Below are 72089 nucleotides of genomic sequence, written 5' to 3' on the forward strand. Positions count from 1 at the left end.
GTAGCACTTCAAGAAGGTGCAGTAAGATAGACCTTTCAGGGGGTATTGGACGACGAGGCATGAGGTGTGGCCATTGTGGGTGGATAGGTACACAATGCAGGCAAAGAACCGATTTACCCCACCCCCTTCCCTATGGCAAGCCAGGTAATAGATCTATCAAGGGCAGCAGGGTGGGGAATAATTTTTTTTGTAAAACTAAATATGAGCCCTTCCAAGTCCTGTATTTTATTGCGTGATCTATCCCTAAGCACTTTGCAGAAATCTTTAATTTACTAGAAGATATAAAGCCAGACATATGCCTTATCTCAGAGACCTAGCTACAGAGTCATACTACTCCAGTGTTAACCCTTGCACTCCCGGGGGATTACACTATTTTACGATGAGACAGGGTGAACAAGAGGGGAGGTGGCCTGGCAGTAGCTTTTCGGTCCTCCCCATTGCATGAAACTACTCGATACGGTGATGACGGACGGTTTGGAGCCATTGGTCTTCCGGTTACACTCACAGGAAGGACTGCATGTGACATGGGCAGCAGTGTACCATCCCCCAGTAGAAAGTAACAAAGTCTTCTGTACCTCACTACTGGAGTCTCTCGCTCCATATATTCCACAATTGGATTTCTTCTTTCTCGTGGGCGATTTTAACCATTATTGAGATGACCCTGCAAACACAGATACAAAAGGCTTGGTATCGGCCATGGATGCATTGGGGCTCACACAAATGATCCATGAATCTACCCATGTAGCAGGGTACATACTGGACAACATTTTTGCCAACATGGGACTTTCAGTAGACCCCACATGGGCACTGCCCTGGACTGATCATTTTGCTCTCAAATTTACTACTACGGTGATTGGTAGCAGTAGAAAGCCCCAATGTAGACTGACCCCTCGGAGAGCATGGAGAAAAGTTACTCAGGGGTCTTTTAGCCAAGTTTTCAAATCTCCCTCTTTTGACATAGCAGAGGCAAGTGATAAGGCCGCAGAAATATGGGAGGCGTCCATTGAAGACACTTTAACTTATATTGGCCACTTAGAGTCACACACTGTGAAGTAGTGTGGCTCACTGGTTAGAGGCGGCAGACCCGAGAGCAGAGGACGGCCCGGGACCAGGGTTCGATTCCCGGCGCGGCAGGTTTCTGGACCAGGGTCAGCGGACTCGATAATTCTCTCGCCTCGGTGCCCACTCTGATCAGCGATCACACTCGGCAACTCTGGGCATTAGCTTGCCTCATCTTCACTAACGGCCCCACCAGACCGCCGGGGATGCCTGGTCCCACCCTGGAGATACCCATTAAGGGACCATCTCTCAGGGAAGCCAGGAAGGGTTTCGCAGCGGTCGAAGCGCCTTGGGACCCTACGGGTAAGTAGTGCGCTATATAAATGCCTATACATTTACATTTACATTTACACACATGCAGGAAAGAACTAGCTCAGCCCCCTGGTACTCGGAGACCCTAAAAAAAGGAAAATACTTAGTGTAGATGTCAAGAAAGGAAATGGAAGAAAACTAAGAGGTCAGAGGACAAAGAGGCATTTTTAGCACTACATAAAGTATACTTAAAGAACTGCAACAAAGCCAGAAGAGACCATTTAGGTCTGTGAATCCAGGAGGCAAAGAACTTCTCCAGGGTGCTTTTTAAAATTCTGAAGGAGTAAACACATTCTCTATCACTCCTACACAAACGCTATGCAATGATTTGGCAAACCATTTCAAAGACAAGATAGACAAAATGTACTGATCCCTAGTGGTAGGAAAAGACTTTGAGGAGATAACCCCGGTTGAGAGAGACCCCTCACTTCCCAGACTTGACTCTTTTACCACCATCATCACAGAGCAAGTGCAAAGCCTGTTGGAGCCCACAACATCTGGTACTCCCTCGGATCTGGTGCTACCGTTTATAATGGCTGAACTTGCCCAAATCCTTGCCCCATCATTAACTGGGGTGTGCAACATTCCCTTGGCTACAGCCACCTTTCTCAGAAGCTAGAAAAGGACACATATAAAAACTCTACTTAAAAAAGGTGCTGGCAGATCCCACGGAGTTGCAAAACTATAGACCAATCTCCCTCCTTTCTAGCAGCTTAAAGGTCATGGAGATGTTGGTTAATATGCAACTGATGAGATATTTAGAACTGTATAATTTACTTTACCCCTCGCAGTCAGGATTCCGGGCAGTCCACAGCACGGAAGCAGCACAGGTAGAAGTGGTCGACACCATTAGGATGCTACAGGATAGAGGGTCCCCTACTATGCTGGTGCTTCTAGATCTGTCTGCTGCATTCAACACCTTCTCCCACCACGTCTTATTGGACAGGTTGCGGGAGATTGGGGTCAGAGGACGAGCCTGGGCTTGGATGCAGAGTTTCCTTAACAACAGATCTCAATGTGTCCAATTAGACACATTTGTCTCCCAAACCATGGCAGTGGACAAGGGAGTGCCGAAGGGCTCAATACTTAGCCCCACCTTATATAACATCTATGTGGCCCCGCTTGCAGCCATCATAAGAAACTGAGGCTTTGAAACAATCTTGTATGCAGACGACATGCAGGTGATAGTCCCCATCGAGAAGGACCCAGAAAAGTCTAGACTTACATTTAGGTCCTTTATGCTACAATTCACCACCGAGATGAGCAAGAACTTTCTGCAATTAAATTCCAACAAAGCAGAGATCCTCCTGTTCAGATAGGCTACGGAGATTTGGTCTGGTGGCCACCGGAATTAGGGGAGGCTCCTAACCTTACCGTCTAGGCATGTAACCTGGGTATTCTGAAAGACAACAGCTCTCACTGGAGGAGCAGGTGAGAGTAGTATTGGGAACCTGCTAGGCATTATACGATTGTTGCAGAAAATCTTTCCATGGATCCCTATGCAGGACAGAAAAACCTTAGTACAAGCCCTACTAGTCAGCAGACTAGATTATGGCAATGCACTTTTAGTAGGAATCAGGAATGACCTCACAGCAAGACTATACGCAGGGCAAATATCAGCTGTGCAGCTAGTCCTGAATAAACCTAGAGGTACTCCCTCCCGCCCTCCGTTACAAATATTGCACTGGCTACCTGTGAGACAGAGAGCTATGTTTAAACTATTGGTAATGGTATTTAGAGTGCAACAAGGGATCTGTCCGCTCTATCTAAGGAGGAAAATAACAGCCTACAACCTAGGTGCACTTGGATCTAACAACCGGAATTTGCTTCTCCCCTGTAAAATCAAGAAAGCCAAATCGGGAAGACGCGCATTCTCACATCTTGCCCCTCTCCATTGGAATTGTTTGCCCGATGAGATACGGGCTTGCCATAGTTTGGAACAATTTAAGAAGCTCCTAAAGAATTGGCTCTTTTAACTGCCGTAAGCCCTGTCCTGGTCCTTTAGCACTGTGTTTACCAAATGCTCCGAGAGATCCCTGTCGCTATGATTCGTTGTGAAATACAAGTCTTATAATAAATAATAAAAATAAATAAATAAATGGCAAAGACATCATTATGCCAGCCTTCTCCAACCATGTTCCAGTAGGGAAACAAAACTTACAACGCAACTTTTACAACGCACTTCCTTTACAACAAAACTTTTACAACGCAACATCCATTACAATGCATGCCATTACAACCCAACCATTACAACGCATGTCACTACAACGCATACCACTACAACGCATGTCATTACAACGCAGTTATTACAACGCATACCATTACAACGCATACCTACACTATCCAACACTTACCCTACTGTTGCACCCCCTGGAGTTAGAATAGTAATTTTTACCCCTACACTATCCAATACTTACCATACATGCAATGTAATGGTATGTGTTGTAATGGTATGCGTTGTAAATGTAGTATGCGTTGTAGTGGAATGCGTTGTAAAGGTAGTTTCAAAGAATTCGTTGTAATGGCATGCGTTGTAATGGAATGCGATGTAATGGATGTTGCGGTGTAAAAAATGTGTTGTAAAAGTATGCGTTGAAACGACATACATCCATTCCAGTACATTTTAAATAATCCTATGCCAGGAAATGGGCAGTCGCCCAAGCTCCAGCATACAAAAATCATGTAGGATGGGATGTGGACTAACCTCACCATACAATCCAGTTAAAAAAATCAACCAACTGCACAAAGGCAGTATACAATTAAGCAAGAAGCTCAAAAACAGGCCAGAGAGATCTTAGATCAACTTGAATACCAAGGGGTGATTGAAACATGCACCTCGTCAATGAACAATCCTGACACTACATATCATCTAGTATTGGATTACAAACACCTAAACTCTTGTTGTAAAACATTTGCAGTACGAAATGCACACAGTACAGCATAAAAAATATAAAACCACGTTAGATTTTTTGTCAAAACATAGCACCCAAAAGTTGGTATTTGACTACTTTCTCAATATTGGGGACGCAGGGTCAATTCTGTCGTCTCCCTCAAGAACTCAAGAATAGTCTGGGGTTATTCTCAGCAAGGGTAACACAGTTACTACACACTTATGATGACAAGGCATTGTCATATGTCGATTATATCTGTCTGACAGACGATAACCTGAGCCGGCACTTGAACAGGGTGAATACCATTATACTAGGCTTCGCCTCTGAGGGTTATAAATTCAATTTAAAAAAATCAAGAATTGCCCATCTCAACGTCCTTTTTCTAGGATATGAACTATCAAGTGAAGGCAAAAGCCTGGCAGCCAACTTTTTAAAAAAGTGTGCGCTGCTCCAACCTCCAAAAATGCTTAAAAACTTACAGTCAATTCTAGGTTTCCTACATTTTGGAGAACTTACATTCTAAACTACGCATAAAGGGTTAAACCTCTCTACGAATTAATCAAACCTGATTTTAAAATCACACGTTGGACAAAAGAACACCTAGAAATCTTGCGTTCACTCCAAACAGACATGTTAGCAACAAATCATCTACAAACACACGTGAAAGTAATCAACTTAGTGATCAGAATCTTTCCGGGTCAATGCGGATTCACCTACTTAACTTTTAACAAAGGTGAAAAAGTACCAATTGCATACAAATCAAATTTGTACACATAAGCAGAAATGAAATCTACATCAACAAAAAAAATTCTGACAGCAGTTCAAACCCAGTAGCAAAAGAAAGAGCCCTAGTACAGAGAAAACGCATTATGGTCGTAACTCCTGTACCAGCCTTAGAGGCAGTTACAAAAGCTAGCATTCTGAATGCAAAAGCTTTACATCCAAGATGGATACAATGGGTTAATTCACTTGCTGCAACTGATGTTGAATATGTTTTTGATCCGTATTCGAAAAAACAAGCATTCCTGCAATACGAACACGAATGTCCTCTGCCTACTGAAATTCTACCCCTTGACCAGTACGAATTTATAATTTATACTGACGGATCTGCACAACCTGCTATGAGGTGTAAGCTGGCTTATAGTGTAGCGTGCGCGATCGTTAAAGGCCGTATGTGCAATGGCAAATTAAGACCTATGATCACAAAAACGCAATCTCTCGTAGATTGTGCAGATCAGCAAGCTGAACTACAAGCATTCATAATGGCACTTGAGAATACAGATCGCAAATACCCCACTCTCATAGTGTGCGATTCCTTTTACTGTATTCAATCTTACAATGAATATTTACAGAATTAGCCTAAAAATGGTTCCAAAGATGCGAAAGGTGGCACAATCAAGCACAAAATGCTTTGGGAACAAGTAGTTCAGTTGTGAAACAGACTACAAAACACTCATGTGATGCACACGCTGAGTCATCAACGTGATGGGGTTCTCATTGAAGGGAATTCATTGGCTGAGGAAGCCGCGAAGGGGGCTGTGCAAATGGCTTCCGTAGCTGCAATCACTCGTTCAAATACGAAAAGACAGTGAAATAATACTGGCTGTTAATGCTTCAAGCAAAGGCAGCGGTGCAGCATTACCTAAAAAGTTTAAACTCAAATACTCATATATAATTGATGCGAACAGCGTTCCATTTGCTCGAATCCCTGGAGTGGGGGATTGGGTATTACCAAACATGGGACGAAGAGCAGCTCTGATTTACGAAGCACATCTGGGCGGGGGGCTGACACATCAGGGGATCTCTAAAACAATATTAACATTAAAAGAGATGTACTGGTGGCCAGAAATGATTACCCTGATTCACATTTTATTCAATAATTGAAAAGACTACAGTAGAGATCACAGTACGGAACACCACTAGACTTCTGTCTACAACATAGCCAGCCCAGAACAGACACCATTGTTGGACAGCATTAGACGATCTACATGCAGGCATCCTTATGGACGAATGCAGTCCCACAAACACTAAATCAAGGTTCCTATGGATGTGGCCTCATCACTCGGCTGACGCTTGAACTGTTATAAAAGATTTGCAAATCTTTATCGGCACATGCGCAATTGGCACACTACACTCTGACCAGGGCCCTGCGTTTAGCTCTCGAGCTTACAAAGAAGCCATGGCCAGTTTGGGCGTAGCATTACGGTATTCTTCTCCATTCCATCCTGAGGGACATACTGTTGTGGAAAGAAAAGCAGTCTACAACAGTTAGGGTATTAGGTTTGGGTGACGGGTGGGTCAAATATCTTTATGGAGTCCAACGTGCATTAAACAGTTTGCCAAGATGTTCTCTAGGGGGTGTCACTCCATATGAGGTCATATTTGGGATGAGAATGTTGGTTCCAGATTTTGATTGTCATGGAACAGTGATGGAAAATAAGAAATTTGATATCAAAGATCGTTTGGCTGTTTTACAGGACTCAAATTATCTAAGATTGAAACAAAGGAAAGGCCTCCTGAAGCCAACGACCACTGGGGAAAAACTGACCGTCCCAGCAAGGCCTGTCTGGATCCCAAACTTGGAGATCTAGTCAGAGAAAAAATTGCTGACAAGAAGAAATTTGGGCCATCTTACAGACAACCAGTACCTGTCCTAGCCATCCACCGATCAAGAACAGTACTACTGCCGCCCGTTGCTGGTAAAAAGGAGAAAAGATTTGTGTCCATCGACCTGATCAAACAACACTATCTGGCTGATATTAAGGAGTAGGCCAAGTGGACTCCGACAATGTAGCAGACGCACTCCTCTAGCTACAAAAAAAGAGGTTCAAACTGAGAGACTCATCACCTTTGAATATTCTACAGTGAGAAAAGAAGGACTATGCAATAATGCTATGGAACTCGTTCCTCTTGAAACCCAAATAACTGTTCTTCCTGATACACCTGTCTACAACGAAGTACCAAGTGATCAAGTGGTTCCAGTGATTTCAACAAATCCGGATTCAATTCCAGCCATTAACATAACTGCCTCCGACTATTTCATTAACTTTGATTCGTTTTCTGAGGATCCCAGCGAACCTGAAACAACACAAGCACAAAGAAGTTTCAAAGAACAAGCAATAGAAATGTTTTCATCTTGTGAAAAAGACTTATCTGGTTTCAGCATGGATTGTTTTGGGTATATTCCTCTTTCTACTTTGGTTAGCTCTCGTAATACCTCTGGGTATGCTGATCAATGGAAGATATATTCAAATAGACACAGCTAGTAAAAAAGTGAACTTACTTCTCCAGCCACACAAGTTATCCCATCGTGAACAAAGAGGCTTGTCAGCAGAGAACATCACAGCAGTTCCTATACCAGAAGGTATAGTTGGGACAGAATTGATTATGACATTTTTGGCCCATTGGAGCTGTTAAAGATTCCACATTTATTCAAGATTTAATTAAGTAACTTTATTACCTCTTGTATCTTTTCTGATGATTGGGACTATGAGACAATTATTGACACAATGTCTGGTCTAGAAATGTCTGCAGTATTCACAAATCATGAATATTTCGAAGGTTCATCAGACTATGAACAAATATATTGGTATAACCATTATGGCCATCCTTTTTTGCACAAATCTGCAATGCCTAGAAATATATATATGTATAACTAATGGTAACACTGTTCTACACCTCCAAAGGGTAGCTCTAAAATATTTGCAATGAAATTTCCATATTTTTCTGGGTTCAATGTATCCAATGCTGAATCATTTTATTTAAAAAATGTGAACAAGACATGAATGAAAAATATGTTGACCAATATGAAACATATTTATTTATTTAATTTTTCCCCAGCCTTTATTGCCCAACTGTCTAGACATGGTTGCGACATTTGGAAAGACAATATTGAGACAAAATCTGTCTGGGGTACAAAGGATTGGCAAGTGCAGGGGGTAGAAGCTTTATTTAGAGCCTATAACATCCTTGAGCAAATTATGTTTTTGAATGACACTGTCCAACAAACGTCTTGCCTTGGGTAGGCCAAGATCAAAGACATGAACACACCGACCATACCTATACCTACAAGTAATAGCACTACACGGGGGAGGTCGACGTACATACTATTTTGCACCACAACAGATCAGATCCAGAATGGAAAAAATGGTTGCTCTAGCCCACAGACACAAACAACTGTCAAGATCGATTCGTGAACAAAACACAGGGTTTCACTATCAATAGGCCAGACCCAAAATAATTTCAAAGACAACATCCTGGGGTAGTAACAACATACAGTGTAGGGAAACTATGTCTTGATTGGCTACAGAAATCTACACTTGAGGATGTAAAACAACACTTATCTTTACTTAAAGATGGCGCAGACCTTAGGGAATTCTTGCTAGGACCAATAAAAACTGCCTCAAAAACATTTCATATATGCCGGTATCTATGCTTCTTATAATGAAATATGGAAGATTACCCAAGCAGACACTGCAGAATGATTGTATTAATTTAGAGAAATATCTCTCTGTAGTAGACAATGGATTAAAGACTCTGTCGTCCAGGATATTTTCATTGGACAGCATTGTGTCTTCTGCCATTGACATCATGGAACAAGACTTGGTCATGTTGCAACATGATCAGTCTCAATTACGTTCTATCATGCTATTAGGCTAGACGCAACAAAACCTGTGCAGGCTATGTGCCTTGGCGTTTAATCAACACTACGTCACTGCTTTCACAATTCAATCTCACTGATAAACAGATCAAACTGGCACAGAGGGGAGCAGACTATACGGTGCTGAACATTGAAAAACTGGAAAAATTACCATTCACAGTGGCAGAAAAACCAGCTACTGAATGGATCATACATGGTAAAATGACTCTGCCTGTTACAATGTTCCATTTTAAGTATTGCCTAAACAATATACCAGCAGGCAAATATGAAAGGTTGGGTAACGAATACATCAAGACATCCTGAGATTTACCATACACACATAATTTTGGAGTGGGGGGGCGAGAAGTGCTTCTTAACGGTTCTAATTGTGAAAACGCACTAAGAAGTTCTCTCCTTTGTCAGGGTATTAATTTACACGGGGCCTGCGATGGTTCTACTACAAACTTATCCTATCACCTGCAAGGCTCACCAGCTGCAGGTATTAATCCAATTTTTGGACTACTTTCTAATGGAAGTTACCTCATGTTGAATGATCACAGCTGCTGTGGCATGTTGCCAGTTATCCCATATCTACTGACTGTTTCATCCAGGGCCAATTGCTGTATGCAAGTATTGTTTCCACAAACCAAGACAGACAGGGAGTCACCTTTATGGCCTTCACTGAACATTTGTTCCATGCGAATTGATACTTTAAGCAGAATGAAAGCCATTCTTTTACGACAAACTGTGCCACTAACCTTGGCCAAAGAATCCTATGGTCTACAAGTCTCAAGGACTTCTGCTGAAACACATGCCCTTTTGAATACAAACGGCGCTATACATTTCTCAGAAATGTTGGGACGTATCTTAAACGTGTCTTATACGAGCAGTATTGTACATGTATTTAAGACTGTGTGTTCAGGACTGTCAGCACCTTTTCAAGCAGTCCTCTGAATATTTCCCAACTTCGTGCACTCTGTGTTTGGCGGACTGACACTACTTTTTGGACTCATTGCAGGGATCCTATTTTTGCTCCTACTGCTCCGATATGGCAAGCCAAATCACCAGCGTCACTCCAAGCACCATAGATAGAGCTCTATTGGAGATGAAGTGTTGTGAGTGCATTGTCCAAATGTTATGTTTACCTCATCTACGAGAATTAAATACCACATGGTTTCTGTCATTCAGACCAATCTGGCAAGATTGCATCTTACCTGTTCTAAGCTGCCAGCTTTGGGGTGAAGAATGCGTGCTAGACATCAGGCTAACACTCCAATCAGTCATACCTACGGATATCGATACTCTGCTGGACCCGGTAACGTCCCATGCTCTGTGTTGTCCCCAGCGGCTACCAATCCTGATGATGACATCAATTGAGATCTCACAGAAGCAAATTACTTCTGCTGAGGTATGAGAGGAAACAACAGGCATGCAGGTAACATCGGATACAATCATTGCAGATGCGACCAATGTTGACGGCTATGCTTCTCATCTATGTGCGGTAAGTCTTCTAAACGAGGTAATCCAACTTTCACCTACAATGATAGATGACTTTTTGCCTACAGGATTAGAAGATTTCATGATTTCTCCATCCCCAAACACTGACTTTTGATTCAGGCACACAGTGTTCCGGAGAGACTCTGAATTTGGCCTTCTTTTTTTAAAACAAAGAACTTTCTCCTCTCACTAATTTTTTTTCAAAAAATTTGTATTTTTCTTTTTTGGGCAAAACAATCTGCTTATAGTAGAACTATTCATAAAGAACAGAATTCTTTGAAACACTTTTAAGAGACAATATTTCACCTTGTTAATAACAATTGTTTTATGCAAGTTGACATGAAATGGTTTCAGCCTTTTTTCTTCTGTATTTATGAGCCATTTCATCAGGTATATATGTTTATGATTCAGTCATGTAGCATTCAAACGTCTACATATGCTTAGAATGAAGCATTCCTTTAATGCGTACAGCAACACTTTTAAATGCATGTTTTTAAAATATGTTTTTGGACATGTTTTTAGCAAATCATGAGATACTCTTTTTTTAGATATGTTTAACATGTTTAAGATGTAGTAACGTCGTTCATACGAAAGTCGAGTGGTTGTTGTGTGTTGATTTAGATTCCATATATAGATTTCCGACTTATGCCCTTATATATGTACAATTCACATTGCCCTTATTTAGGCATAGAAATTCAGCCCTTATTTAGGCATTCTCAATGCTAACCAAATACAGGCATGGCCACCTACATCCGTTCATCTACGTCACAACGAGTTCTTGGAAAACCAGACTCTTAAGCTTTTACGACTTCCCCTTGCTTGGATATTGATTTCTCCAAGACCTCATTTACTATGCATGAACATCTATTCCTCAGTGGATCATTTATTTTCTTAGATATGTTTAAAGACCTTTATTGTACAGAATGCGTTACACACAGCACATAGCTTACAACCCCTAGGGGCCAGCCGCGTAGAACGGTAACCATATGAAATATTGCCAAGATAACACAGCTGTTCCGCCGACAATCCAGGGGTCCGGCGGCGCAATGATGTAGAAATACGCATACATAATATATCATGCATCCTAATAAGTAAGCAGGTATGTAAGTTTTTATCAATTTTGTAGTATAAGATTGTTGCCTTGGCATCTTCACCAAACGATCAGTAGTCCGCACCTATGCGTAAGTATGGCGGGTGGCCGAGTCAGTAAGTCTCATGTGTGGGCGGGGGGCAGAGAAATTTAAGAGCAGTCACTTGCCATGCCTTAGTGGTGTTAGCAGATATGTGTTGGTATAGCTCACTGCGTCAAAAGGAGAGGCTCGCGTTGGCGGCAGTGTCCAGTAGGAACTGCCATAGCCATGTCTGATGCGTGTAGTGATCTTGTGCTTGTGGTGCCCTTCAATAACGGTGGTGTAAGCGCGATGGCCGGTATCATGAAACATAACCCGGACCTATCTGCCCGTCTCCGGGCGGTATGCGCTGCGGCCATTCCCCTCAGGTCATGTGCATAGGGTGCTGTAGCATGTTGGTACAATAAAGTGGGGGGGCTCGATGTGTCGGCTGGAATACGGTGTCTGAAGTCACATTCGCAACATGTACAATGTCTTTGACAATGAAAATAAAAAGCCTGGTCAAAAAACAGGACCAGCATATGAGTAAATACGTGAACCATAACAGTGGGGTGTGTGAAGAGGAGGACAATGAATGGGTAGACGCACCTACGTGCGTGAGAAGGAGGAAGGAAGTGTTGCAGCTTTAGTGAAGGTCCGGTGGCTGGGAATTGGGATAGAGCATGGTAATAGCCTGAACGCGGGGGGGCTATAGCAGGGGCGCTTAGATAATGTCTTCAGAGTGTGGCCAGTTCAGTGGCCACGTTCAGGACGCATGGCTAGAACCTGGCGTCTGGAAGAGGAGATAGGGCAAAGGGCACTCCACCATAGACAGCGGGCCAAGTGCCGTAGACAACCCGGAGTGAGGGAGGTTCGCAGGCGCGGCGTGGTGTATGTGCTCATGGTGTGGCAGAGATGCAGGGGCGCAGGTCCCGGCCTGAGTTTCTCCACCAAGGGGGGGGAGGAAGGGAGGAGGCAGTGGGCGCAGGTGCACACCGCCGTGTCTTGTGCGTATGTGCAGGGTTTGGACGCAGACCCCTTCAAGTGATTCCCTGCTCCAGACATTTCTGCTGAAAGGACTGTAGGATGTCATCCCAGACCTGTGATATGGGGAATTTTTTAAGTCCCGTTGTTTCCTCCCGTAGTAGGATCACGCTTTCCACCTGTGCCCAGTTGGTGAGGGACATGTACCAATGCCGAATATGCGGGGGTGTATTGGCCTGCCACCGCTTAGTAAGCAGGCGTTTGGCCATGATTAGCCCTAGGTCCCAGAACCGGACCGGTACTTTGTTCAGCTTCGTGCGGATATAAAGTCCTAGGATACAAGCCTCCCATGTTTTCGGCACGCTTTCGCCGGTGCAGTGCGTGAGCAGTGCTGTTACCTCATTCCAATAATGCTGGACGTTGGGGCACAGCCAAAGCATATGTAAGAGGTCCGCACCTACCAGGGAGCAACGTTGGCAGGCAGTGTCGGTGACTGAAAAATATCTATTTATCTTATCGGGCGTGAGGTAGGCTCGGTGTAATATATAGAATTGTATGACCTTGAAGCGGAGGTTGCGTGGGACATTAATCGGCCCAACTAGCACCATCGCCCATTCCTTTTCAGTCCAGTCTCTCCCTCTGTCCGCCGCCCATTTCTCCCTCAACTGCGAGGTGGAAGGTTGCATATGAATCAGGAGGGCCTGCGCTAGCCAATGCACTATGTGGGAACCATTGCCCATGACATGCAGGTACTGCATAAAGTGGTGCATTGGTAACTCCTCAGACACGTCGCCCCAGGCGGCAGTCAGTGTGCGTATGAGGGACGCGTGCAACAGGAATTGTCCAGCTGGGAGGGTCGTGCTCTCCATGAGGTCCGCAAAAGAAAGGAGGGCTCCGTCAGTGTAGAGGTCCCCCAGCGTTTCCACGCCCGCATGGGACCAGCTCTCCAGCATAGCGTCCGTCATCGCTCCAGTTGCTCTGGGAGTACCCAGCAGGGGGAGTATCAGGGCATACGGTGCCGTCGCTCGGGTGAGCCGCAGGCATCACAGAAAACACCTGTGCGCCACTGCCAGGTACAGCTGAGGAGGACGGGGAGCTTGGGTCAATGGATGGAACAGAGTGCACACTTGCATCTGTGACCAGGTGGTGACATCCGTAGTGGTGTCACCCAGGTTTTTACCACACAGCCATCCTGACACCCACTGCATCTGCGTTGCTAGATAGTACAGCTCCATGTTAGGGACCACTAGGCCCCCCGATTCAGTGGGCATATACAACTTCGTCAACGCCACATAGGGTCGGCCTGCGTTCCAGATTAGGCCCCGGAGCAGGACTTCGAGGTCCCGAAATACCTTGTTAAGGACATAGGATGGAATGTTGGCAAAGTAATACTTACAACAAGGGGTGGTGAGGGACAGAGTCTCTGAATTAAGCAGAAAGCTCTCACCCAGTCAAGAGATCAGGGCTAGATCCAACACCGTTTTTTAGCTCACTGCACCATCCCAGTTTCAGAACCTGGCTGTATGCAAATTAGTCTGTTCCTGTCCCAGTGCATGATGGGAACAGGGCAAACCAAACTACAAAAGCCAATTCTTACACTGGGAAGGAAACAAGCTCCCGGGGACCGGTTTCTGGCATTACAGCCGTCTTCGGCCCGGTTTGCTTGAATCCTGATGGTGCAATGAGCAAGGGTCTCACATCTGAGAATACCCTTCCACGCTTAGGGTGGACAAAAATATTTACAACAAGGGGTGGTGAGGGACAGAGTCTCTGAATTAAGCAGAAAGCTCTCACCCAGTCAAGAGATCAGGGCTAGATCCGACACCGTTTTTTAGCTCACTGCACCATCCCAGTTTCAGAACCTGGCTGTATGCAAATTAGTCTGTTCCTGTCCCAGTGCATGATGGGAACAGGGCAAACCAAACTACAAAAGCCAATTCTTACACTGGGAAGGAAACAAGCTCCCGGGGACCGGTTTCTGGCATTACAGCCGTCTTCGGCCCGGTTTGCTTGAATCCTGATGGTGCAATGAGCAAGGGTCTCACATCTGAGAATACCCTTCCACGCTTAGGGTGGACAAAAATATTTACAACAAGGGGTGGTGAGGGACAGAGTCTCTGAATTAAGCAGAAAGCTCTCACCCAGTCAAGAGATCAGGGCTAGATCCAACACCGTTTTTTAGCTCACTGCACCATCCCAGTTTCAGAACCTGGCTGTATGCAAATTATTCTGTTCCTGTCCCAGTGCATGATGGGAACAGGGCAAACCAAACTACAAAAGCCAATTCTTACACTGGGAAGGAAACAAGCTCCCGGGGACCGGTTTCTGGCATTACAGCCGTCTTCGGCCCGGTTTGCTTGAATCCTGATGGTGCAATGAGCAAGGGTCTCACATCTGAGAATACCCTTCCACGCTTAGGGTGGACAAAAATATTTACAACAAGGGGTGGTGAGGGACAGAGTCTCTGAATTAAGCAGAAAGCTCTCACCCAGTCAAGAGATCAGGGCTAGATCCAACACCGTTTTTTAGCTCACTGCACCATCCCAGTTTCAGAACCTGGCTGTATGCAAATTAGTCTATTCCTGTCCCAGTGCATGATGGGAACAGGGCAAACCAAACTACAAAAGCCAATTCTTACACTGGGAAGGAAACAAGCTCCCGGGGACCGGTTTCTGGCATTACAGCCGTCTTCGGCCCGGTTTGCTTGAATCCTGATGGTGCAATGAGCAAGGGTCTCACATCTGAGAATACCCTTCCACGCTTAGGGTGGACAAAAATATTTACAACAAGGGGTGGTGAGGGACAGAGTCTCTGAATTAAGCAGAAAGCTCTCACCCAGTCAAGAGATCAGGGCTAGATCCAACACCGTTTTTTAGCTCACTGCACGATCCCAGTTTCAGAACCTGGCTGTATGCAAATTAGTCTGTTCCTGTCCCAGTGCATGATGGGAACAGGGCAAACCAAACTACAAAAGCCAATTCTTACACTGGGAAGGAAACAAGCTCCCGGGGACCGGTTTCTGGCATTACAGCCGTCTTCGGCCCGGTTTGCTTGAATCCTGATGGTGCAATGAGCAAGGGTCTCACATCTGAGAATACCCTTCCACGCTTAGGGTGGACAAAAATATTTACAACAAGGGGTGGTGAGGGACAGAGTCTCTGAATTAAGCAGAAAGCTCTCACCCAGTCAAGAGATCAGGGCTAGATCCAACACCGTTTTTTAGCTCACTGCACCATCCCAGTTTCAGAACCTGGCTGTATGCAAATTAGTCTGTTCCTGTCCCAGTGCATGATGGGAACAGGGCAAACCAAACTACAAAAGCCAATTCTTACACTGGGAAGGAAACAAGCTCCCGGAGACCTGTTTCTGGCATTACAGCCGTCTTCGGCCCGGTTTGCTTGAATCCTGATGGTGCAATGAGCAAGGGTCTCACATCTGAGAATACTCTTCCACGCTTAGGGTGGACAAAAATATTTACAACAAGGGGTGGTGAGGGACAGAGTCTCTGAATTAAGCAGAAAGCTCTCACCCAGTCAAGAGATCAGGGCTAGATCCAACACCGTTTTTTAGCTCACTGCACCATCCCAGTTTCAGAACCTGGCTGTATGCAAATTAGTCTGTTCCTGTCCCAGTGCATGATGGGAACAGGGCAAACCAAACTACAAAAGCCAATTCTTACACTGGGAAGGAAACAAGCTCCCGGGGACCGGTTTCTGGCATTACAGCCGTCTTCGGCCCGGTTTGCTTGAATCCTGATGGTGCAATGAGCAAGGGTCTCACATCTGAGAATACCCTTCCACGCTTAGGGTGGACAAAAATATTTACAACAAGGGGTGGTGAGGGACAGAGTCTCTGAATTAAGTATACCCAGCCACTATAGGTGTGGCAGGGTATACTCAGACATGAGTCCCTTTCTCACTGCTCCATCAGGATTCAAGCAAGCCGGGCCGAAGACGGCTGAAATGCCAGAAACCGGTCCCCGGTAGCTTGTCTCCTTTCTGGTGAAGAATTGGCTTGGTAGTTTAGTCTGCCCTGTTCCCATGATGCACTGGGCCAGGGACAGACTGATTTGCATATAGCCAGGTTCTGAGCTGGGATGGGGCAGTGAGATAAATAACGGTGATGGATCAAGCCCTGATCTTTGGACTGGGTAAGAGTGGTCTGCTTACTTCAGACACTCTGTTCATCACCACCCCCTTTTTTGAATCGTTTTTGGCCACTATAGGTGTGGCAGGGTATACTCAGACATGAGTCCCTTTCTCACTGCTCCATCAGGATTCAAGCAAGCCGGGCCGAAGACGGCTGAAATGCCAGAAACCGGTCCCCGGTAGCTTGTCTCCTTTCTGGTGAAGAATTGGCTAGGTAGTTTAGTCTGCCCTGTTCCCATGATGCACTGGGCCAGGGACAGACTGATTTGCATATAGCCAGGTTCTGAGCTGGGATGGGGCAGTGAGATAAATAACGGTGATGGATCAAGCCCTGATCTTTGATTCTGGGTAAGAGTGGTCTGCTTACTTCAGACACTCTGTTCATCACCACCCCCTTTTTTGAATCGTTTTTGGCCACTATAGGTGTGGCAGGGTATACTCAGACATGAGTCCCTTTCTCACTGCTCCATCAGGATTCAAGCAAGCCGGGCCGAAGACGGCTGAAATGCCAGAAACCGGTCCCCGGTAGCTTGTCTCCTTTCTGGTGAAGAATTGGCTTGGTAGTTTAGTCTGCCCTGTTCCCATGATGCACTGGGCCAGGGACAGACTGATTTGCATATAGCCAGGTTCTGAGCTGGGATGGGGCAGTGAGATAAATAACGGTGATGGATCAAGCCCTGATCTTTGGACTGGGTAAGAGTGGTCTGCTTACTTCAGACACTCTGTTCATCACCACCCCCTTTTTTGAATCGTTTTTGGCCACTATAGGTGTGGCAGGGTATACTCAGACATGAGTCCCTTTTTCACTGCTCCATCAGGATTCAAGCAAGCCGGGCCGAAGACGGCTGAAATGCCAGAAACCGGTCCCCGGTAGCTTGTCTCCTTTCTGGTGAAGAATTGGCTTGGTAGTTTAGTCTGCCCTGTTCCCATGATGCACTGGGCCAGGGACAGACTGATTTGCATATAGCCAGGTTCTGAGCTGGGATGGGGCAGTGAGATAAATAACGGTGATGGATCAAGCCCTGATCTTTGGACTGGGTAAGAGTGGTCTGCTTACTTCAGACACTCTGTTCATCACCACCCCCTTTTTTGAATCGTTTTTGGCCACTATAGGTGTGGCAGGGTATACTCAGACATGAGTCCCTTTCTCACTGCTCCATCAGGATTCAAGCAAGCCGGGCCGAAGACGGCTGAAATGCCAGAAACCGGTCCCCGGTAGCTTGTCTCCTTTCTGGTGAAGAATTGGCTTGGTAGTTTAGTCTGCCCTGTTCCCATGATGCACTGGGCCAGGGACAGACTGATTTGCATATAGCCAGGTTCTGAGCTGGGATGGGGCAGTGAGATAAATAACGGTGATGGATCAAGCCCTGATCTTTGGACTGGGTAAGAGTGGTCTGCTTACTTCAGACACTCTGTTCATCACCACCCCCTTTTTTGAATCGTTTTTGGCCACTATAGGTGTGGCAGGGTATACTCAGACATGAGTCCCTTTCTCACTGCTCCATCAGGATTCAAGCAAGCCGGGCCGAAGACGGCTGAAATGCCAGAAACCGGTCCCCGGTAGCTTGTCTCCTTTCTGGTGAAGAATTGGCTTGGTAGTTTAGTCTGCCCTGTTCCCATGATGCACTGGGCCAGGGACAGACTGATTTGCATATAGCCAGGTTCTGAGCTGGGATGGGGCAGTGAGATAAATAACGGTGATGGATCAAGCCCTGATCTTTGGACTGGGTAAGAGTGGTCTGCTTACTTCAGACACTCTGTTCATCACCACCCCCTTTTTTGAATCGTTTTTGGCCACTATAGGTGTGGCAGGGTATACTCAGACATGAGTCCCTTTCTCACTGCTCCATCAGGATTCAAGCAAGCCGGGCCGAAGACGGCTGAAATGCCAGAAACCGGTCCCCGGTAGCTTGTCTCCTTTCTGGTGAAGAATTGGCTTGGTAGTTTAGTCTGCCCTGTTCCCATGATGAACTGGGCCAGGGACAGACTGATTTGCATATAGCCAGGTTCTGAGCTGGGATGGGGCAGTGAGATAAATAACGGTGATGGATCAAGCCCTGATCTTTGGACTGGGTAAGAGTGGTCTGCTTACTTCAGACACTCTGTTCATCACCACCCCTTTTTTTGAATCGTTTTTGGCCACTATAGGTGTGGCAGGGTATACTCAGACATGAGTCCCTTTCTCACTGCTCCATCAGGATTCAAGCAAGCCGGGCCGAAGACGGCTGAAATGCCAGAAACCGGTCCCCGGTAGCTTGTCTCCTTTCTGGTGAAGAATTGCTTGGTAGTTTAGTCTGCCCTGTTCCCATGATGCACTGGGCCAGGGACAGACTGATTTGCATATAGCCAGGTTCTGAGCTGGGATGGGGCAGTGAGATAAATAACGGTGATGGATCAAGCCCTGATCTTTGGACTGGGTAAGAGTGGTCTGCTTACTTCAGACACTCTGTTCATCACCACCCCCTTTTTTGAATCGTTTTTGGCCACTATAGGTGTGGCAGGGTATACTCAGACATGAGTCCCTTTCTCACTGCTCCATCAGGATTCAAGCAAGCCGGGCCGAAGACGGCTGAAATGCCAGAAACCGGTCCCCGGTAGCTTGTCTCCTTTCTGGTGAAGAATTGGCTTGGTAGTTTAGTCTGCCCTGTTCCCATGATGCACTGGGCCAGGGACAGACTGATTTGCATATAGCCAGGTTCTGAGCTGGGATGGGGCAGTGAGATAAATAACGGTGATGGATCAAGCCCTGATCTTTGGACTGGGTAAGAGTGGTCTGCTTACTTCAGACACTCTGTTCATCACCACCCCCTTTTTTGAATCGTTTTTGGCCACTATAGGTGTGGCAGGGTATACTCAGACATGAGTCCCTTTCTCACTGCTCCATCAGGATTCAAGCAAGCCGGGCCGAAGACGGCTGAAATGCCAGAAACCGGTCCCCGGTAGCTTGTCTCCTTTCTGGTGAAGAATTGGCTTGGTAGTTTAGTCTGCCCTGTTCCCATGATGCACTGGGCCAGGGACAGACTGATTTGCATATAGCCAGGTTCTGAGCTGGGATGGGGCAGTGAGATAAATAACGGTGATGGATCAAGCCCTGATCTTTGGACTGGGTAAGAGTGGTCTGCTTACTTCAGACACTCTGTTCATCACCACCCCCTTTTTTGAATCGTTTTTGGCCACTATAGGTGTGGCAGGGTATACTCAGACATGAGTCCCTTTCTCACTGCTCCATCAGGATTCAAGCAAGCCGGGCCGAAGATGGCTGAAATGCCAGAAACCGGTCCCCGGTAGCTTGTCTCCTTTCTGGTGAAGAATTGGCTTGGTAGTTTAGTCTGCCCTGTTCCCATGATGCACTGGGCCAGGGACAGACTGATTTGCATATAGCCAGGTTCTGAGCTGGGATGGGGCAGTGAGATAAATAACGGTGATGGATCAAGCCCTGATCTTTGGACTGGGTAAGAGTGGTCTGCTTACTTCAGACACTCTGTTCATCACCACCCCCTTTTTTGAATCGTTTTTGGCCACTATAGGTGTGGCAGGGTATACTCAGACATGAGTCCCTTTCTCACTGCTCCATCAGGATTCAAGCAAGCCGGGCCGAAGATGGCTGAAATGCCAGAAACCGGTCCCCGGTAGCTTGTCTCCTTTCTGGTGAAGAATTGGCTTGGTAGTTTAGTCTGCCCTGTTCCCATGATGCACTGGGCCAGGGACAGACTGATTTGCATATAGCCAGGTTCTGAGCTGGGATGGGGCAGTGAGATAAATAACGGTGATGGATCAAGCCCTGATCTTTGGACTGGGTAAGAGTGGTCTGCTTACTTCAGACACTCTGTTCATCACCACCCCCTTTTTTGAATCGGCAAAGTAATACAGCAGTCTTGGTAGGACTGTCATTTTGGCCAGCGCTACACGGCTGGGCACGTTCAGGGGTAGAGTCCTCCGAAATCCGATTTGTGCTCGAATGCAGGCAAGCGCTCGCATCAAGTTCCCCTCCAGGATATCCGCAGGGGTGCGGTAAATGTGGATTCTTAAGTATCGGAACATCGTGGGGTACCACTGCAGCCTCTCACCGCCGAGATAAACGTCGCTCTCGGGCGTGTCCGGGTTAAAGGAATAGGCCCCCGACTTAGACCAGTTGACCCTCAAGCCCGACATCTTCTCGAAGGTGCGGAAAATGTCAGTGAGAGATCTCGGGACATTAGTCACATTCCTGACATAGAGGAGGAGATCATCCGCATAAAGCGAGATCACGTGGAGTCCATCCTCCATCGGGATTCCCCACTCCTCTCCCTGAGCCCTGAGGATCGTAGCCAGGGGTTCCATGGCCAGGGAAAACAGCAGGGGTGACAGGGGACGGCCCTGCCTGGTGCTCCTCTGTACACAGATAGTGTCAGAAAGCAATGCGCCAGTGCGGACCCGAACTGTGGGACTGTCGTACAATAAGTTCACCATGTTCTCATAGCCACTTCCCAGTTTGAATTTCTCTATGACCGCTCTCAGGTATGGCCATTCCACTGAGTCAAATGTTTTCTCGAGGTCTAACACTAGGCACCCCGCTTGTGGCTAGTGGTGTGTGGCATACTCCTGTATACGGAACAGGCGGCGGATCTTATAGGAGGTGCGGCGTGTTGGAACAAAGCCGTTTTGGTCATGATGCACCAGGGTGGGGACCAGGGGGGCTAGCCTCCGGGCCAGGGTGGAAGCACGGATTTTATAATCCATGTTTAGGAGGGCCAGGGGGGGTAAGAGCCCATTTGTGTGCCATCCCTGCCCAGTTTGAGTATGGAAATGAGGTTAGCCTCATTGAGCGTGAGAGGGAGTTTGGAGTCCTCTGCGGCAGCAGCATACATCTTTAAGAGCTCGGGGATGAGTATGTCTGAGCCAGCCTTGTAAAATTCGGCTGGTAAGCCATCCGGGCCAGGGGACTTGCCGTTGGACATGTTAAAGATGGCTTCACGGAGTTCCTCAGGAGCGAGTGACGCCCGAGGTCGTCCTGCTGTGCAATTGTCAAATGAGGCATCGGCAAGGGTAAGAGATATTCTGCTATGTCAGGTTGCGGGTCGCAGAGCCGCGAGCGATATAAGTCTTTGTAGTGAGTTGTGAATGCCTTGTGTATATGGCGTTGTGTGTAGAGTAGCCCCCTCCCATCTACATGTATCGCCGACACCGGGGCCGCGCGGTCTTCCCGTGCAATCAGCCAGGCCAATAGTCTGCCAGGTCTATCACCCAGGTGGTGCATACAGGCGGAATGCGTGGCAAAATTGAGACTGCGCAGACGTTCCAAGAGGCGCACATGCTCTGTTTTTGCTTCCGCCAGGGGGTCGCCTGTGCCACCCACCGCTTCCTGCTCGTGGTCAAGCAGTTCGGTCTCTAGTCGCGTCAGGTCACCCTCCAGCTGTCTTTGCATGTGACCCTGTGTGCCCAAGCAGTGCCCTCGAATCACCACCTTGAAGGCGTCCCACTCAATCTGGGGGGAGGACGCCGTGTCAGAGTTGTCCTCAAAATATTGGGCAGTTTACGTGAGTAGGGAGTCGCGGAAAGCCGCATCCAGCAAGAGAGCCGGTTGGAGTTGCCAGGTAGGGATGGGCGGGTGTGGGCGTTCCCATGCAAAGGCCAGAATGTGCGGGTTATGGTCCGAGTGAGTGCGGCCCATGTATTGTGCGTCTACAACCAATGGGAGGAGGTCAGCGGACACAATAAATCTGTCTAGGCGTACATGCCGGTCAGGCGCACCTGAATATTAGGAATAGGTCCGTGTCGCAGGATTGTGTGCCCGCCATGCGTCGTGCAGGTCCCACTGTGTGGCCCAGCTGATCAGTGCTTTCATGGCACCGTGTGTCGGTGTACCAGTCGGGGGGTGGGGAGGAGCGGTCCAGGGTCGCATCTAAGATGCAATTATAGTCACCCCCCAGGATCCACGGGACCCCATGCCAGGCCGCCAGCGCCACCGAGAGGCGAGTAAAGAAACTGCCCTGGTCGGTGTTTGGTGAGTATAGAGAGGTCAGTACTGTTGGTTGTCCATCTAGTCTACCCTGGGCTATCACATACCTGCCGTCAGGGTCTATATGTGTGTCCGTGATCGCCCAAGGGGTCCCAGGACGGACCCACAGGAACGCACCGCGGGCAAAGGAGGAGTACTCAGTGGCGTACAGTTGCCCACGCCATCTGCAGTGCAGAGCACACACCTCCGCCTTGTTCAAGTACGTTTCCTGTAACAGTGCTATATGAAACTTATGGCGCTTCAGATAGGAGTAGATCTGGTACCGTCTCGCCGGTGTGTGCGTACCACTGACATTCCAGGTACATATCCGAATTTAAGCCATTGTCATCACTTGTGTAAGTCCCACTCATGGCATCCAGCTCCGAACCTCCAAGTGGGGCCCCCCACAGACCTCCCAGTGCCTTCCTCACCTCTAGACCAAACACAGCTGCAATCACATTAAAGAACGACCCAGAGAGGTCCCAAAGGGTGAGGGTGAAAAGGAAAACATGGAGCCTAGAAGAGGCAATACAATAAAAAATGGCAAAAGGTCGGCTGCTTAACATGCCGCCGTCCAAACACTCAAGTGAGCTGAATTAAACTGTTAACTATACAGTTCTAGGGGGTGGTGAGCAATTGGCACAATAGCGATACATCAGTATTGTTCTCAGAGGGGTTGATGTCCCACCCCGGGCCGGAATAAGGTAGGCCATATCTAACAGGTTTCACCGGGTATCAGCAGACTCAGCGCATAGGGGGGGTGTCTGCCCGCCGCAACAGTTGGAGGGAAAGTTCGTGTGAGGGCACACACCTCCAGCAGGGTCGGATTGAGGATCATCAGGCCATCAGCAACCACAGCAAGGGGGAAGGTGCCATGCCGACATAGTTCAAGTGCGTGCAATGTCTGTAAAATGTTACTCACTGCATCTCGCCGATTCCATCTCACGTGGAGCAAGGGGGGCCCCCCTCGTCTGTTGTCGCCGAGTATCATTCACCCCTTGACAAGCAGGAAATGCGTAGGTACGATAGTCACCGCTGTGTGAGCAGTTGGAAAACCCCAAGGGGCCCTCCTCAGCCGAGTAAATCCACCGTCTGCGGCGTGACTTCAGGTGGGTCTGTGGACTGTTGAGAGTCTGGCAGTCCGTAGATTGCTACGTCGTCACTGGGGAAAGTGTGCGGACTGGCATGTGGGGCAGAGGATGGCGCCGGAGAGCTGCTGATTTCCGTTACCCTGCGCAGTGCGTCTTGTTGTTCCTGCAAGACTAGATCTGCTGGTGGGGAGTGGGTCGTCGTCTCCTGCGAGCGGTGAGGCGTGGGCGATTTGCGCCTGCGACGCCGTTTCGACCCTCGGGAGCGCGCCATCGTAACAGTTCCCTGTGTTCTTCGAGGTGCCCCTTCCACCCCTCCATCCAGCCAAGCTTCAACCTCCTCGGGGCTGGTGAAGAAGTGTGTTTTGTTCTGTGTCACCACTCGTAGACGAGCCGGGATGAGGAGAGAGTATTTGAGACCCGCTTGCCGTAGCCTCCGCTTCACCACCAGGAAGGAGTGCCTCTGTCGTTGCACCTGAACGGTGTAGTCGGGGACAAACATCACTGTGGCGTTGTCTATTCGCATGTCCTCGAGTTTCCTGGACTCTCGCAGAATGGTGTCGCGGTCCCTGTAGCTGAGAACGCGAAGGATCAATGGCCTGGGGTTAGATCCCGCAGGGAGTGGTCTCGCGGGTACTCGGTGGGCTCGCTCCACCATAAAATACGGCGACAGTGCGCCCTCTGGCAGGAGGCTCCGCAGCCAGTCTTCCACACAGTTCGTGGGTCCATCCCTTCCCATTTTTCTGGTATGCCAACCAGTCTGATGTTGTTCCATTGTGCTCGCCCTTCTGCGTCCTCAGAACGCTCCTCCAGAAATTCAACCCTGTTGAGGAGGTCACGCACATGTTTGTCCGTTTGACTCACCTGGGGCCCCAGATCAGTCACCGTGGCTTCCAATGTTGCAGTACGGTCCTGTAGTTTCCTGTGGTCAGCCTTGAGATGGGTCAGGTTGATCGCCAGACTCAATTTTAGTTTCTAGGGAGGAGCGAATTTGCTGGAGAGACTCTTCCAGACATTCCATAACGGCCAGCACACTATCCAATTTGGACGTCACATCAGCATCCATTTTAGGTGGCGATTTAACTTGTTTCCCTTTCGTTGTTGTGCCGCCGGTCCCAGTGCGCGTCTTCACCCCCCCCCAGACGTGGGCAAGGCGGTGCGTACGGGTGATCACTGTTCACAGAGAAGGGCAGGTCCTAAGGGGAGGCCGTTGCGGTAGCACAGGAGCAGGCAGGTCACCAGGTCCTCAACCCTCAAGCGATAGATGGGCCTGTCTCAGTCGCAAAAGGAGCATCGGTAGGGTGTCTACTCGTTCCTGCCCTGATGAGATCCTAGTCAGTGGCAGTGCCCGCTTGGTCAAAGTCAATAGGATAGGGCAGGCAGGTAGAGTGCCCAATGGATTGGCGCCACTGGCCAGCAGCACGGTGCAGGGTGTGGGATGCCCGTCGCTATACTCTCCGCAGTCTCATGGGAGCATGCCCCTCGAGGACGATGCGCCGCTTAGTTATGTGGACAATTGCGTCTCTCCGCCCTACTACGTGGCCCGCTGCTGTGGTCAATGGGTGTCGAATGTGGCGGAGTGGCAACAGCCGGGGTTGGTGCACCGGTGTTTAGCTAGGAAGAGCACCCTCCTCCAGGCCGCAGTTCGTCCCAGCAGTGTCCGTGCCCCGGGGAGCCCCCAGCAGCCATGTGTGCCAGTCAATCGTCCCCGCCAGCCCAGGCTCCTCACCTCACAGAGGATCGTCTTCTCCAGCAGTCCTCAGTGGGGTGCCCCTGCACGTGTGACGCCCCACGCCTCCCAGGGTCAGACATGTGGGAGTGTAGCGTGGGGACAATCAGGCGGTCACTCCCCAGCGCAGACTCTGCCTGTACCGGTAGCGCAGCGCACAAAGTCTGTTTATTGTCACCCCAGCCTCTGCTCCCCTGCAGAGCAGCGCTACACCACCTAAATCTGCCGGGTGCCTCCGCTCCACCGCCCCAGTAGCGCTACAATGTCCCGCCGTGTAGAGAGCAGGTGAGGGCGTTTCAGAGCGGGAGGGTGTGGTCACAGTAGTCCAGTGTCCAGGGCTATGGGGGTCGGTCTGCCCACGGTCGCAGCTGCCGGGTGATGTCGCAGGGCACTGCACAGGCCGCAACACAGGGCCTAGCGGCTCCACCAGGGCCTCGGCTTCCCGCTGCGGGACTCACTGGGCCTGGCTCCTCTATGACCGCAGTGGTCGACGGGGTCGTTCCTCCCCGCCTTAGGGTCGTAAATGCCCCCAAGTGTTGCGGCGGGCGTGTGATCCCACCGGTGCCTGGTGTCAGTTCGGCTATGAGGGCAACGTCGCTCCCGCAAGCCCCTCACAGCATGGCAGTCACCTCCTCACAGTAGCGGCCCGGGCCTCCTCCTCTCCTCCGGTAACTCTCCCGGCTCTCTCAGGATCCCATGCCGATGGACTCCCGGCACCACAGGGCAGTAGCAGTAGAGTGCCCCGTGATCGCAAGGCCACCTGTCGGGGCCCCACCTCCAAGCGCCGGGCGACTCCTCAGCATCTCTTGTAGGCCGCACCGGCGGGCCCAGCAGTCAGGTGCAAACCACGGCCTTGCGTGTCTGCTCACGCCGGGCGGGTAGCCGCCTGCTCGGCCACAGTCAACCAGGCGGTGCCGGAGCGGTCTCAGGGCTTCAGCGCGTCCCAAAATTGCTGGATGATGAAAGCACGGTCAGTGGCCGCTCCGCCTTAAGTTTCAACCAATTCAGAGGTAGTATGACAGATAATTGGCCCAGGGAAGGGGAGCTCAGGACGGAGCTCTACTCAGTTGCTGCCTGTCGCGATTGCAAGCGGCGCCAATACCTTCGCGCACCACTAACCTGAGCAATCCAGTCAGCAGGGACGATGAGACGAATGTCCTTTCGACTTGCCTAAACACCACACCCAGGGGTGTCTTAGAGAGCACCTTCTGAATGGATATTGCGAGAAGCCGGAAGGGTAATGCGCAGGAAAGAACGGAGTGAAGGATGAGGCCCTCTGAGTCTGGGTCCAAGGAAACCTCCATGGAAGGATGTGCTGCAGCGGGGAAAGACAATTGACAGGTATAAGTGCCTTGTTCCCCTATATTCCCTGCTCTTCCCTGACCTCGCGCAATCACACTTACCAAAGTTAATGTCACTCGCACTTTAATCGGAACCGATCTGTTCCTCTTATTCCAAAGGGCTGAAGTGAAAAGTTGAAAGTCACTTTCACGCACAGCGCAGTAATCCTTAGAAGGCGTTTCGGTATCTGGTGATAATAGTATTTTCCTCCGTTCGTTTGTACCCTCAATAACGCTTGAGAATACAGCAAATGTCATATAACACTGGGATTGAGTTAGTACTAGGCATGGGCGGAAAATCCGTTCCGCTCGCGGATTTTGCGGATTTTTGGGAAATCCGCAATCCGCGAGATTTGCGAATTTCCCGCAAAATCCGCAAATCCGCGAGCAGCGGATTTTGCTCGCACTGCTCGCACTGTTCGCGTGAGTTCGCGCCCCGCGAATAAGTGCAAAATTGCAGAAATACGATCTTAGCAAAACTGAAAGTAACTACTTACCAGGTTCAAAAGTTCAGGCTCATCATTAGTAGCCATTTCCTGTAGTGCTTCCTGAGGGGCCCCTCCAGAGTTCAGTTGCCAGTTGAAACTATTATGTGACCCTGCTCTGAACCTCAGAATAGTTACACATATGCCACAAAGGTCCTGAATTACAGCTAAGGGAGACAAGCAGGAGCCAGGCTGGAAGTTAAAATCCATTAATCAGCCCCTAATTCATTATTGTCAGTTGGGGCAGGGCAGGTGTTGTAACTAATTTTGCAACAATGAAAGCACTTAGCAAGTGCAAAAGATCACTAATCAGGGCGCACTAAGGAAGCAGGTGCCAGCTAAAAAAATATTCTGTGACACATTAATCAGCCCCAAATTAATTCAGGTCACTTGAGGCAGGGAAGGTGTGCTTTGCTTTGCCGAAAATAATGTACACTGGACAACCAGAGGGTGTGGTGATGAAACAGAGGGTGGCATGGGTGGGCCAGAGGGTGGCATGAGTAGTCAGAGAGTGGCAGTGGTGACAGAGAGTGGCAGTGATGAAGAAGAGTGTCCCAAACAGGCTGGACACGTAGAAACAACAAGTTCGCGAAACTTGCGACCCGACAGGTAAGTTCGCAATTTGCGAAAGTGTACAAAACCCTCGCGAACTGGCAGAAACACGGGCGAACACAAAAAAAAAAAAAATCCGCAAATTCGCGGGAATTCGCGGATTTTGCGGATTGCGAATCCGCAAATCCGCAAAATTCGCGAACGCGAGATCCGCAAAATTCGCTCATGCTTAGTTAGTACTAGCCTCGTTAGAAATAAAGAAAGAATAACGAGAAACTTCCGTAAAACAATATCAATCTCTACGGTCTGAAAGGGAAGAACGATCCCGTTCTTCCGTTTTTATACTTGCGGCTCTCTGGAAGTTGCTCCACTTCTCTGACCACACTGATTCCTACTAGGAACTTGGCTTGATGATTCTCTGACCACGCTGGCACTTGCTCGGCGCAGACGATCTCCTCTGACCACGCTGGCACTTGCTCGGCGCTGACGATCTCCTCTGACCACGCTGGCACTTGCTCGGCGCTGGCGATGTCCTGAGTGTTAATTCCGGCGGGGAACACCATCCGCCCTACTCGAATCCACAAAAACAATTGTCAAGCACCGAGCCTCATCTGAGGCAGAGCTATATAGAAACGACCTTCCTTCCTGTTCTTCCGGTCCGCTTGGCATTCTGGGACTTGTAGTGCAGAAGGAGTGATCGCGCATTTTGACCTTTCTTAAGTCCTCTCGCTGTGGCTGCGAGAGCGATCATGACAGAGCCCCCTCTCGAGGACTGCCGACTCGGCGGTCGACCCGGCTTACCAGGGAATCGTTCATGGAACTCAGCAACCAGATCCGGGCAATGTAAATGGTCCACTGGTTCCCAGGTTCTGTCTTCGGGCCCATATCCCTGCCAGTCGACCAAATACTGAACCTTGCCTCGCACCAAACGGGAGTCTAGTATCCGTTGCACTTCGTATATATCCTGGCCCTCTACCTCCAGAGCAGGGGGACGCTCCGGCAAGCGCATACTCAACGGACAAGGCCGGAGGAGAGACACATGGAACACCGGATGAATGGACCACGCCACAGGCAGGGACAGTTTCATGGCTACAGGATTCACAACCTCACTGATACTATAGGGACCAATAAACTTAGGCTTAAGCTTATTTACTCCCTTCAAGTGGATATTACGTGTGGAAAGCCACACCTTGTCCCCCACCTTATACTCGGGCTCCTCCGACCTCCTCCGGTCTGCAAACAGTTTGTGAGCCGCCTGTGCCGACTGCAAACAATGTCGCGCATCGATAAGAATGGCCCTTAAATGTGCATGATGTTCATGGATTGAAGGAACCAAGGATTCCGCTGGCCAGTCGAAGGGAAGCATATTCGGATGGAAACCGTAAAGGCAGAAAAAGGGGGAACACCCCAAGGTGGAATGAACAGCATTGTTATAAGCAAATTCCGCCATCCACAAGAGTGTGGTCCACTCCATGGCATTCTGCATGGTGAAGCAGCGAAGGTATTGCTCCAGTGTCTGGTTAAGCCTTTCGGTTTTACCGTCGGTCTGAGGATGGTAGCTAGTTGATAACTTGGCATCGATTTGCAAGATGGCACAGAGAGCTTTCCAAAAATGAGATGTAAATTGCGTGCCTCGATCGGTTATCAGTACACTGGGCACTCCATGCGCCCGTACAATGTGTTGAAGAAATACTTTAGCCAACTCCATCGACGTAGGCAGACCCGGTAAGGCAATGAAGTGTCCCATTTTTGTTAGATGGTCTACTACCACTAGAACCACAGTTTGATTGCCGCAGGGAGGCATCTCCACTATAAAATCCATGGATAAGGTGTGCCAAGGTTTAGGAGGAATGGGCAATGGACGTAGGAGACCCGATGGTTTCGTATGTACTGATTTGCCCTGGGCACAAACCGCACAAGTCTTGACGTATTCTTTTACGTCCTTTCGAACCTCCTTCCACCAAAAGGAACGCTCCACATTAGCGGTGGTCTTATATATGCCCATGTGTCCACTCAATACTGAGTCATGCGCCCATTTCAACACTTGTTGTTGCAACTGTATCTGGGGGATATACAACGCTTGGTAATGGTAGGCCAGGTCGTTTTCCATACGACGATTTTCCGGCTCTTCCTGTATCCACGAATTTATGTCCTGATCAGCTATTGCCACTTTCAAATCATCCAGAAAGTCTTCGGAGGATACCAGGGCAAGCGATACCTCAGAACAGTCTGTGCCTTGAAGGACATACGGAGGCTCCGGTGGTTCCACCGTCTCTTCTGTACCTAGGCGGGATAAGGCGTCTGCCTTCCCATTACGGGATCCAGGTCGATACTTGATTACAAAATCAAAATCGGAAAAAAACAAAGTCCATCGAAGCTGCCTTGGGGTCAGAGCCTTAGCCGTTTTGAGGAACAAAAGGTTGCGGTGATCCGTGATGATCTCCACGGTGTGCAATGCTCCTAGAAGATAATGTCGCCACTCTTCACAGGCCCGTTTAATAGCGAGGAGTTCCTTATCGGTGATAGAGTAATTTATCTCACACGGTGTAAGTTTCTTTGAGTAGTATGCCACTGGGTGCAACTGACCCGTCTTTGGATGTCTTTGGGACAGGATTCCTCCGAGAGCGTATTGGGATGCATCAGTCTCGAGGACATAAGGCAACTGAGGATCTGGATGTCTCAGAATAGGAGCCTGGGTGAACCTGTCTTTGAGAACTTGAAAGGCCTGTGCTGCTTCAGGTCCCCATACAAATGGGACGTTCTTTCTCAGTAGGGAAGTGATGGGATGTATGGCCTTCGAAAAGTCCTGGATAAAGCGTCTGTAATAGTTGGCAAAACCAAGAAAACTCTGCACAGCCTTAACAGTCTGTGGAGTTTTCCAGTTCGGGATTACCTCGACTTTTCGTGTGTCCATTCGGAACCCTTGGGCGTCGATAATGTACCCCAAGAAGGCGACTTCCTGTACATGGAAGAGACATTTCTCCAACTTGGCATATAATGAGTTTTGTAGAAGCTTCTGCAATACAGTTTTCACATGGACTATATGTTCTGTCATTGTTGTCGAATATATCAGAATATCGTCTATGTAGACCACGCAGTATGTTTCCAAGCACCCCCTGAGCACCTCATCCATGAAGAATTGGAAGGCAGCAGGGGCGTTGCAGAGTCCAAAGGGCATCACCCTGTATTCAAATAAACCGAATTTGGTTCTGAACGCTGTCTTCCACTCGTCTCCCTTTTGCACACGAACAAGGTGGTAGGCCCCCCGAAGATCGAGTTTCGTGAAATATTTTGCCCCCTTCAATTGGTCCATCAAGACCGGAATGAGGGGAAGAGGGTAGCGGTTTTTTATCGTAACCTTGTTAATTGCACGGTAGTCGATGCAGGGTCTTAACTCGTCACAGTCCTTTTTTGCAATGAAAAACATCGGTGAAGACGCAGGGGAGGTGGAGTGTCTAATAAATCCGGAAGCAAGGTTGTCGTCAATATAGGTTTTCAAATATTGGGTTTCTTTCTCCGTTAAAGCATAAACCCTGCTACAAGGGATATCTGCCCCCGGTATGAGGTCCACTCGACAGCCATAAACCCTATGGGGGGGTAACTGCGCAGCCTTTTGTTTGTCAAACAAAGCCTTATACTCCTGGTATTCGACGGGAAGCACCGTGGCACAACAGTACAGTTCCGTGCCACAGGCGCTCGCCAAACAGGCCGCAGGCAAGGGCACCGGAATGGAGGGACGAATCTCATGATTCCTACAATGTTCCTTACAATAAGGAGAGGTCATACTGACCGTACGGGATGACCAACTAACGAAAGGATCATGCAACGTAAACCACGGCATACCCAAGATGAGCCGGAACTGCGGGGCATCTATCAGATCGAATTGGATGTTTTCCTGGTGGTTCTCGCCGAATTCCATCAATAGAGACAAGGTGTTATAAACCACCGGACCAGATGACAGGATAGTTCCGTCCACCGCCTTTACTGTCTCGGGACGCAGCTTCTTTTCGCAAGGTATGCCCATCCTTAACGCATAGTCCTGGTCAATATAGTTTCCGGTGGCCCCAGAGTCAAGAAGGGCATCAATTTGTAGTTTGTTGTGCGAGGCAATCCAGAGAGATACACGTACGTTCATGTGGGCCACCGCTGGATGAAGGGTGTTGGCCAATACGGGGGAGATCATAGGAAGCTGGTATCTTAAGTCAGAGACCTCCGTCTGACTTAAGATCTGAAGTTTTCCGCCCGTTCGCTGTCCTTCTGAGTAGCTTGGACCCTGGGAAGGGTAGAGCGCCCGGGAACGTAATTACGGGCTCTACATTCTTTAATAAAATGTCCTCCTTTTCCACAATAAAGGCAAAGTTTCAGACGTCGCCTTTTGTCCTTTTCTTTTGAAGTAAGGGGGCCTCTGACTCCTCCAATCTGCATGGGTTCAGGTTCATCGACCCCTTTCATCTTTTCCTCTCCTCCAAATTTGGGTCGAGAAGGGGGATAGTAGAATTGATTTTCCCCTCTGGGCCTTTCTCCTTTACGTTCAAGTAATCGATGGTCTAACTGTACGGTGAGATCGATAAATTCTGATACCGTGGTTGGTAGTTGCACCACCTGGGCCAACACATCTTTTAATTCTCCTCTCAAACCCTGATAAAAGAGGGAAATCCGTTTCTCCACCGGTCAATCCGTTTCCACGCGCAGGCGATTAAATGTAGTGATATAAGACAGTAAATCTTGAGACCCCTGTCTCAGTGTCATGATTTCCCTGTCAAGGGTTAGCATATGGGATTTCCTGTCGAATAGCTTACGCAATTCGAGACAAAAATCAGAAAAATTATGTAATACCGGGTCGTTACGTTCTAATAAGGGAATGGTCCAACTTGATGCATTCCCTCCCATGTAGGACATCATGAATGCCGTTTTAACAGCTTCCTCCTGGAAGACCACAGGTTTACACAAGAAATGAAGACGGCACCGATTCAGGAACGTTTCGAACTTACGGGGATCCCCATAAAACCTCTCCGGAGGGGCCAAAGGAATCCCCTGGTTCTGGATCACCTGAACCGTCGGTAACGCATCCGGGACTGCTGCGGGAGTCGATAACGGCAAGAAGTAACCCCCAGTTCGAGAGGACGAAGGTGGAGGCAAAGTGGCTGGTTTAAGTATAGGCCTAGCCGCTGGTTCCTTCAGTGATAAGTCAGACATCTATTTACGCATCAGCGTAACTTCTTGGTATAAGGCCTGATTCTCGGCACGAGAGGTAATGACCTCCTGGCGAAGCTCCGAGAAGCTTTCCATCAGGGAAGCAAGAGTAGCGTCGACTTCCATCGTCCGGGCTGAAGAGTATTCGTGGGCTTGACAATCTGTTGCGATTGCAAGCGGCGCCAATACCTTCGCGCACCACTAACCTGAGCAATCCGGTCAGCAGGGACGATGAGACGAATGTCCTTTCGACTTGCCTAAACACCACACCCAGGGGTGTCTTAGAGAGCACCTTCTGAATGGATATTGCGAGAAGCCGGAAGGGTAATGCGCAGGAAAGAACGGAGTGAAGGATGAGGCCCTCTGAGTCTGGGTCCAAGGAAACCTCAGTGGAAGGATGTGCTGCAGCGGGGAAAGACAATTGACAGGTATAAGTGCCTTGTTCCCCTATATTCCCTGCTCTTCCCTGACCTCGCGCAATCACACTTACCAAAGTTAATGTCACTCGCACTTTAATCGGAACCGATCTGTTCCTCTTATTCCAAAGGGCTGAAGTGAAAAGTTGAAAGTCACTTTCACGCACAGCGCAGTAATCCTTAGAAGGCGTTTCGGTATCTGGTGATAATAGTATTTTCCTCCGTTCGTTTGTACCCTCAATAACGCTTGAGAATACAGCAAATGTCATATAACACTGGGATTGAGTTAGTACTAGCCTCGTTAGAAATAAAGAAAGAATAACGGGAAACTTCCGTAAAACAATATCAATCTCTAGGGTCTGAAAGGGAAGAACGATCCCGTTCTTCCGTTTTTATACTTGCGGCTCTCTGGAAGTTGCTCCACTTCTCTGACCACACTGATTCCTACTAGGAACTTGGCTTGATGATTCTCTGACCGCGCTGGCACTTGCTCGGCGCAGACGATCTCCTCTGACCACGCTGGCACTTGCTCGGCGCTGACGATCTCCTCTGACCACGCTGGTACTTGCTCGGCGCTGGCGATGTCCTGAGTGTTAATTCCGGCGGGGAACACCATCCGCCCTACTCGAATCCACAAAAACAATTGTCAAGCACCGAGCCTCATCTGAGGCGGAGCTATATAGAAACGACCTTCCTTCCTGTTCTCCCGGTCCGCTTGGCATTCTGGGACTTGTAGTGCAGAAGGAGTGATCGCGCATTTTGACCTTTCTTAAGTCCTCTCGCTGTGGCTGCGAGAGCGATCATGACACTGCCGCTGCCATTGCATGCCAAGCCACGCCCCCTCCATTCCTCAGTGGATCATTCATGACGTCCTTATGCCTGACTTTTACGTCAAGACCGGCATTCCTAACCACCTTCAAGGTATAAAATACCTTCACTTGCCATGGCAAACCACGGTCCACAATTACTTGTACTACGCAGCTCACCACGGCAAGTTCGGAAGGTAGTCAAGTCCCCAACTGAAGCACTGACCAGACGCTGTCATCCTCCTCTTAGAGAATCCAGCTCCAGTGTTTCTGACTCCCCTTGCTGGCTGTTAGAGATCAAAACCCAAAAAGAGATTCCAACCTCACTCATTTTAAGGTATGGAGCAGACTAGAACCTAGAGGGACTTTTCGCAAATCTTGGCAACTATAGCTAAAATAGACTATAGCTAAACAGCACCTACTTCTTCCCTCGTACTACACTTAGGTTAGGTACACTGGGGTAGGATTATTTTAGAAGCACCAGGTGAGTACTTTAGTCTGTGTCATTTATGTATGTATTTTTATGAATATATGTCATAGCTACAAGCCATGCTATTGCAGTATTATTTCATCCTACTTCTAACGCTGTACGTTTTATACTTCGCATTCTGTCTTACGATTGTAGCAGTTCACATCTCGTGAATGAGAAATAAGACTGTTCAATAAACTCTTTTTATTGAAATGCCCGTCTACATATTTCTGTCTAAACTCAGTAGAAACTAAGCATGCACGATTGACTGAGTGAAACGGTTATCTATTGTTTCCAAGATTTTTAGATTGTTCAGATTCTAAGGGAAACAAAGTTGTCATGTTTATGCGGCTGTCAGAAACGAATCCCTTCTTGTTCATTCAAGTAGTTTCTAGTGACCTCTGAGTTAGCTGGCACACACAAGTAATTAAGTTTAATGTACTCGATGGACACATACTGACCTCAGTCCTATGTCAAAACTATAGTATTATTATTCCAATGCGCAGAGCCTATCAGGGATATAGGAACTACATTGCACTGTCTATGTATGGCTTGAGCCTGTTCGCATGGAGCACCCTATAGAGGCTCCTGGGAGTTCCAAGGTCCACTAAGTAGGTTACCTCTCTCTTCTGCTCAAGGATGGTTTGGGGTCCACTCCATTTGTCCTGAGAGCTGCTGGGGCCACAGGCTCCAACACCCACACCCTCCGTCCTGACTGATGAACAGTCAGTACAGCCTTTTTGTCATACCAAGCTTTTTGTAATTCTTGACTAGCCTCGATCTTTTTACTTACCTTCTTCATATATTCAGCCATTCTAGAGCAGAGAACAAGTACATAGTCCACTATATCTTGTTTGGGAGGTTTGAGAGGTAATTTCCATCTCTCCTTCACCAAACACAAGGGACCCCTAACTGGATGCCCAAACAAAAGTTCAAAAGGGCTGTAACCAACCGCTTTTGTTGGACCTCTCTTTAGGCAAAGAGAAGGCAGGGCAACAGGGCATCACATTTTTGCCTAAGCTTATTTGGAAGGCCCATGATCATGACCTTTAGGGTTTTGTTGAACCTTTCAACTAACCCATTGCATTGTGGGTGATAGGGTGTGGTGAATTTGTAGTTCCCTCCACACTCCTTCCACATTGCAGTGATATAATTTGCCATGAACTTTGTACTGCTGTGGTGGTTCTAAGGGGTATAGCATCTGGATACCTAGTAGCATGGTCCATCACCACTAGAATATAACTGTGCCCAGATGCAGTTGGAGAGTTCATGGGACCAATTATGTCAATCCCAACCCTCTCAAAGGGAACCCCCACCACAGGTATTCGTATGAGGGGGCCGTTGTGGTACCACCTGACTTACCACTGGCTTGACATGTGGTACAGGAGCGACTAAACTCTTATGTGTCTTCTGACATGTGAGACCAATGAAAGTGAGGGACACACCTGTCCCAGGTATTACTTTGGCCTAGGTGTCCTGCTAATGGAATGTCATGGGCTAGGGTGAGTAGGAAGCCCCTAAACTTTAGAGGTATGACCAAACTCCTGGTGGCACCAGGCTTAGGGTCTCTACCCTCTGAGTACAGGAGTCCCTCATCTCAATAGATTGTGTGAGGTCCACTGACATTCCCAACAGCCTCAGCAGCAGCTTGCTATCTGAGGGGTTCAGGAAAGGAGCTGAATTGCTGCTCCAGACTCAAGTCTGCTCTGGAAGGGCCCCCTGTCCCCAGGAACTCAACCTGATCAGGTCCCAGTTCATCTGAGACAGTTCCTTCACAGGGACTGAGATATTCTCCCTCAAGATACTGATCCTCACACTGAGTCTGGGGGGAAGACACAGCATTGCCCCTCATGCTCATGCTCTTGGAAGGTCCTTGGTTCATTGTTCCAGGATCCAAGGCCTGTTCAGTATTAGCCAACTTGGTCTGTGACCTGGTCACAGCAAACACATCTGCAGTGATGCCCAGCATTGCTGCATGAGTCAATAACTGTACCTCAGCCCAGGCTGAAGTTTCCAAATCATTTCCCAACAAACACTCCACTGGAAGGTCTGAGCTAGTCACTACTTTTTTAGGGCCATGTACCCCTCCCCAGCTGAACTTAACAAATGCCAAGGAATTATCAGTCCTGACATTGTTAGCATTGGCCATTTGGTACATTTCTCCAAGTATGATTTGGCCAGGGCCCACAAGATTCTCTGTCACCATAGTGACACTCGCACCTGTGTCCCTGTATGCTATGGCCTCCTTATCATTTATCAAAGCCTATTGTCTGTATTTTCCCAGGTTACTGGGACTGACAAATAAGGCAACAAGATCCATGACACCATCACAGATTAGCACAGCATAAACTGGAGATATGACTAGGCCAGACCCCATCTAAGAGCCCGAGGTTAACTCTACTAATCCCTTGTTCCCTATACCACCAACTGTACTTGTGCTAGGGGGCGCAGTTGCTTAGGGGCAGTGGTGGTAGTAGTATTTTCATTTGCTTTTAGACAATCAGCATCTCTTGTCCAATGTGTCTTCTGTTTACAGAGATAACACAAATGTTTCTTTTTGCCTTTACCTTTGTTCGATTGTGACTCCCTCCCAAATGCAGGTTTTTGACTTTGATCTTTATAAATAAACAAATAGGGTCAAAGGGAATATTTATTGACCGAACATTGCTATCATCCCTAATGATTTATGAAACCTAATTACTAGGATAACAATGGGTCAGGAAATTAAACTATCTAACAAAGTCTGTGTTGTCTGGAGGGTACAACCACGGAATCTACAGAGAGTAATTTGTGATGAAAATGATATTTCCCATCAGTTTCCCATCCTGTACCGGCCCACATCACCCGGGATCCCCCACCCCGAAGGAAAGCGGTGCCCATCCACTGTAGATTAGGTAGGCTGTAGCCCAATCTAATGGAAGGAATCTCTGGTGTAGTTGTAAAATTAAATGGCATCAGGGGGTAAACTGACAGTCAGTTTACCCCCTGATGCCATTTAATTTCACAACTACACCAGAGATTCCTTCCATTAGATTGGGCTACAGCCTACCTAATCTACAGTGGATGGGCACCGCTTTCCTTCGGGGTGGGGGATCCCGGGTGATGTGGGCCGGTACAGGATGGGAAACTGATGGGAAATATCATTTTCACCCCTAATTACTCTCTGTAGATTCCGTGGTTGTACCCTCCAGACAACACAGACTTTGTTAGATAGTTTAATTTCCTGACTTTGATCTTTACCCTTGTCCCCACCCTTATCTGGAATATTCGCATCTTGCTTCTTCCAATCACCATCACTGTTCTGGTGTCTCTGATTCAACCTGGGTCCGACCCACTTATCTGACTTATTTCCCAATTCATGGGGAGATGTCAGATCAGAGTCAACCAGGTATTGATGCAACAAATGATTTTTGGCAATTATTAAGGAACTACTCCCTCATGATCAAATTGTACAATGCTTTAAAATCATTCACTTTGCTGCCAAGCAACCACCCTTCCAGAGCCTTAATGGCACTATCCAGAAAGTCTACCCAATCCTGATTCTGTGTCTTCTGGGTATCTCTGAACTTAATCATATACTGTTCAGTGGTTAAGCCAAACCCATCAATGGGAGCACTCTTCAAGATTGAATAGTTGTAGGCATCCTCTTCTGTAACAGTGAGGAGCGTACCTCTACCTTTGTCTGCAAAGGAGAGCCACAAGATAGCTACCCACTGCTCTCGAGGGACCCCCTGAACTTTACAGGCCCTCTCTAAAAGAATTATCCATTTATGGATGTCATCCCCAAACGGTAGGGAGGGACAATCTTGCTCAGGTTCCTATTATCAAAGGAATGTTCCTTAATTCTAGGGACACTGATACTGCCACCATGGGACTCTAGCCCCAACATTTGTCTAGCTCTCCGGACTTCTAGGGACTCTTTATCAAGGGCCAATTTCTCTTGCCTGAGCCTAAGCCTAGCTTTCTGTCTCAAGGTCAAGCAATTGGTACTCATTATCATAAGAGTGGTCCATCTTGCTAGATACAGAAGTCCCTAAAGACTGTCCTGAGCGATCTGACTCTGCAGAGGGAAAACTAGATCTCCTTGGTGAACTCTGCACTCTTCCAGGTGCCGTGAAGAGGGGGCCATCTTGGGCTTCTCCACTGACTCCTGGGGGATCTGAGCTGTTCAGGTGGGACCCATGTTGGTCCTCCTGGCCAGGGTTTAAGCCTAGGTCATTAAAGGTGTTACCTCCTGACCTGTCTTTATTCCCTATCCCACCCACTCAGTCGGGTTCATCTGATACAGGGGTCTTCCTAAGGTCGTCTAACAGTAAAATCTCGACTAGACGTTGAGTATTGGCTCTTCGCCCTGTCTTCAGCTTTCTAGAGGCACACAGGGCTTTCAATTCTTGGAATGAAAGCTGTCTGTATCTAGAGGGCAGAGAGCCACTGGCATCTCATTTAGTAGACATTAAGTGTGGTGAGGTGTTGGGAACGAAACTCTCCGAGGTTGGAGAAAGGGTGTGCTAGAATCTTGACTTACCGAACCCTAAGTTCAGTAGAACTTACTTATTCTAAGCTAGTATTATATGTACCTGGTACTTAATGGTTTCAGTTAATCAATACAAAGATTTATTTGATAAAATAATGCAGGCTTGAATCCCAAACACCGCACACCAATGTGAGAAGTTGGCCTGGTATATGATGTCCACTAATTAAAGTGCATAAGCTCATTCCACAATATAACATTAGCCAGATAGCACCCAAACTTGATTGCATTGTAGAGAGTAGTTGATTTACTGCTATGTCTTACTCAATTAATTACAGATGTAGACAGAATCCCAATATTTACAGTAAAATGTCATAGAGGTTACTCCAAGGTGGAGAAAGAAGGGGAGATAGTGTTCATGAGTGGGATAGAAAAATAAGAAGGAAAGGAATGACGGAGAACATCCAAGGGATAAATCATTCGGTCGTTGAGCCCCTCACATTTCTCCCTTTCTTGAAAGCATGCATAGGAGGCTCTATAATTCTGACCTCATCCGTCACTAGATGCCAATGACGGTTCCCGATTTTCTTGACCTCATTGCTCCTGGTGCAGAATGTAGTCTCACATACTAGTCGTTCTCGTTCAGATGGTGTTTTGGGTTTAGGCTCTAGTAAGAATTGCCTGTGACAGAACCAAGCCTGTTTCCAGGCTTTTTTCAGGAGGCTCCTGGGATAACCTCTATCAGTGAGTTGTTCAATAATTATTATTATGAACCACTCAGTGATAGAGGTTACCCCCCTGCACCAGGAGCAATGAGGTCAAGAAAATCATGAACCGTCATTAGCCACCTATGCATGCTTTCAAGAAAGTAAGAAATGTGAAGGACTATGTAGTTAAATCACTGATACCTGTGAAACCCAGGGATAGCCAAGCACTACTCTGGAATATCTCACTGGTTGTGGGGCTCTATAAGTGTGGACAGTGTAAGGCATGTCCACTAACGAAAGAAGTAAAACAATGTACATACAACAACTACACGCACACATTACAACAAAAAACTAATTGCAATTCTTTGATTGTTATCTATGCTATAATCTTCCCCTGTGACTTTATGTACATTGGCCAGACTCTACAAAAAGTAAAAACACCTATCCTGCGGCACTGTAGAAGGATTAGATGCAATGTTCAGGGAGCACCCATTGTTGAACACTTTAACACATTCATACATTCAGCCGAGAGTCTCAGGGGGTGGGTTAACGAAAAAGCATAGACAAACCCGCAAGGTGATAACTTCACTAACATCTTGAGTACCCGGGAGTGTAAATGGAGACACATTTTTGACACTGTAAAGAAAGGTTTGAACGAATATGAGGAGATCACCAGGCAAATCTCCACACTGAACAATGGCTAGATACTCCAGTGACATCCTACATTACTCTGCTCCTCTGCACGGACTGTTTTACTGTACATATATCTACATACACAGTATCTGCTACCCACAGATAAACACAAAGAGCGCAATACTGTAGCACAGAAACAATTGTAAGTAGCACTAATACACAGTGGGCTCCATATATTAAAACAGTGGCATAAGAACCACAACTTGAGTCAAGACAGTGTCTAGAGGTTGTAGAATTCCTTGGACTCCAAGGAAGCACATAAGGTGGGTAGGTAGGAACCCCACGGAGGTTGGGTGCAGTGTGCAAACACGACTGTGGGCGTCGTACAATTCTATGGGAGAGTCGCCATTGCAGTTTTAAAGGACCCTTCCAAGTGGTTTATGACGAAACCCTTTGGATCATAGAAAGTTGGAGAGCCACCCCACCCGTGGATACCGTAGTACCAGAGTTACCTATCCCAGGGAAGCTGGATGCAAACGGCTGAAGTGTTTTTGCAAACCGTCCTCAATCTCAATTAAGGACTTCAAGGAAATGCTGATGTGGGAAAGAAGAAAAGTGTCAGTTAAAACCCAAAGGTGGATTCTAGTTGAAGAGTACTTGAAACCACAGGGGACAGAGTCTAGGTCACTCAGGAGTGACCAGGCGCTCGGTAGACGAATGCCCACCGATGTTGGGTGTTTCTGGTGCGAAAAGAAAAATTCTTGACTCTGCAGCCACCAGGACCAGGAGACGTCGAGGACAACAAGGAGCCGGATACGACCTGTCCCATGAAGGATGTTAAGTGCTGAGGGTTCGGTGTCCAGCTGGAGCACCAACAAGCCTTGGCAGCGGCAACCCACGAAGATCGTCAAACAAAGTTACGATTTGGACCAGCAAATTCCAGGAGATTCACCAAACACAGGGGAGTCAGGTAAAGCCTGCAGCAAATATGGCAGCCCGAGAAAACCAGTATTGACCCTCTAGAGTACCCACAGGCCGGAGGCACAGGAGTCGTGAGGGGACAAAGCAACAGCCCATGGAGCAGTCAGTGTGAGGAGGCTGAAGTTCTATGGTGGAAATAGTGCCATAAGTCGGGGCTACTCAGAGCCCAGTGCACTTTTTCACGAACGCCAACAAGCATATGCACTTGCAAAAGTACAAGTTGCATAGGCGTACGGGTATTGCAGCACCCACAATGGATTCAGACCTCCTACTTGGTGATGGTGCAGCTCAGACCTCCAGGGACTTTGAAACCTACATCTTGTGTTGCTAGAGCCTTCAGAGTCCATAGGAGCTCAGGAGCAGCAGACCGGTCAATCATAATGTAGTGCCTGCGGTTGCAGGGGAGTGACTCCTTCACTCCAAGGGAGATACCTTAGGTTGCCCTTGATGCTCCACAGGTCCTGCACAGAGCCTATATGGTGCATGTGCACAGACGATCATTTGGACGGAGAGGGAGATTAAGTTGGGCCCAAACGACGTCCATCTAAGTCCAGAGTGTCCAGATCACTGGTTTCTGGTTCAGAATTTTGTCCACGTCGAATCTAGGGTCCTACAACCAGGTAAGCCCTTTTGTATCTAAGGGAGAGGGTTGGACAGATTCAGGGGACCCTCCCAGGGGAGGGTCTGGACAGTGGGGAGGTTACTCCAAAGTCCTTTTTCCAGATTCATGCCAGAGCAGGAGCCAACAGCTCCCAAGACTGATTTAAACTGGACAATGCACAGGGGCACCAAATGTGCCCCTCATGCAGACTTTCGGTCTGTGGCAATCGCACCCACTCACCCAGGCCTAATGCACTAAATCCTGTTTGGGAGGTGGTCACACCTCCCTGTGACTGGAGGCATTTGTTCTGCCTTCCCCTGCTCGAGCTTGGCTCAGCAGTAGGAAGGTAGAAATGTGTCTCTGGTCGGCAGAAAGCCTTTTGGGCTGTCCGGGACTAGAAGGCTGGTACGGGGAACACTAGAGACCTCAAAAAGCTAATTTCTGAGGGGTGGAATCATACCTCCCATACCAGTTATTTATTTATTTATTATTACAATTTATAAAGTGCAGCGATTGCCCGTGGGCATCTTGGCGCTTTGATTGCACAATGATTTATGAGTTATGATTGCACAATGTTTGATACCAAGCACGATAGGGTTACTTTCAGCCATTTTAGAGTTGGTCATTACGTGGTCGCATACTGCCACACTATATGTCATAAATGGCAGATTAACAACTCAGGAGAATGGACTCCATATGCTAAAGGGGTGTCTTGCTCATGCAGTGGCACCCTCTCACTTAGAACCAAGCACCCTGCCTTCAGGATTGTTAAGGCCTGCCTTGGCGGTGACTTATAGGTTTTAAGTGCAGCAACCCTTAGATACAGAAAACCTGTAAAGGAAGAGGTGCATGCACCATCTCACACAGGCTGCAATGGCAGGCCTGTAGTTTCATTTTGCATGACCTCTCATGGGTGGAATAATACATGCTTAAGCCCATGGGAGGCCTCTGGGGTACTTATGCACTGGGTATATGTGTACCATATACTAGGGACTGATAAGGGTACCCAAGTATCCAATCTGAAGTGTACCTAAGTACATGGCATAACATTTTAGGGAGAAAGCAGATAGACTGGGGTCCTGATTAGCAGGATCCCAGCCAGATTAGTCAAAAAAGTGTAACATGAAGCAAAAAGTGGGGGTAGCCATAAGAAGCTGATCCTACTTTCCTACACACCTGTACCTTGGTTCTGTTGCCTTTATACCATCAACTGTTTGAACTCGCTTGGATGCTACTTCCATCAACCAGATCCCAGTCATCTGTCGATTTGGCTGTGCCTAACGTTGAGAGAGTTGTTATTGTTGGCCTAGTGAAACACTTGAACATGGGCTGTTTTCTAGTGACTTTCTCTTCATTCCATTGTGCTGTGACCAATGTTCGATCAACAGCTACTTCAGTCCAACAACCACATTTGATCTGCTTTCTCAGTTTTACTTCCATGCAATGGTTTTGACAGCGTAACTGGCCTCCGAGGCTGATGGAGGGAGTTATGGCACTTCTGCTGTGGCTGATTCTATTATTGTTGGTGCCATGTTTCTTTTTGGTGGTATCTATCATAGGTTTTCATACTCTTCTTCTGTATTTATCATGGCAAGTTGGTCTTCATTGCCTGACGCTTGGCAGAGATAACAGTTGCCAATCTCTTGTTGCATTGTATCATCAAAGCTGGGGGACAATACCTTTTTTAAAGCCTCACCGTTATTTTGACCAGGCTTTGCTGATATTGGGGAGCAAGTTGTGGAGTCTCAAAGGTCACTCTTTTTGGTTTGATAATGTGATGACCTCACAGAACAGCTCCATCTTTGGTGGCACATATGTTGTGGTGAGTCTGGACTTTTAACTGAGACTTTCTATTTCAGTCACCATCTAAGAAGAATGTTAAGTAATTGGCCCTGGCTGTAGATATTGCTGCTTATAGTCATGTCTTTCATGTAGATTCTTTTGGCCACAACACAGCCATGCTCTTCAGTGTTCATAGTGTGATGTTGTTTGGACTGATATCAGTTTTGAGAGCTTCAAAATATAGTCCACTGCAAAGTTTAGTAATCTGCTCTGAACTTGTATTATTGCATTTGATGTTTGTTGTTGGAATAGGATAAATCCCGGCATCACCGACTGATATCAAACACACGTTCAGTGTTTTTGAATGTATTTCCTTATTCCATCTTGTAGTATGACTTCATTTGACTCTCACAATTGTGTGTAGCAAATTGATGTTCAGGTCCACATGGTCTAGATTTGAGGAAGCTTCACCATGGTCTGAGAATACATAGCCAAAGAAGTGTAAACTGCCCTTTAGGAATTCAAACATTTTCATGTGAAGAGCGACGCTGCAGTTGAATATTCTCTGGAGGGTTTTTCGCAGTCTCTTTTGAAGCCCCTGTATGGGTGTGGTGCATATGGCAATATTGTCACTGACATTCATGAATCCCTGTAGGATAGTTAGAACTTCTCAAATGGCATTATGGAACATTACAACAGCTTATGAAATGCAAGAATTGGGCCTATTGGAAATGTTGCAGTTCAAAGTGGGTTCGAAATGTTGGCATATACTGACTAGATTCATCCAGTATCAGCTAGTGATAGCTTGGATGAAGGTCAAACTTGATGAACCATTGTTCAGATTAGCCATGAGGTCATAAATGGTAGGCATCAGAAGTATTTCCCTCTGAAAACCCTGGTTTGGGAGTCTCAGGCCTACATAGATTCTGACAGCATCAGGTTGGTTTGTTTGGGTTTTTGGGGATTACCATTGGTGAATCCTTGCCAGTGAATTGGGTGGTATCTCTGCTGGGTGATACCATATCTTTCCACTTTCTTAAATTCTGCTTCTGAATGTGAAGTGGCATGCATCAGTAACTTAAGGTTTTTAGTTGAATCATCCGGTCTACATAGAGTTTAATTGGCCTTGTTTTTAGACCTCAAAAGCCTCTTAAAAAGTGAGGGAACACAAGTAAAAAACTCTTAATTTTTGCGGATGCTAACATTTTGTAAACTTGATGAGACATAAGCCTTCACAATACAGCAGATTGGAGCCAGTGCCATGCCGTCTTCAATTACTATTAGATTTGTCTTGAACTGTTTTTGTTACAAACACTTATCTCAAAAGTGCCAGCAGTTTGGCAGCCATTTTAGACCACCCAATTTGTGAAACTAATTTGTGTGTGTTTTGGACACCTATATGCAAAGTAATTCAAGCTCTTTTGTTACAGTTTCTCCTTTTTTGTGCTGATCTATGTGGAGATAGTCATGTGTTGCCCCTTGGAGGTTGTTTGAATGTGAATGTTCGCAGCCATCACTGTTTCATGTTATTACACTGCATATAAGAAAATTTACCTAAATTAAGTATTATGGTTATCCCATTCTTGTACAATTGTGTCTCTTACTTTAGATCGATCTCTGAAGAAGGGACATTGTCTTGAAATGCATTGGGCATCAATACCCTAATTTTCATGTATGTTCTGCCTATTTATCCTCATGTATATTCTTTTAAAATGTATGTAATATTGAACAAGAAGCAAGGATTGAAGTGTGTATTAGCATCAGTCTGATCTTTGGAATTGCTTGAATAAAAAAACAAATGATATCTATGTATAGGAATTAGCAGTTTGATGACCATGTTTTACTGTTTTTGATATATTCAAATGCTGTGTGCACAGAGTCAAGGTTACCAGGGGTACTTGGTATTATTTAATTATAGCCATTTTAGACTGCAATATGCTTAAATGGGGGTTCTTGTGTTCGTCAGCTATGGTCTTTTTTGAGTTGTACATACTAATGTTTTTCCATTACTTCCACAGGTACATCATGAACTCTTTGATTTGGTCTTTTGGTCTACAAATAAAAGGAACATATCCTCTTCTTCATCAGCCTTGGCTTGGATTGGTAGGTATGTTATTGCCCACCTTTTTGTAGAGGACAGGTCTTTTCCCTGTATGGCGGCAATCATCTTTTGCTTGATTGATCGGTGTTCACCTCATTTAGCACTGATTAGAAAATTCATCGGGGAGGTCACTTTTATCGTTTCATGGTTGTTGCATAATGATCATGACCTGCAGGAATGCAAGGTTGCTTTTCAGCAGCCACTGCCAATGCAGGTTAGGTAGCAGTGGAGAGACAGATGTAAATCTTACGGCAGCAGGTGAGGGAGCAGCCTTCCCCAGCAGTGGTGTTTAGGAGCCATTAAACAAAGCCCATATGACTAGTTTTGGCAAAGGTTGACACTCCACAGCAAGATGTATTCAGCACCATCTATGATATTTAACTCTGAATCATGTGGCTTGCACAACCACAGTCTCAGTGATACAACAGGTAAATGACTCTAGAACCAGTAAGTTGCACCTAGCCATGATAAGTGTAAGAATGGTGGATAAACAGGGTAGATGGGGTAGATGTGCAGCATTACCCACTGACACTATACACAGGTATTTTTCACAGGAGAATGAAGGTGGGTTGGGACAATAAACATGCATATAACAGAGATAGCGAAGGCTGAGTGTCACCATGACTACGGAGTCAAACCAGTAGTTGACAGAGGTGGCATGTCAGGAAGCAGCACTGGATCAGCCTCCTTGTTTCCAATGGAAGTGTTCTCTCTCAAACACTGGCCCCGGGGCACGTAGAAGATACCAATAGGGGATTGGTGCCCCCCCTTATTTGCCTGCCTTGGGCACACCCAGGCTTTTGCAGAGTCTGTGGTGTCACCTCTAAAGAGAGGGGCCGAATGAGACACTGCATTAAACATTATCATTGTTTATACTACTTTTTTTTTTTTTTTTGCCTTAACATATTAACTAAACATGGGCGGAAAATTCGTTCCGCTGTCGGAATTTGCAGATTTTTGGCAATTTTGCGGTCCGCGAATTGCGCGAAATTGGCCAAAAATCCACAATTCGGCGATTTTTTTTTGCTTGGTCGCGCTTCAAAAATACAATCTTACGCACGCGTCATTGACTTACCGTGATTCTGAGTTCGCCGAGTTGTTTTCCTCCTGGTTTGCGTGCACTGCGCCATTTTGGATCTGGCTGCGTGATCGTGCAAGACTTTTCGACCGCCAGTACGTCATGGAGTCCCGCTATCTTACACTGTGAGACTTTGAGAACGCGAATACGTCATAAGGGCCCACGATCACGCATCGCGAGAGTAAACAATTGCAAATACGTAGATGCGACGCGCAGCTGACATCCGGCGGGAGATTTGAACAGCTTGCTTTCCCGAAGTCGCAAAAATTGCAATTCTGCACGAGAAATCTATCGCTGGCAGCATAAACCTTCTGAAAATGATGATTTGGATCAGAATAACTCCTCAGATTGACATTTGGCTGCACTTTTCTGTGCAAGGAGTCCATTTTTGGGGGGCTGGGAGGAAGGAAGTGCCCCGAGTCTCCAACTTCCTGTTCATGTCCAGCAGGCTTCTCCCAGTGCTTGGTCCATGTCCTGGTCACTTTTCATTTGGATCTGGAGCTGGAAGGATTACTCTTTGTGGCTGCTGCTGGATATTTGTATTTGAGGACTTTTTGTTTGGATCACTTTTGGATTTGAGATTTTACAAGTAAGTTGGTGTTGTTTGTTTGGGGCATTGCAGTTGCTGCAACTACAATTTATAAACTTTTTCACAACTTTAAAAAAAATATATTGCGGTTACCACAGTATCCAGTAGCCCAGGGTTAGTCATGGGTGCATGATACAACTGTTTCTGTAAATTTTGTTCAACTTAAATATCATATACGGCATGGATGTCTTGGAATTAAATAGCTCACTGTTATATGTGGAAGTTATTTTTAATTTTGTTGTGCTTGTTAAAGCCACACTAGCCAGTTGGCCATGGGGTAGTCAGTGGTGCATAGACCAAGTCTTTCTGTGGGGTCTCTTGAATTTACACATCATTTAGGGCAAGGATGGCATTGGATTGGGGTTATTTTTGTGCGTATTTTGATTTTTTGGGTGTTGTTATGGCCAGGTCCAAGGCCTGGCCATGTGGGTGGGAGCCATTTTGATGCCTGGTCCAGGGCCTGGCCATGTGGGTGGGGTCTAGGGTCCATGTTGAAGCCAGGCAGTGTGCGTTGTGCCATAGACCTGCACCCAGTCTGCCTTGCTTTCATCCATTATGCCGAGGGGTACTCAGTGGTGCATGGACCAAGTATTTCTGTGGGGTCTCTTGAATTTAAACATCATTTAGGCCATGGATGGCATTGTATTGGGTTTATTTTTGTGTGTATTTCGATTTTTTGGGTGTTGTTGGGGCCTGCTCCAGAGCTTGGCCATGTGGGTGGGGGCCATTTTGAGGTCTGGTCCAGGGCCTGGCCATGTGAGTAGGGGCCATTTTGATGCCTGGTCCAGGGCCTGGCCATGTGGGTGGGGTCTAGGGGCCATTTTGAAGCCAGGCAGTGTGCTTTGTGTGATAGGCCTGCACTGAGTCTGCCTTACTTTCATCCATTATACCCAGGGATAGTCAGTGCTGCATGGACCAAGTCTTTCTGTGGGGTCTCTTGAATTTAAACATCATTTACGGCATGGGTGACATTGGATTGGGGTGATTTGTGTGTGTATTTCGATTTTGTCAGTGTTGTTGGGGCCTTTTACAGGGCCTGGCCATGTGGGTGAGGGCCATTTTGAGGCCTGGTCCAGGGCCTGGCCATGTGGGTGGGGGTCTAGGCGCCATTTTGAAGCCAGGCAGTGTGCTTTGTGCCAAAGGCCTGCACCCAATCTGCCTTGCTTTCATCCATTATGCCCAGGGGTACCCAGTGGTGCATGGACCAAGTCTTTCTGTGGGGTCTCTTGAATTTAATCATCATTTAGGGCATGGATGGCATTGGATTGGGGTGATTTTTGTGTGCACTTCGATTTTTGGGTGTTGTTGGGGCCTGGTCCAGGGCCTGGCCATGTGGGTGGGGGTGCATATTGAGGCCAGGCAGTTTTTGACATAGGCCAGCAAGCTTGGGGTTGCGGGACAGTAGGCCTAGGGTTATATGATGAATGGGTGCATGAAACAACTCTCTCTGTGTGGTCTCTCTTCTATTAATTTAAACATCTATTTTTCAGGTGCAAGGAGAGGTGCAAGGAGAGGCGCAAGGAGAAGCGCAAGTAGAGGCGCAAGGAGAGGTGCAAGGAGCGGCACAAGGAGAGGCGCAAGGAGAGGCACAAGGAGAGGCACAACTTCCGACAATGCTTGTTCCTCCAGAAGTAGCGGAGCATGAGGAATCGAGATTCATGCGGAGGTATCAGCCGAGCAAGCCACTCCTGATGACCCATTGTCTTCCAGATCCCCAGCAAGGAAAAGTAGGGCTACTAGTACAACTTCTTCTTCAAGCCCTCTTCCTTCTGATGATCTAGATCTTGATTGGCACTTGATTCAGTCTGAGAGGGAGGCACGCCATGAGCCGACAAAGCTAGGTAAAAGGAAGGTTCCCACAGGGCTTTCAGTTATGGGTGATGACGAAGAAGAAGTAGAAGTGGTGTATTCTGCTGCTGATGAAGAGTCTGACGATGACGACCCAGTCATCACAGTTGTCACTTCAGCCCCAGCGGGCATGTAGCAGACAAACACATTTTCACCCTATCCCGAAATGCTGCGCGGGATGAGGGCGGCGTGGCACTGGTACCACCACCAACACAGGTAATTACTACACCAACACGACCTACAGCTTCCATATTTTCTCTTCAGAAGGGCCAACAGGGACCTCCATCCAGCTCGACCTCCATTACCTCAAGTAGTGGTGCTGTAAGTGCACAACAGAGACAAATTCCACCACGCCCATCCTCCACTTCATCTGGCATTGAAAGTGGCACCTCCACCACCACCACCAGAAATTTCAACTCCCCAGTTTGGGACTTCTTTAGTATTAGCAAAAAGGCGGAAAACCACGTTATTTGTTCGATTTGTAAACAAGTAGTTAGTCGGGGTAAGCTTTGTACCAACTATGGTACCGGAGGCCAGAGAGGTAATCCCCAAAAACACCACAGCATCCAGTGGGAGGCGCACCTAAGTAACATCCGGAAAGCCAAAAGTACAAATCCAAATGTAGCCATTGATATTGCATCTGGTGATGACGAGGAGCTGATCGTGCAGGGGGGAGGTGAAGAAGCGAGAGACATTTTTCACACAGTACCCCCTGGCAGCAGGACTGCAGTGGTAGCGCCCACACCCTCTACCCCAGCAACATCTAGGAGGCACAGTAAGAGTCTGGTAGAGACACCAATGAGAAAAAGTACATCAATGAGCCTAACTGGGTTGAAGAAGTCTGGATCATCATCACATATGAAAACGTTCCAGACCACCATTAAAAGCATGTTTTGGTCGGAGGCGCCATTTGAAAGTTAACCACCCAACGGCACGTCAGTATAATGCAATGCTGGCTAAAATGTTAGCGCTGGACCTTCTCCCTTTTTTTTGTGGAAAGGGTGGGTTTTATAGAATTTGTGCCAACAGTCTGCCCTAAATGGAAGGTTCCTAGCCGTCCCTATTTTACCAGAGTTGCGGTTCCAGCACTACATCAACATGTGCTGGACGTGATTGGGGCAGCTTTGCAGAAGAGTGCTGTTCACAGTATCCACCTGACAACAGACATGTGGACCAGTTGCCAAGCTGTTGATTACATGTGCATCACTGCACACTGGGTCTCTTTTGTGTGGGTTAGATAGAAGATAGCTACAGGTGTTGACAGTGTCACATGAATTTTTCAAGCTACCCGGAAACATGCAATAGTAGCCATGTTTGCCATGGAGAAATCTCATACTGCAGTAAACATTTTGGAGGAGTTTAACAGTAAGGTCTTTGAATGGCTGCATCCAAGAAAGTGCATGATTGCTTATGTTTCCACGGATAATGGCAGTAATATAGTTAAGGCCATGGCTGATGGTGGCTATTTCAGAGTGCCGTGTTTGGCTCACAGCATTAACATTATTGTTCAAGATTTCATGAAAAAAGAAAACACAGTCAGCAAGTTACTGACCACCTGCTGAATAATCTGCACACATTTCAGCCATTCTTTTAAGGCACAGAAGCAGCTGAGGATCATTCAACGTGACCGTAGAGTGCCAGTCAGAGGACTCAACCTTCTACATGCTTGAGCGTCTGTTTGAGCAGTAACTTGGTAATCAATGAGTATGTCTTTCACGCACGGGCTGCTTCTATGAAAGACATGAGGCTAGAAGTGGAGGAATGGGACTTAGTTAAATACCTGACAGACATGCTTCGTCCTTTTGAGGTCTTCACCCGTGAAGTCAGCAGGGAGGACTGTACTTTGGGCAAGGCTATACCATTGTTGCACATGCTAGAGCACCAACTGAAGGGGGTGTCTTCAATGGTCCCAGTTGATGCTGAAAACCAAGATGCATATCGGTTGGCGGAGAGCTTATTAAGCCGCCTAGTTGACAATGCAAGACTTAAAGCAATACATTCAGAACAACATTACATTTGTGCCTCTATTCTGGATCCACAGTACAAAAAGGCACTGGCCAGCAATACATTCATTCCTTTTTCTGAAGCAGATGTTTCCAAGTACAAACATTGGCTAGCTCTGTCAGCCACTAGGTTCGAAAAAGAGCGACAGGAAATTGAAGGAACCACCACAAGTACTACTGAAGCAGCAGGCCATCCGGCGTCAAGGTCCATTTCTGTGCCGAAGGCAGTCACTTTCTCTCAGAGCCTTTAACGACACCAGCAACTGTATCATCACCTGCACCAGGCCCAGCCATAATATTGTCGGAAGCGGATTGGATAACTCATCAAGGGTTTGCTCGTTCCAGTGTTGATGCAAAGGCAACAGATGGTACAGTGGAGCACCCCTGGAGGACCTTGAGTGGATGGTGTAGGCCTATCTGGATGACCCAAGAGAGGTCTTCTTTGATCATAACCCATTGGTGTATTAGTATGCGAAAAGGCCTCAATGGCCACTGATCACCAAGCTGGCTATAAATTATTTGTCTTGCCCACTCACAAGCGTGTCTTCTGAACGTGTTTTCAATGCTTCTGGTGCCATTGTAACTTCAAAAAGGACCCACCTACTGCCCAAAAATGTAGAGAGGTTAACAATGATCAAGATGAATCAGCACTTCCTACCACCAGATTACAAAATACATGAATCCCCACAGGAAGAAGAGGACACTGACTTAAGTGACAGAATTTCTTCTCTGTTAGCTGACCTACTCCTGTTTCAATTCACAGAGTTTGAGGACAAGCTCTACTTCCCTGACACCTAGGCTTGAAATACTTACTTTTTTTTTCGTCCTTATTCACTTTTATTTCTGTGTGTCTTTCTTTGTTTTGCAACTTTTAGCACAACAAAACTTTAATCACAACAAATCCAGCAACAGCACTGTCTTCGTCTTATTTCCATATTGAAGGTGCCGCTATCTGCATTCCTGAAGTTCACAAGTTCACAACTCAGTCATGCTCCTCTATCCTCCTCCTCCAGACTCCCCCTATCCATTTCCCTCAAGGCCAATGGCTGGATTACGCAGAATCAAGAAACTGACGCTTCTTAGACAAGTCCCCTCAAAAGAAGTGGGACAGGAATGACTGACTATGCTGACTATTACTTCTGAAATTGACACAAGAGGCTGCCCTGTGGCCCTTCACATAAGAATAAGATGCTGACAAAAGTGGAGCAGGTAATGAATGATGAGAAGGCATGCAGTGGACAACACTGGCTGTCTGGCTCTGATGAAAGCAATTGTTGTTTTTTTGTTGTGCATGAAATGAATCCTATGTGTTCTGTAATTATTTAATCTTTTACACACTAAATGTTACTCAATACCTTGTTTAATGCAAATTGTACTTCTACTGAGGGGCCACTACGTTGCATTTTTTAATGTGGAAAATGTCCCAGGACTCACTGTGTGTAGACTGTGACTGCATAAACAACATTAAGTTTGCCAACACCATGATGATGATGAGTCATGATGACCAAAGTTACATATTATCTTCACAGTCACTCACTGGGATGGATGGATCATCATCGTTGATTTACGGAAGAACTATGGCCATTTTGTGAGTGGCAAACAGGTAAACAAGTCAACAACAACCACAGCAGAACTACATCTCTGTCTAGTCGTGGTATGGACTATGGAGTGGTCGATCTAGTGTAGTGTTATGCCAGAGTCCGGACATCGGTTCATGTAAAATTGTGGCTATGTGGCTTGCTGTATAAAATTAGATCTGCTTTGTCTGTCTGTGTCAAAGATGTATGCTACATGGACGTTGGTTCACTCAGTGGTGCCTAACTTCACCGTCTGCATGGCCCTGGCCTGCTGTGTGCTAATTATTATCCTGGAAACTGAGACTCAGAGTAGGCACTTTAGAAATGAAGCATGTATGTAATACTGTCGCCTCTGAAAGTGAACTTGTTTTTTTTGCACTACACACCGTACCTTATATTTTTCCTCCGGGGTGTTTTAATATCCCTTTCTGTTTTTCCATCGACAATTACAGGCCGTCACTTACCCTGTGCGATGAGAAAAACATTAACTCAGGCTTACCATAGCAATCCGCAATTCCGCATCCGCCAGGCATGCAGTGGACAGTGTGGTCACCAAGATTGCTCGACAGAGCGCCCGATGAAATGGAGGAGTACCGCAAATAGGAGGAATGGCTGGATGCATGCAACTTCCCAATTTGACCAGTACAACTACAATATACAGTGACAGTATCCACTTCACTTGTCCTTATCTTTTAAATAATATTATTGTTGTGAACTTCTATGAGTGCGACTCTGTGCGTTTGCTCTCTGCTTCAAATTCAACCTTACAGCTATTTGATATGCTTCTTTGCTATTTTTAAAACTGATGTAATATACTACTAAGTGTTTATTCTCTCTGAGGGCATATAGGCAAGTGAAATTGCGTAATTACTGCAGCACTGTACTGTCTAATTGTTTAGTACTAGTTAGTAAGTTGTAGTATAAGTACTACTTTTCAGTAACCCAACCATCCATTTAGCAAACAACTTCATGCATGCACTTCCTTTATGTCCCTTAAAAGATTTATGGATATGTTCGTATCCACAGATTTGTTTTTCTTCATTTGTTGTTTGTTCATGCTGTGTTTTTTTCTCTCTCCAAAAAACTTTACCAAAAAACCCCATTCCCATCCATTTTTTAAACCCTAATCCTCTTCCCCCGGGCTGTGTGGTTTTAATTGAGGTGTGAGTAAATGATACCAATAATTCCACATGCTTGCTGCGGAGGATAAGGTCAAAAGCAACAGAAAATCAATTTCAAGGCAGGTCAAGGAATTCAACGATATATTCTTATTCTGCTTGACACAAACCCATGAGTGTTTGCAAATCAATTCAGAATTTCATGTCCGCCATTGAGTGGATTCATCAACAACAATATCCTCCTACACGTGACGAAAGCTTACGCTACTGTGTCCTTCAGTACTGGTTCTTGTAGTAGCCATAATCCACGCATCTAGTAGTTAACTTTTGATTGAATACTTTAGCATTGCTTAGGCTACAATTTATGGCACTGTTCTTGTATACTGTACTATGTACTATCGTACTGTTCTAATGCTCCTCAGGCCACTCAATGTCTCATTTCCTTTTTTTTCATATGCTGCTACTGCCAGTGTGTACCACTACTACTACCAATACAACAATGCCATTTCATCCGTACCGGATTCCATAGCCAAACTTAATCGCCATTTGCCATGCAGCCAGCCCTGTGCCAAGCCCTATTCTCAAACACGAATCACCGGTAAGATAAGCATTTTTGGGGAGGAAGAATAATGGAGTAGGAGGAGAGGAGAGACTGACGGTAGTACTAGTAAAGTAGTAGGACAATTGAATTCACTAACTCTGCCAGTGGTACTTTTGTACAAATTTGGGCGATTACTTAGACAATTTGAATCAACCAGCCAGTTAAGTTTCACTTTCAAGAAATCAAACATACAGTTAACCCCCCTGCCTCCCCCACAAAACAGTAAAAACACGTATGCTATGCTTAAGTGGAAAATAAATAATTATTTGACCCTAACAAAAATAAACTATCCCACAAGACCCGACTCACCCCCCCCTAACCCCAACCAATGTCCATGAAATGTCACTAAAAGTTCAAAACCCCCAACGCCCAATTCCCAACCCCCCAAAAGTCTTTAAAGAAGGGGCAAGGGACAGTCTCTCTCTACTTTGGCCGGCGGTGTCCTGTGGCCAGGTGGTCACGCAGCTCTATCCTGAGGGCCTTGAGCAGGGCTTTTTACCTCTCCACCTCCTGCTCAAGGTAGACCACTCGCAGGGTTAGTTGGTGAACACGAGCCTTGCAGGTACTGTGGGGGGCAGCTGTTGGTTTTGCTGCTCGGTGGCGGGTGGCTGTCATACCACTGCGCCGTACCGCTGGAGGATTGCGCTGTCTGTATGACCCAGGGGCAGCGGAGGAGGACTGAGAGTCATCCTCCTCCTCCTGAGCCACCAGCCGCCGATAATCGGCGACAATTGCCTCCAGCTTCCGTTGCCTGGCGCGGATAGTGAACTCTTTCCTTGATAGTTTAGAAAGAGCATCTATATGAAGAATGAAAAAAATACTTTAACCAATACTCTTTAAGATTAACACAAAATAATTCAACAGCAAGTTGTGTCACAGAAGCACTATCAACTTGCAGGCACAGTACATAACATTTGTGGCATGTATCTATCTAACCTCCCACTTTGTCGGCCTCTGCTCTAACATTAGTGGGAGTTTCAGGAATTCTACTAGAACTATATGGACTCACTACATTAGACTCAGACAGTACACCAGTATTCTTTTTTTCTCTTGTTTAGCGAAATTAGTAGGTAAACTTTTGGAAGCCGGCATAATGCCAGCGCAGTCAGCTTGCACCCAAGAAAAGCAGACGCAAGCCATGAAGACGCAGACTCGCATTACTGTTACGAGTCCAGTACATGCAGTTGGGGAAGCTCTTACTTTTCAATTACGGGTGGCACTTTCCATACTCTGTTACAAGGGCTACTGCTCAATTAATTTGAATTTCACCCTGCCATGCCCCTGACTACTACAAAAGGAAAATGAAGAAGATAAAATGATCATCTATCCCTTCACAGGATATTTGCTTATATAAGGGATGACTTTAGGTGCTTTGTTTTTATTGGTTGAGTGAACACCAATAGGCCACACATGAATGAAACAGGTGGTGAGTGGTCCCCGTAATTGCCGGAGGAAGGCACTTGTGACTTGACTTGATAATGTGAACTATACAATATAGATACACAATATATGCTGTGCTTGCAAACTACTGTTACTCAAGGGAGTATTCTGAAAAATTACAACTTCTACTTTCCTCGGCTTTGCTACTCTGGCACGGACGTGCGGTGTTACATGCTCTTCAAAGTAACACTCTTCATCTAGTGACCGTCTACTCTGTCTACTCTACATACACCTATGCTATCTATGAGGAAGATACCATCCATGGCATCCATCCATTCAAAGTAAATGTTAATCATTCTTCTTAATGTCTCAACTGGACAAACATACTTTTTTTCACAGAAAAACACCCTATTTATTTTCATTTTTAAACCGCCACCCATGCATCCATTCTTGACTTGCATTTGAATTTGACCCAAAGGATATATTGCGCACACATACAGTTTTTGTTCCACTCACTCAGGCAGACCTCTTTTCTTACTCCTTCCACCCATCCATGCTTCAGCTTTCAACCGGCCATGCATCAGATTCCCAGCCACCTGTGCCTGCATTCAAAAACATGTATCATTCTTTGCCAGTCATTAATTTAACTCGCTCTTCCTTCACAGCTGAGTTGAAGTCAAATTTAGAGGAGGCCTTTGGTTACTCATCAACTCCCGCTGGTAATGCTATTGCTAATGCAAAGTCAAGGGTGACTGTCTTCTACCTGGATTCCAAAAACGTAGTTCTAAATTTTTAAGTCTTCTTAACAGTAAAGTGTACTCGTACTGTACTACATATACAGGAATCAATGATGGGAGCACACTGCTAGCCTACCCGCCGGATCGGTCCCATCGTTGATTCCTGTTATATGGCTCCCGTGAGCCCCCAAGCTGACGAGCTTTTGGAGACGCACTTGCGCGCCTGAGAGGCAACGAAGCCTGTGACCGTTGTTTGGCGGCCTTCTCAGCTACCCCAGAACTTTTCTCTACTGATGAGGGCTACTATCCCGAAACACGAGCCATGTCTTGTGTCTAGAGATACTGGAAATATCAAGTACTTACTTGCACCAACCTTGGTGAAACACTCACAAACTTTTTGCCAACTCTTCAAGTCATACGCACTGCATATACCAGAGTAAAGAGGGGCGAACCAGCGGAGAGGCTAGCAGTGTGTTCCCATCGTTGATTCCTGTTATCAGGCTTCCGTGAGCCCCCAAGCTGATGAGCTTTTGGAGACGCACCTGCGCGCCTGAGAGGCAACGAAGCCTGTGACGGTTGTTTGGCGGCCTTCTCTGCCACCCCAGAACTTTTCTCTACTGATGAGTGATACTATCCCGAAACACGAGCCATGTCTTGTGTCTAGAGATACTGGAAATATCAAGTACTTACTTGCACCAACCTTGGTGAAACACTCACGAACTTTTTTCCCAACTCTTCAAGTCATACGCACTGCATATACCAGAGTGCAGAGGGGCGATCCGGAGGAGAGGCTAGCAGTGTGCTCCCATCGTTTATTCCTGTTATAGGGCTCCCGTGAGCCCCCAAGCTGACGAGCTTTTGGAGACGCACCTGCGCGCCTGAGAGGCAAGGAAGGCCGTGGCAGTTGTTTGGCAGGTGCAGAAGGGCGGTCCGGCAGAGAGGCTAGCAGTGTGCTCCCATCGTTGATTCCTGTTATAGGGCTCCCGTGAGCCCCCAAGCTGACGAGCTTTTGGAGACGCACCTGTGTGCCTTAGAAGCAACGAAACCTGTGACGGTTGTTTGGCGGCCTTCTCTGCCACCCCAGAACTTTTCTCTACTGATGAGGGATACTATCCCGAAACACAGGCCATGTCTCGTGTCTAGAGATACTAGAAATATCAAGTACTTACTTGCACCAACCTTGGTGAAACACTCACTAACTTTTTCCCAACTCTTCAAGTCACACGCACGGCATATACCAGAGTGCAGAGGCGCGATCCGGCGGAGAGCCTAGCAGTGTGCTCCCATCATTGATTCCTGTACTACATATACACCCCTGCAGCGAATCTACTCTGCAATGTCAATAAGTTAGGAATATACCAGCTTACCACTGCCCGCCACTACCGAGGCATCCCCCACAGCAGTTCCTGCTGGCACTGCATCCGCCCCAGGAGTGACCACCTCCGCGCTAGCCTCGGCACTGGTGGTGGGCTGTGCCAATGGTGTTCCGCTCAGAAAATACATTTCATATTTTTAGACGCCATATACACCACTTCCTATTTTGTCTAGGAATGAAAAAATGTTTTACTACATAAACAATTTTAATTATTTGTGACTCTATAGTCTAAACTAAAAATTCCCCTTTCGGAAGGGCAGGGTGTTTTTATTTATGCCATGACATGCTACACTTTTTGGCACAACACATGAATGCTTGCTTTATAAAGCGTACCTTTTTCCTCATAACAGACAGAAGATTCCCTTCTACGAACAAGAGCAATATGTTACTCATCATCATCACCACCAGTACTTTAAGTTCCAACCGGGTCAGGGGTCTACCACAATTAATGTGTAAATCAGCCACTGTTCAGCTTTCATGAGTTCACCATTTCTCTTCTATTATGAAGTTGATTTTAATAAATGTTTTTATATAATGCACAATTGAAAATTTATAAACAGAGTACACACAGAGCTAGTTGTTTTACTATTAATAAACCTTTAAAACTTACATAGACTCTGTTATTTTTGGTCATGAGTGAGTGAGAGACTCTGAGAGGTTGGGACTCTGACTCCGTAGTCTTATGTTCAGGGTTGTATAATCATTCATTCATTCTAAACTTTATTTCGGTTTGTTTATGAACCATAAAAGTACCAAAAAAAAACGCAAAAAACCCCAAAAAACACATTTTAAGCAATTAAATAATACACATGTTACATCCCAGTTCATATACATAGTCCACAAGTTTCCATTTGGTGGCGGAGTCCCGTTAAGATATTTAAGACAATAAGTTATATATTAACAGATTAAAAAGTTAAAATACAGTAGAAACCCAAAGTTTTCCTGGGAGAGTTATCTAACAACAAACCAGGAAGCTTTGTTACTTCCGAAACATTCTCCGTCTTGTTAACCACATAGAAAACAGGAACTTAGCAATAGCTGTAACTATTAGTGCATTAGTATTGGATTTTAAAATTCTAAAAAAACTCTAGATAATTCCTAACTCCCAGGTTCACACATAGCTGTAAAATCCATTTCTTTCTACTGTTGCAGTAGGCAGGACAGAACAAGATTACATGCATTAAGGTCTCGTTAGGGTTTTCGCATCCTGGGCAGGGGCGAGCTGGACCCTCTTTCCATTTGTCTGTGTATGAGTGCAGAGGCAGTGTGCCGTATCTAAACTGTAGATACAGCTTCTTTGCTAGAACCGGTTCAATCATATCTAATTCCTTCTCAAAGCTGTAAAGGTTCTTAAGATCTAAGAAACTATCGGTGAGACTGAAGGGCCTGGCTGATTGGAGAGCTTCCTGTAGATTATGGTGTTTTATGGTCTCAGCCAGGGTTTGTCTCGAGGTAGCTTGGCATGCGGCCTCCGGATTGGACCACAGGTTCTCCATGCCAATCCTGGTCGCCTGCCCCCTTATGAATGATAGCCGCTGTATCCTGCCTACACCCTGACAGGCCATTACGGTCTTCAGTTCTTCTCTATAGCTCTCAAGCTCCGGGACACTCCACAATCTTCGCCAATAGAGAAGTGGGCGAGAGGCAATTGCTTCTGCAATTGGCCTCAGGTTTAGATCCAGCCTTAGTGGAATTAGCAGTGTGCTTTTTGGTAGAGAAAGCAACTGTCTAATAAAGTTATTCTCAGTAACACCGATCTCAATTGCGAGTGGAAGATCTGGCTTGAACTTTATGTATTTCTAGCGGTACACTCACTAGTTTATGCACGCAAGTTTTCTGCACTCTTAAGATTCCCCCCGCGGACTGTGAAAGCCCTAAATTAGCTTTAGACATTTGGGTGTCCCACCCCATTTTGTCATTCAGCGTCAAACCTAGGTAGACAAAGTTATTTACCCTTTCCAGGGGTCGTCCATCCATTTTCGGGTGAGGGCAATTGATTGTGCTGGCGTTAAACACCATGTACTTTGTTTTATCTATGTTAATCACCAGATTCCTTTTCTTACAGAATTCGGTAAATTGGTCTAACGCCCGCTGCATCCCCATTGGTGTTTTTGAAAGCAGCAGGGTGTCGTCCGCAAACATTAGTGCAGGGAATTTACCGCCAGCTAGATTGGGGGCATCAATATTTTTTGTGCTGGTCAAATCATCTATAAGGCCATTTAAAAAGAGGGAAAATAGAGTGGGGGCAAGTACACACCCCTGCCTGACTCCCTTCTCGATTGGGAATGCTCTAGTCAGCTGACCAGATTTACCAAAGCGTACCTTCGCAAAGGTTCCTTCATGGAGTCTTTTAAATTGATGGCACAGGTAAGGAGGAATCCCCATATTAGTTAGTATGCTCCACAGTTGGTTCCTATCCACCATATCAAAGGCGGATTTGAGGTCCACAAACGTTAGGTACAGGCTGCCCCCATCCAGGACCACATGCTTCCAGTAAAGTACCTGGAGCCGTAGTAGTTGGTCAATGGTCGATGTTTTGGCTCTGAACTCTGCTTGCAGGTGGGAGAGAATATTGTCCTCTATAATCCAATCCTGCAGGCGTTGTAAAAGGAGTTTGGCATAGATTTTTTGTGTGACATCAATAAGGCTAATTGGCCTATAATTTGATGGTACCAGCGGAGAGCCCTTTTTATAAACCGGAATGATTTCGGCCCCCAGCCAGGTGCTAGGGAGTTCTTGTCCGTCCAAAATGGCGTTAAATAGGACAGTCAAGTAAGGGACCCATATCTTCAGCTCATCTCTGTAGAGATCACCAGGAATCCTATCCAACAATCATTGGGGATCATCGCTGCATTCGGGAGCTAAATAATGACTCTTACACACTAGATAGTCAGTAAGGAGGTTAGGGGTTCAACTCCTGTTATGACTGAGGTATGTGGAAAGTCTAACTGCGCCTATTATCACCAATACCCTATTTCTTGTCCATAGTTCTGTATGTGCAGAATAGTCCCTGAAACAGTAGAAGTATGTCCTCCTATCCAATCAAAAAGTAAACTAGTATCTTATTCTTGGTGGCCATTGACATTTTATTGCTGGGAATTGTCAAAGCATAATAATTAAGAAGACTTCAATAGACATTATGGACAACCCAGAGGACTGCACTCAGTTCCTACAGCTATTGCTGAATAGGAGTTTCGCTTAACACATTTTGTCAACTGTGCAAGCTTAGCTAGCTACACAGACAGACTAATAATAATAAATAGTAGTAGCACAGAGAGTCATAGTAGAGGCAGGATACGAATTTAGAAACAGTCTACAAAAAGAGCAAAGACAATTTAGTAAACAATAGAATTATGATGAACGTTTGGAATAAATAGGTGCTGTAAAAGTTAGGGAAGTATAATTATTAATATTAACAGGAAAATTTACTGGGGCCAGCAGAAGAGACCTCGGCGGACCGTTCCTGGCCTTCCTGCTCTGCCGGTGCCGCCACTGCCACCTCTGTTTTCTTGCCCCTGGGACGAGCTGATGTACATGAAAGGAAGACACAAACATGATTGATTGTTGTCAATGAAATCAAACATTTCAAAAAAACAATAACAAATTATTTCGGGGAAATAAACATCAATTGCACTAAATTTATTGACCTATCTGATGTGCTGATGTGGTCTACTAGGATATTATTATTGCTGGATTCGCGGACCGTCTACTTGGAAAGTTATGTAACTCATTAAACCAACTACAAAAAGGTTCTACTAGGACTGGCTGGACTCAGCAGTACGTGAAGTGACAGACACAGTCCGTCATGATTGTAGACCACTAAAAAATGTCCTACTAAATGACAAGTCATAATATACTCAACATATCAATCCACCACCACTTTCTCTTCTTAGGGCCAGGAGTAGACAGGAAGTACTGGAATTGAGTCTCTAGTCTCTAACATTATGCAGTTCTGTAAGGTACACTCATAATCACTCAGGCCAAATGAGCACAAAATTGAAAACAAGTAAGCATAGTAGCACCACCACTCAGCAGTCAAACACCTGCAATCACAGAAGCTCTTGAAACATAATTTACCTAGACACGCGAGCGCGTCAACCAAGATGGCCGCCGCCACCGGAGCTCCGTGATTCCTCTGAGCTTTTAGCCCAATTTAGCGACGAAATCCTGTCAAAAACCCAGCGAAAACACCCTCGCTTGCCTCCTGAAGCCTCTACTCACCTGTGAGTTCTTTTCTGGCGATTTTGGACGACGGGAGTGTTTCTCCTCACCTTCCATGCTTCTGCTCCCTGCTGCTCCTCAAGGTACTGCCGAGATTGTGAGTCTGGGGGCGGAGAGTTATTTAAGAAAGAGGCTGGCTTGGGCCTAGCTCCACCTACAGTACTGTTTAGCTGCTGCACCTGGTTTTTTTCAGTGTTTTATGACGCATTTGCCCATATTTACAACACTTCACCTCACATTTTGAGGTTATTTTGTCTTATTCTTTTTTTCTTCATATTACGGCATATTTTTTCTCTTCAAAATGGATTCAAAAAATTCTTCCACTAATAAAAGGAAGCAGCAGGTTTCCCCTCCTCCAACAAAATCTAAAGTGGTGGAATCCTCAGAACCTTCTTTGGCTCTTATTTTGGAGGAAATTAAAGCCTTACGTTTGAATACTGACTCCATTGCCTCAGAAGTTAAAAATGTTCGTAAAGATATGGCTTCTATATCCATTTAGGTGTCGGATAATACCATTAAAATTCAAGATAATAAGAATAAGTTGGATGCTTTTACACCTTTAATGACCAGAATTATTCCAATGCATACTCAGCTGCTGGACTTAGAAAATCGCAATAGGCAATATAATCTGCGCATCTTTAACTTGCCTGAAGAAATTGAAGGGACCAATTGTCGGCTTTATCTTGAATCTCTTCAGCATGGTCTCCTGACTATTAAGTTCACAGAAAAATTTGAGATTGATAAAGCTCATAGAGTTCCGTCACATCGCAATCCTCGTCATTCAAAGCCAAAGCAGATGATATTTAAGGTCCTGCTTCATCATCATCTGGTTCTTATTCGGAAAGCTGTTCGAGAAATACCATCATTGTTGGTGAATGGAACCAAAATCTTCATCCATCAGGATTTTGCTAAAGAAACTGTGGCTATTCGTAAAGAATTCTCTTCGCTTCGTCCACAACTGAGGAGCCTTGGTTTCAAATATGGCCTATTTGATCCTTCTACAATGCGAGTCTGGAAAGACAATGTCTCTAAATCTTTTCAGCGTCCAGAAGATCTTCGTCTTTTCCTTGAACAGCAGGCTCCTCCTCCAATGGATACACAAGATCCTAATTCTTGACTTCATCTTGTTGGATTCTTGTGGCAGGTTTATCACTAAATTTCTTCATGGGCTCCAACGGTAACTGGCCATGCTTGAGGAATGGGTGTGCGTTTCCTTGTCTTTATTTATGTTGCGTGTTTGTGCCTTACTCTCTCTTTTTTGTTTCTCCCTTTCCTATTTTTCGATCAAAGTTACTCTCTTAACCTATCTTTTCCTACCTTCTTCTTGTTCCCATTTCTTTCTTTACCTTCTCTTCTATCCTAATGGCTAATGTTCATAATATTAAAATTGTTTCTCTTAATGTAAAAGGTTTACGACATCCAGTAAAACGTTTGAAAATTTTAGATTATTTAGGTAATTCTAAGGCCGACATATGTTTTGTCCAAGAGACGCATGTTGATGATAAAGTTTTAAGTTATATGAACAAAAAGTGGGTGGATTCTATTGTTTCTTCACCTGCTGCAGGTAAAAAGAATGGGGTCGCTATTTTCTTTGCCAAAAGGTTGCATTGTCAGGTCTTACATAAGATTTCAGACTCTGAAGGCATATATATTATAGCTAAAGTTAAAATTCATGACTCTACTTTCTTTTTTGATTAATGTTTATGGCCCTTCGGCAGAGGATCCTGTTTTCTGGGCCACTGTTACGTCTGAAGTTTTAAAGTTGGGAAATGCTCCATTGATTTTTGGTGGTGATTTCAATGTTTTTGTAGATCCCTTGTTGGATAGATTGTCTACATCTCGATTTAGACCGTCCAAGACTTTTCATGCCTTTAAGACTTTTCTTCAAACCACCAAGTTAGCGGACATTTGGAGATTGCACTATCCAACTGGTAAAGAATTTTCTTTTTTCTCCAATCCTCATAATTCCCATTCCAGAATAGACTATTTTTTCCTTTCCCCTTCCCTCATTAAATTTGCAAATGACCCTACCATTGGTACCATCGACATTTCAGATCACGCTATGATTTCTTTTGTTTTAAATGTATCATCTTCATTTACTAAACAGTCGAGATGGCGTATGAATTCCGACATTGTCCTTAACGACACTCATAAACCGAAATTACTCCAGGCTATTCAGGATTATTTTACATTCAATTCGGAAGGTTCTACCTCCATTACCACTCGATGGGATGCATTTAAAGCCTATATCAGGGGTACCACTATTTCTATCATGGCTCATGAAAATAAGAAATTTAATTCACAAGTTAAATCTTTGGAGAAACAAATAGCTCATTTTGAGCGTTTATTTATTACGTCTAGTGATCCCCAATATAAAGTAAAATTACAAAAGCTGAGGTATGAATTCAATGCTATTCTCAGTACTAGAGCTGGGATACAACTCTCTAAATCCAATTCTAAATTTCGCTTTAACACCAATAGGTCTGGTAGACTTCTGGCTAATTATTTACGTATTAAACGAGACAAAACACAGATTACCTCCATTAAATGTCCTCAAGGTAAAATTGCTTTTTCCCATAATGAGATTGTTAATGAGTTTTTGAATTTTTATTCCACTTTATATAATAAGCCAGATTATTGTGATGATTCTATAATTGATTCCTTTTTACAACATTCTGATTTACCTCACATTTCTTCCTCTGATAAACTTAAGTTAGATATACCCATTACTAATGATGAAATTCTCTCAGCCATTAAATCGCTTCCAAAGAAAAAATCCCCTGGTCCTGATGGTATCCCTGCCGAATTTTATAAAGAGTTTCAACATCATCTTTTACCTTTTTTGTGCCAGATTTTTTCTCATTTTTCTCCGTCAGGTACCATTTCAGGTTCTTTTTCTGAAGCCTTAATTGTTGTACTTCCCAAACCTGATAAAGACCCTACCCTTGTTGCTAATTATTGTCCCATTTCCTTGATTAATCAAGATTGTAAACTATATGCTAAAATCATCGCTTCCAGGTTAGCTCCTATCCTTCATTCAATCATTCACCCTGACCAATCTGGTGTTATGAAAAATCGATACTCTGCTAATAATACGAGAACGTTATTACATATTATTAAGCAAAGCTCCACTATCCTTAGCCCTGCTGGTGTTATGGCATTAGATGCTGAAAAAGCTTTTGATAAAATCCATTGGCAATTTTTATTTAAAACTTGGTTATCTTTTAATTTTGGCCCCTCCTTTATTCGTATGATTTCTGCTTTATACTATGCTCCCACAGCTCGATTATTTATTAATGGCCAGATTTCTAACCAATTTTCTCTTTTCAGAGGAACTCGTCAGGGTTGTCCCCTCTCCCCTCTTTTGTTTTTACTGGGTATAGAACCATTTCTTAATTACATTTGACAATGCGATAACATTCAAGGAATTACTATCAATGATATTACTGTTAAAACTTTAGCGTATGCTGATGATGTGTTATTATTTATTAGTAATCCTGCTTCCTCTGTTCCTTTTTTGCTTGATATTATTTCTAAATATTCCACTGTGTCAGGTTATAAGTTAAATGTTAGTAAAACTGAATTTTTTCCACTAAATATGTTATGTACTCCTGATATGCTACCCTCACCAGATATCGTTTGGCAAAAGAGCAAATTGAAATACCTTGGAATATTATTTTCATCATCCCTTCATGCTACCTTGAAGTTAAATTGTGAATTCATTCTTGAGTATATTAAACAAAAAACATCCAAATGGTCCTCCCTTCATCTTTCCTGGTGGGGGAGAATGGAAACTATTAAAATGACTATTGCCCCTAAAATATGTTATTCTCTTGCTATGATCCCAACTCAATTTCCACTCAAATTTTATAAAGATATTGACAAACTTTTATCGAAATTTTTATGGAATAATAAGCCTCCCCGTATTGCTTATAAAAAATTAAAAATTCCCAAATGTCATATTGGTTTTGCCCTACCTGATTTCTTTTTGTATCATAAGGCATTTATCCTTAAACAGAGTTCATTATGGTTTAATATTTTTCCTATGCTTAATGGCCCTATCTGGTTTCATATTGAAACTTCCCTTGTAAAACATTTTCCTTTACTGTCCTTGTTAACCATGTCTCCCATATCTAAAATTGTACATTCCTCTTCCATAATCAAATCATCGAGGTTAATATTTAATGATTTGGACTCCAATTTTGAATCCCCATTACTTTCTACGGTACATTTGTCCTTATGGCATAGTGCCTTAATAAAATTAAATAGGAATATTTCTTTTTGGTCTTCCTGGATTGATAAAGGTATTTTTTATCTTGGAGATGTTTTCTTGGATGATGCGTTTATTCCATTTACTCAACTCCAATCAAAATTCAATCTGCCTTTATCTGATATGTTCAAATATCAATTTCTTTGTAATTCTATTTTAGATTCTTTCCCAAATGGCATTCCTTCTAAAATGACAGCTGATTTTTTGCTTTATGTTAATACTGTTTCTTTATCCTCTAAAGCGGTGTCTGTATTTTATAAGAAACTTACCGTATCCTTAGGTTCCAATGTTGATACAATTTCTACTTTTTGGAATAATGAGTTATCTTTATCTCTGCCAAACGATTCCTGGTCATTAATATGGACTCATTCTATTTCTGGATGTTTACCAGTGTCAATTTATCAAACTAATGCTTATATTTTATTTAATTCCTTATGGACACCATTGCGTTTATTTAAAGCTCACTTATTACCATCTAATTTATGTTGGCATTGTAATTTGCATCCTGGTTCTTTACGTCATATGTTATTTGGTTGTCCGACTATTTTGAAATTTTGGTCTGAAGTATGGAATGTAATACAGAAAATTTTGCCTATTTCTGATTTACCCTCTTATAATTTAGTTATATGTAAATCTGTTGCTTTGAGTGTACCCTTGATGATAATGAAGCAAAATTATTTAATTTTCTGGTATCGGCTGCGTTAAAATCCATCACTTTTTGTTGGAAGGATGCTACTTCTCTTTCAGTCCATGCTTGGTGGTCCTGGATTATCTTCACAAGAAGAGGTGCTCAATTGTCATTACAAGGTGTTCATCATAATTCTTCACATTTTCAATCTTTCTGGTCCCCTATAGATTCATATGTACAGTTATAATTATTGTTGTTTTATTGCTAATATCGTATTGGTAACTCTACTTATCTAAGTATTTATTCTATGAAATGTATATTTCCCTTTACCTTCTCCCTCCCCTTCCTTCCCCTTTTTATGTTTTCCTTTGAATGACAAATTTTTCTTGCGATATATTTTATTAATGATTGTATTTTTATGATTGTTCTCTTTCGCTTCTTTGTATTTTAATGAATTCTTTCTACACTTTTTTTGTATGTATTTATGTACTTCTCCATTGTCAAAAATTCAATAAAATCTTACTGAACTAAAAAAAAATCACCATCTATAACTCAAAAAAAAAAAAAAAAAAAAACATAATTTACCTGCAATGTAATCAGCAGCATTCTTGCTCTTCGGAAAAAAACATATATTTGCAATATAACACAGAGCAGAAGAAAACAAAGTAGTTATTAAATAGCTACTAGTACTCACCCAGCCCAGGGATCTCGACGCCAAGCAGGTCGAGCAGGTCTTGTTCCCGGTCCAGTATGTCGGACCATCAAATTCACAAAATTTGCCCATACTTAATATTAACCTATGTCCAATCCTCCAATCACTGAAATTTAAATAGCAATTTGCATATTTTTACTAAGCATGGGCGAATTTTGCGAATCTTGCGTTCGTGAATTTTGCGGATTTGCGAACTCGCAATCCGCAAAATCGGCGAGTTCTCGCGAATTTGCGGATTTTTTTTTTGTGTGTTCGCGCAGGTTTCTGCCATTTCACGAGGGTTTTGTACAATTTCGCAAACGCGAACTTACCTGTCGGGTCGCAAGTTTTGCGAACTTGTTGTTTCTACGTGTCCAGCCTGTTTGGGACACTCTTCTTCATCACTGCCAATCTCTGTCACCACTGCCACTCTCTGACTACTCATGCCACCCTCTGGCCCACCCATGACACCCTCTGTTTCATCACAGCACCCTCTGGTGTACATTATTGTGGCAAAGCAAAGCACACCTTCCCTGCCTCAAGTGACCTGAATTAATTTGGGGCTGATTAATGTGTCACAGAATATTTTTTTAGCTGGCACCTGCTTCCTTAGTGCTTCCTGATTAGTGATCTTTTGCACTTGCTAAGTGCTTTCATTGTTGCAAAATTAGTTACAACACCTGCCCTGCCCCAACTGACAATAATGAATTAGGGGCTGATTAATGTGTCACTGATTTGAACTTCCAGCCTGGCTCCTGCTTGTCTGCCTTAGCTGTAATTCAGGACCTTTGTGTAACTATTCTGAGGGTCAGAGCAGGGTCACATAATAGTTGCAAGTAGGCAACTGAACTCTGGAGGGGCCCCTCAGGAAGCACTACAGGAAATGGCTACTAATGATGAGCTTGAACTTTTGAACCTGGTAAGTAGTTTCAGTTTTGCTAAGATCGTATTTCTGCAATTTAGCGCTTATTCGCAGGGCGCGAAGTTGAACTGGGAAGCCGCGAACTCACGCGAACAGTGCGAGCAAGCCATAAAATCCGCTGCTCGCGGATTTTCCGGATTTTGCGGGAAATTCGCGAATCTCGCGGATTGCGAATTTACCGAAAATCCGCAAAATCCGTGAGCGGAACGGATTTTCGGCCCATACTTAATTTTTACACCCCAACGGATCCAGGCATCATATTAGTGAATTTCCTGAGATATCATTACATGCAACCAAGGTCTTTTTGCCATGTATCATTTGCAAACATATTTTAGATACAAAAATGATAAAAATAGAGCAATATATTATTTACAAACAGTCAGTATGAGTTGCGCTATGCTAGCTCATTGTTTTGTATGAGTTTCTGTATTGAACTCAAACGACTTGCTGATTTAGAAATCTGGTATTGCCAGGAACATAGAGATACCCCAAAGCAAATAAACCTAGACCATGGATACCTGCAAATGCTTTCCCAGGGGCCACAAAGTATGGTCTGTGGTGTGCCAGAGGGCCGCATTGATGCCAGCAGGGTGGGTAAGGGTCTTAGGAGAATGGAGTAAAGTGGACATAGGGGAACAAAGCATGTACATGGTGTATTCAGTGAACCTTTAATTCATGTTAGGGTTTCATTCCATATACTGCCTTCTAAGTTAAGCCCTAGTGTCTAGAAGAGTCATACATTTGACAATACTGTGTGTATACAGTATCTGAATTGCTGTCCCTCAACTACATCTTGGAGTAAGCCTACTCTGCTTGCTATCACTACTTTGGGAGAGTCAAGTGTAAAAAGGTAGCAACTTGATTATTGAATTGGAATTGTACAGAATTGCATAATGTGAAATCAGAAAACCTGGGATCAATCAGGCTTCCCCATTTGACTAAATTGAGTGATTCTAGGCAATTGTTTTATTTCACTTTGCATCCTTTTTTTCTTCATTACCACATATAAGAGCACCTTAAAATAATAGAGTTCTGTATGTGCGCTCTATAAGACTGTCTCCTGTGTTTGATTTAATACATTATAATCGTATTTATAGAAATTGGGTCTCTATTTGGCAGAGGTATGCTTCCTGTCCAAGTAGGGACCACAATCCTTGTCAGGGTAAGCTATATGCACACTAAAAGATAACCTGTGCTCACCCTCTGGGAGCTTGGCAGAGAGCAGTCAGGCTTATATAAAGATGCAATGTGTAAAGTATTGTTGCAACACACACACAAACACACAAAGACATTCACACACACAACCACACACACAGTAACACAATTAAAATAACATAAAGACTACTTCACATAGGTTGAGACAAATAGATATTATTTTTTACGTGTAAAATAAGACCAAAACACCAAACATCCAATACGTAGAACCAGGGATATGAATTTTTTAGGAATAAATAAAAAAGTAGTGCTTAAAAGTCAATAGACCTAAGGGGTTAAATGAGGTCGCACTGACAGGGGCAAATTCAAAGTTCAGTCTGACCACGATGTAGAATAGGCAGGTTAGATAACTCACGCAGGTCTAGCTGAGAGAGTAGCTTGGATGGAGTAAGCGTCAATATCGAAAACCCGATCCGAAGAGTCAAGGAGGCTCAGTGTCATCATCAATTCTGTGAATGTAGGTGAAGCGCTGGTGCTGATCTGCGCTGTCAACGACAGCCTTAGTGTCGAACCCCTTTAAGATGCAGGTGCTGTGTCATCGTCGAGCTGCACTTTTCATTGTCGTCAAGCGGCACTTTCCATTGTCATCGAGCCACGCAGCCTGTCGATGCAATGTCATGGATCGGCTCCTGAGTTGGTTTTGATGGTTCTCGACAGCAGAAATAAGCTTTCAAGGGCTCACAACTAGATTGGCACTATTTGACAAGGCAGGACTCATGGATGGCAGAGTCCAGGTGCAGAGTTTAAGGAAGTCTTTGAAGGACCTGGTACTTTAGAACAGGGAGCAATATAGCATGCCCTTGGAGTCACTCTGAGTTCAAGTGAGATTAATTCCGTCCTTGTCCTCAGCAGGGCAGAGATCAGCCAGCAGAAGGGCAGCTCAGCAAAGCAGGAAGTGGTTTCTTCAGAGCAGCAACTAGGCAAAGTGGCAATCTTTGTAGCACATCAATCTTCACTCCTGACATAGTTCTTCACAATTCCAGTAGTGTACTGTCTTAGTAGCGTCAGAACCCCAGTACGTATAGCCAATTGTGCCTTTGAAGTGGGGGTGACTTTAAAGCAGGCCCTTGAAGTGCACAGGTCCCATTTCATCCCAGTCCTGTCTTTGGGTGGTAATCAGCCTTTGTGTGGGGCTCAGGACACTTCCTATTCAGGTGTAAGTGCCAGCTCTCCCTACCTCTTCCTGCCCAGGGAGAGCTATCGGAATGCAGGTGAGTACTCTGTCACACCCACCCTTACTGTGTTTGTGGCTGTCTAGATGGAATGCACAAAGTGTAGCTGTCATGCATCCCAGACGTGTATTGGAGACATACTATAAGGCACACAGCGCAGTAAGAGCAAAGAAATATCCACTTTCTAAAAGTGGCATTTTTAAAACAGTAATGTATAATCCAACTTTAACAGTAACGAGGATTTATCAATACCAGTCCAAAGATATGAAACATGATGCAGCTTTCTAATTAGGATTTACAGCTTTAAAGTATTTTAAGGAATTCCCAATGCTAACCTACGGGAGGAGTAGGCCTCACAGTAGTGAAACATTAATGTACCTGTCTGCCACTACCAGGACATGTAAAACTTAAAAGTACATGTGATACCTTTTAGTTACGCTGCACCCTGTCCTTAGGGCTATCTAGGGCTGACCTTACGGGTGACATGTATGAAAAAGGGAGTTTAAAGCTTGTCAAGTGGTTTTAAATGCCAAATTGAAGTGGCAGTGCAGTGCACTCCCAGGCTTTGCAATGGCAGGCTTGAGTTAGGTTTGAAAGGCTACGTTTGTGGGTGGCACAAACAGTGCTGTAGGCCCTCTGGTGGCATTTAGATTACTGGCTATGGTATGCCACTTTACAAGGGACTTATAGGTAA

Source organism: Lissotriton vulgaris, chromosome 6 (assembly GCF_964263255.1).
Source record: "Lissotriton vulgaris chromosome 6, aLisVul1.2, whole genome shotgun sequence".
Lineage (NCBI taxonomy): Eukaryota > Metazoa > Chordata > Amphibia > Caudata > Salamandridae > Lissotriton > Lissotriton vulgaris.